Raw genomic sequence first — 72,089 nt, 5'->3', positions numbered from 1 at the left:
CGCTTTGGCCACGAGGAATCTGACGAGTGCCCCTGGTGCGAGCGAGGGCATGTGGAAGACGCCAACCACATTCTTTTCGAATGTGGACGGTTCCTGGAGGAGAGGCTTCGTCTGGAAGAGGCAGTGGGCCGCTCCATCAGAGCGGACAACTTAGTCAACGCCATGCTGGAATCGGAGGAAGCTTGGGAACTAACAAGCACCTTCGCGGCCACGGTGATGATGGAGCTCCGCAGAGTCGAGCGATCGAGAAGACGAGCTGTCCCAGGCTAAGGTAGCGCATAGTGCTTGCGAAGCAATGCTTTACGGCCGTCCCGCAAGCACCGCGCGCTATCCTAGCCACCACGCAACTTGCAATTGTTATATAAGTTTGTCAATAAATGAATATAAAAAAAAAAAAAAACACAAGCATACACACACACATATACACACACATCATACACACACACATTTACACACACATCATACACACACACACACACACAGAAATACGCACGCACGCATAAACACGCATTGGCTGCAGTGGTGGTTTACTATAGGAACCTAATTGTTCAATAACTTTTCTTCTGGATGTACTTTCTTCATATGTTAACCCAAAAACAAAACTCGATTAATCGCTGATGCTAGTCCAGTGGCTCTAGGGGCAGTACTATTACAATTTAACAAGGATGACGAGCCAAATATAATCGCATTTGCTAGTAGGAGCTTAACTGATGTAGAAAAGCGTTACTCCCAGACGGAAAAAGAGAGTTTAGCTTTGGTTGAAAAACACTATTTCTATTTGATAGGACTAGAGTTCGAATTAGTGACAGACCATAAGCCACTAGAAACCATTTTTAAGCCAACATCAAGGCCTCCAGCGCGTATCGAAAGATGGCTTCTGCGTCTTCAAGCGTATAAATTTAAAGTTTTTTACAAATCGGGAAAGGAAAGGAAAGAAACATAGCTGATAGTCTGTCCCGCTTGCGTGAGTAAACGCCATCCTGTTGCTACGACATTAAGGGTGAGCACAGCATATTGAGAATTATTGAAAACGCTACACCAATACCCATATCGATATCTGAGATTGCTGAAAACACCACACTAGATGAGGAAATCGTAGACGCAATGGCGTGCCTTCAACAGGGCTCTTGGCAATGTTGAATAAATTATACCCGTTTCGACATGAACTGTCAACAATTGGAACAATCATGCTTAGAGGAGTTCGAATCGTTATTCCATCAATATTGAGACAGAAAGTGTTGGTGCTGGTCCATGAAGGACATCCGGGTGAATCGGCCATGAAGCGAAGATTGATGTCCAAAGTCTGGTGGCCCCAAATTGACAGAGATACCGAAAAATTTGTAAAGAATTGTTTTGATTGTATTTTGGTATCCCAAGCGATAAATCCACCACCAATGAAGAGGACTGAATTTTCGAATGGACCATGGATTTCGGTCGCTACAGATCTCTTAGGACCGCTACCCAACAATGAATATATCCTAGTCTTAATAGACTATTACTCCAGATACAGATACGCACGCACGCATAAACACGCATTGGCTACAGTAGTGGTTTACTATAGGAACCTAATTGTTCAATAACTTTTCTTCTGGATGTACTGGTCTGCCACGCCTCCTTCTGCCTGTTACATACATTTAACAAAACCATTATACCCTGATTTCCCATTGAAAATGGGTTCAGGGTATAAAAAGGGAAAAGAGTAATGGACCCAAATGGCTACCCTGAGGTACACCAGACGAAACAAAGATAAGTTTAGAAATAGCTTGTCTGAGTAAGACTCCTTGGGTTCTACCCTTTGTTGGGCTCAGCAATCATCGCTTCATTGTAATTAAGAGCGGCAGTTCATAGAATATGTTATCATTTAAGAGAATTTGTAACGGAGATCACGCTCTCCCTTTTGCGTTGTCTCTTTCACCCACACACCGGCTCAGCTTAATCCGCCGGCTCGCGTACATTGTAGTTAGTATGCAATTAACTCTTGTTTAGAGCAGATGCAGTGTTAGATTGACTATTACAAACATAGTAGCGGACAGCACGACAGCCTAGTCGCTTGCTCGCGTCTATCACATAAACTCTGTAAACTCTGTAAACTCTAATAATCGCTAATAAACTAATCATTGAGTAAATTCAATCGTTTAATAATTTAAAGCTATTCGAAAAATCTCGATAGCTCAACATTTGGTGACCCCGACGTGATCTCTTTCGTTTCTTTCTACATAGTTGCATATATATATATATATATATATATATATACACTGCTTATGTTCACGGGTGTATAAGCAGTGTATATAGCGATTAGTTGCGTGCCGTTACTTTGCCAATTTGCCTGACACTCTGACACACTGACGAAAGGCTGGCTTATGTTTGAATTGTCTCAAGGGAGGTCATCAGTCGCGACAATGTGGGTCTGTGGACTCAAGCATCATACGCTTCTTCATCTCGGCCACTCCAGCACATCGCAGGCAGCAATTCCGCCCCATCAACAATCTTCAACATCAAGAGTACAGACCATCCCTCAGCCCTCAGCATCAGCCACTACTCTCTTATCCAAGGATCGGCACAGCGTTGTTGTGCTCCTGGCTACCGCAGTGGTTCTGGCAAGGAATCGGTTTGGCGAACTTGTTCCTTGTCGTGCACTTTTAGATTCAGGCTCTCAACTACATCTCATTACAGCCAGATTTGCGAATCTCCTGCAACTTAAGAGAACAAAATCGGTTGCATCTGTATGCGGCGTAGGCGACTCCAATGTTGCCATGGATGGCAGCAGCATTTGCCTCACTCTTCAAGCTCATGCATCTGAGTATACAACTAGCATAACGGCTATGGTCGCTACAAATATAACTGGCAGGCAGTCCAGTTCTAATATGAATACGAGCAATTGGAGCATACCGCAAAATATAGTGCTGGCAGATCCAGCTTTCCATAGGCCGCAACGAGTAGATCTGCTTATCGGAGCTAGTCTGTTTTATGATTTGCTCTGTGTGGGACAAATCAAGTTGATGCCTGGACTTCCATTGTTACAGAAGACTCGTCTTGGTTGGGTTGTATCAGGTGGCGAGGCTCGCAACCACAACTCCGTGCTAATAGCGTCAAAGGCGCCTTCGGATCCGATTACAGACTCCTGTGCTGATATCAAGTTGGACAGTCTCGTTCGTCGCTTTTGGGAAGTTGAGCGCTGCAGCGATTCCATTGTAAAGTTCAGCAAGGAAGACTCAGACTGCGAAGCGCATTTTGCGAGGCATTACAATCGATTGGCTAGTGGCCAATATACAGTACGCCTGCCTGTTAAGCTTAGTTACGAGCTTCTTGGAGATTCTTATGAGCAAGCGCGACATCGGTTTCTCAATTTGGAGAAGAAATTGAGTCGTTTGCCGCATATAAAGTCTCAACACTCAGCATTTCTGAAAGAGTATCTTGAACTTGGTCACATGTCACGCGTTCCTCTAAATTCATTCCATCTATGCAGATATTTTCTTCCTCATCACTGCGTTCTGAAGGATGATAGCACAACCAACAAGCTTCGCATCGTCTTTGATGGATCTGCATCTACAACAGCTGGGCATTCGTTGAATGACATTCTAATGTCAGGTCCCGTCATTCAGCCAAAATTAGTCGACATATTATTGCGCTTCCGATCTTATCCAGTTGCACTCACCGGCGATATTTGCAAAATGTATCGTTGCGTGAAGGTACCTGAGCCGGACAGCTATCTACAATGCATTTTATGGAGGAATTCGACAGATGATGAGTTGGAAGTTTTCAGGCTTGATACGGTAACATATGGAACAAAACCAGCGTCATTTTTGTCTGTGCTCGCCATGCATCAGCTTGCCGTAGATGAAAGGAACGCATTCCCAGTCGGGTCCGACGTACTGCTTCGCGATTTCTATGTTGATGATTTGATTAGTGGAGGAAATTCAGTCGAAGAAGCAAGACTTGTTATGCAAGAGACAGCTGGAATCTTGGCATGTGGGAAGTTTAAATTGAGAAAGTGGTGTTCAAGCCATCCCATGGTACTGGACGGCGTAACAGACTGCGACAAGGAATCGCTCATTAGGTTCAATGATGGCAGCGACATTACAAAGACACTTGGCCTTGCATGGGATCCGGCATCTGATCAACTTCTTTTCTCATATCTAGCCCTGAATTCAGCCTCTAAGCCCTACAAGCGCTCTGTTCTCTCGTCTATTGCTCGGTTTTATGATCCCCTCGGCCTGGTCGGCCCAGTAATAACGAAGGCTAAAATTTTCTTGCAACAACTCTGGAGGTATAAACTTGATTGGGACGAGAGTCTCCCGTCTGCATGTCACACTGCATGGCTAGACATTTGCAGCAACTTTGGCAATGGTCTTAGTAGTGCATTTCCCAGGCTATCTTTAATACCTGGATCGAAGGTTGAGGTCCATGGATTCTGCGATGCCAGCATCGAGGCATACGGAGCCTGCATTTATATTGTATCCAGAGGTCAGCATACCATCAGCAGGTTACTTTGCTCCAAGTCTCGAGTTGCGCCTCTAAAAACGCTCACGGTTCCCAAGCTGGAACTATGCGGGGCAGAGTTGCTTGCGCGTCTAATGGATGAAGTGGCTCGCTTAGGCATTTTCGCAGGCGAGTTTCATTGTTGGTCTGACTCTACTGTTGCGCTTTCTTGGATCAATGACGAACCCGGACGATTTAACGTTTTTGTTTCAAATCGCATCGCCACGATACAAGATCTCACATCAGCAATGGAATGGCACTATATACCTACAACACTGAATCCCGCGGATATATTATCTCGGGGTGCATTGCCCTCGGATTTAAATGCATCATTGCATTGGTTCAACGGTCCAGGTTTCCTCTGTAAGCCCAGATCTCAGTGGCCAGTCTCAGCACTTCCAGAAAGAACTTCAATTGAGCGTCGAAGAACTGTGCTTCTTGTAAAGGACGCAGTCCATGATGTCTCTATGGACTGCAAGTTTGTGAATTCTTTCGGCCGCTTGCAGCGTACGTTTGCATACGTATCAAAGCTTATTAAAAACAAGTAAGAAGACTCTAGTCGAGACTGCTCAACTAGGAGATACCCTGAACCCTCTAATCTGATATTCTAATCACTCTGCACTTCTTTTCGGCACACGTACGTACACATCCACGTATTATTCTTTTCGGCACACGTACGTACACATCCACGTATTAGAACGCGCTCTGCTAACTGCGCAGTAAGCAGCGACTGCGCTTGTGCTGCGCTGAAGTGTGGGCAACATTATAAGGATTTATTTGTTGAATATTTTAATTTCTAGACGTACAATCTTAATAAAACTTTCAGAACATAATCATAATATTCAAATGTATGTACATTTTAAAGCACAAATCTCTAGTACTTGAAATACGCCTTTTACAAAGGTGAGGATGAGGGGGTGGATATAGAGGTGGGGGGTAAATTACAACAAAAATCGAAATTATATAAAATGCATATAAGTCTACATATAAAATTTGGAAGCTCTAGCTCTAAAGATGTAGGAGGTATAATTAAATAACCAGCTTTCGATAAGGTTTTTGATTGATAATAAAATATCGGGAGTAGTTATCGATATAAAAAGAAAAACTTTATATGCGCGTGATATACACGGACCTAGGAAAAAAAATTTCATGTCTCTAGCTCTTATATCTTCTGAAATCGACGCGTTCATACATACGGACGGACGGACGGACAGACAGACGGACAGGGCCAAATCGACTTAGCTCGTCGCCCTGATCAAGAATATATATACTTTGTGGGGTCTGCCACGCCTCCTTCTGTCTGTTACATACTTTTAACAAAACCATTATACCCTGATTTCCCATTGTAAATGGGTTCAGGGTATAACAAGTAAGAAAGCTCTAGTCGAGACTACTCGACTACGAGATCCCCTGAACCCTTGGAGTAATAGCTATTTCAATAATTTTTCGCGTCTTTCAGCTTACACAAGAAACACGCACACACACACACACACACGCACGCACGCACACACAGGCATACATACACACACATACATACACACACATACACACACACACACATACACAAACAATTACATACATATACACACACAAGCATAAACACGCATGGGCGGCAGTGAGCGCTTACTATGAGAACTTAATTGCTTATTAACTTTTTTTGTGGACGTACGATCTTCATGAAACGTTTGGATTATGATTATAACATAGATATGCATGTAATTGCCAAAGCACAAGTCTCTAGTATTTGAAATACGCTTTTTACAAAAGTGAGGGTGAGGGGGTGAATTTAAGGATGAGGGCTAAATTTTAACAAAAACCGAAATTGTATAAATTGTATATAAGCATACATTAAAAATTTGAAGACTCTAGCAATAAAGGTGTAGAAGATATAATTTTATAACTGGTTTTCGATATGGGTTTTTATCGATAAAAAAAGATCGGGATGAGCTATCGGTTTTTAATGATAAACTTGATATGCGCGCTGTAATTACGGACATTATAAAATAAATTTGAAGTCTCTAGCTCTTATATCTTCTGAAATCGACGCGTTCATACATACGGACAGACGGACAGACGGACGGACGGACAGACGGACAGACGGACAGACAGACGGACAGGGCCAAATCAACTCAGCTCGTCGCCCTGATCAAGAATATATATACTTTGTGGGGTCTGCCAGGCCTCCTTCTGCCTGTTACATACATTTCAACAAAACCATTATACCCTGATTTCCCATTGAAAATGGGTTCAGGGTATAAAAAGTCATGGTCCAGGAGTAACCCCAGCAGACATCCGGAACGGCACGCATATACTGTTAAGAATGATTCAACGAACACATATCTCAGACGACATAAATGCTCTTCGAAATAAAGGAATGGTTCCGTCATCCAGCAGTCTAGCTTCGCTGTCACCGTTCCTTGATGAAATTGGGCTGCTACGTGTCGATAGTCGTCTCAAAAACTCAACTTTAAACTTCGATAGTCGCCATCCAATCATTTTGCCCAAAGTTCATCCAGTAACTAATGCATTTCCATCAGCGAAACTTGCACGCTGGTCCCCGAGCAGTGCTAGCGATGGTTCGTTCCCAATATTGGCCAATTGGAGGTAGAAAAACTGTATCCAGTGTAATTCAGAGATGCGTAATTTGCTTTCGTGCAAGGCCTCGACTCGTTGAGCACATAATGGCAGATCTACCCAAGGATCGAATCGACGGCTATCGGGTCTTTGGAGTGACTGGAGTCGACTTTTGCGGACCCTTCTTTTACAAGCCTGAGGCACGAAACAAGGCGCCTGTGAAATGCTACGTTTGTGTGTTTATTTGTTTTGCTACGAAGGCTATATGGTTGGAGTTAGTCAAGGATTTAACTACCGCGGCATTTTTGCATGCACTTCAACGTTTCATATGCACCAGAGGAAAGCCAAGTCAAATCTGGTCGGATAACGCCACAAACTTTCTTGGTGCCCGCAACCAGCTTCAGGAGTTGAAGCGTCTATTTCTGTCAGACAACCACCAGTAGGCTGTGAAGGATTTCTGTTTGGCAGACTCAATCGAATGGCATTTCATCCCTCCACGATCGCCTCACTTTGGTGGCTTGTGGGAGGCTGCAGTGAAGACAGCGAAGCATCATTTTTACCGATGTGTTGGGTCCTCCGTCCTAACTTACGATGAGCTTCGCACACTGGTTTCAACATCGCTGCTGTCGTTAATTCACGCCCTTTAGTTTCGATTTCAGAGCGCCCATCAGACATAGACGTGTTGACTCCAGCGCATTTCCTCAACGGTGGCCCTCCTTCGTCCTTCAGTGAGCCAAACCTGACCGGGCTCAATTTTAATCGTTTGGATGCTTGGCAGCGCATAAGCTATCTCCAGCAGGTGCTCTGGACTCGTTGGCGGGACGAATATCTCAACTTGTTACAACAGCGAGCGAAATGGAGAACCTCCAAGCCTGGCTTGGCTGTTGGCAACATAGTTCTTGTGAAGGATGAGAATCTATCTTCACTTAAGTGGCCACTAGCCAGAATAATCGAACTTATCCCTGGAAGTGACGGCGTTGCACGGGTAGCCCTACTATTTTTAGAAGCTGGCTGAAGCTGGCGAGGTGTAGAAGATATAATTTTATAACTGGTTTTCGATATGGGTTTTTATCGATAAAAAAAGATCGGGATGAGCTATCGGTTTTTAATGATAAACTTGATATGCGCGCTGTAATTACGGACATTATAAAATAAATTTGAAGTCTCTAGCTCTTATATCTTCTGAAATCGACGCGTTCATACATACGGACAGACGGACAGACGGACGGACGGACAGACGGACAGACGGACAGACGGACAGACAGACGGACAGGGCCAAATCAACTCAGCTCGTCGCCCTGATCAAGAATATATATACTTTGTGGGGTCTGCCAGGCCTCCTTCTGCCTGTTACATACATTTCAACAAAACCATTATACCCTGATTTCCCATTGAAAATGGGTTCAGGGTATAAAAAGTCATGGTCCAGGAGTAACCCCAGCAGACATCCGGAACGGCACGCATATACTGTTAAGAATGATTCAACGAACACATATCTCAGACGACATAAATGCTCTTCGAAATAAAGGAATGGTTCCGTCATCCAGCAGTCTAGCTTCGCTGTCACCGTTCCTTGATGAAATTGGGCTGCTACGTGTCGATAGTCGTCTCAAAAACTCAACTTTAAACTTCGATAGTCGCCATCCAATCATTTTGCCCAAAGTTCATCCAGTAACTAATGCATTTCCATCAGCGAAACTTGCACGCTGGTCCCCGAGCAGTGCTAGCGATGGTTCGTTCCCAATATTGGCCAATTGGAGGTAGAAAAACTGTATCCAGTGTAATTCAGAGATGCGTAATTTGCTTTCGTGCAAGGCCTCGACTCGTTGAGCACATAATGGCAGATCTACCCAAGGATCGAATCGACGGCTATCGGGTCTTTGGAGTGACTGGAGTCGACTTTTGCGGACCCTTCTTTTACAAGCCTGAGGCACGAAACAAGGCGCCTGTGAAATGCTACGTTTGTGTGTTTATTTGTTTTGCTACGAAGGCTATATGGTTGGAGTTAGTCAAGGATTTAACTACCGCGGCATTTTTGCATGCACTTCAACGTTTCATATGCACCAGAGGAAAGCCAAGTCAAATCTGGTCGGATAACGCCACAAACTTTCTTGGTGCCCGCAACCAGCTTCAGGAGTTGAAGCGTCTATTTCTGTCAGACAACCACCAGTAGGCTGTGAAGGATTTCTGTTTGGCAGACTCAATCGAATGGCATTTCATCCCTCCACGATCGCCTCACTTTGGTGGCTTGTGGGAGGCTGCAGTGAAGACAGCGAAGCATCATTTTTACCGATGTGTTGGGTCCTCCGTCCTAACTTACGATGAGCTTCGCACACTGGTTTCAACATCGCTGCTGTCGTTAATTCACGCCCTTTTAGTTTCGATTTCAGAGCGCCCATCAGACATAGACGTGTTGACTCCAGCGCATTTCCTCAACGGTGGCCCTCCTTCGTCCTTCAGTGAGCCAAACCTGACCGGGCTCAATTTTAATCGTTTGGATGCTTGGCAGCGCATAAGCTATCTCCAGCAGGTGCTCTGGACTCGTTGGCGGGACGAATATCTCAACTTGTTACAACAGCGAGCGAAATGGAGAACCTCCAAGCCTGGCTTGGCTGTTGGCAACATAGTTCTTGTGAAGGATGAGAATCTATCTTCACTTAAGTGGCCACTAGCCAGAATAATCGAACTTATCCCTGGAAGTGACGGCGTTGCACGGGTAGCCCTACTATTTTTAGAAGCTGGCTGAAGCTGGCGAGATTAGAAGAGCTACAAATAAGCTGTGCTTTTTGCCCCTTAAGGATTCTGTTGAAGACTAAGTCTTCAACGGGGGGAGGATGTTGGGCTCAGCAATCATCGCTTCATTGTAATTAAGAGCGGCAGTTCATAGAATATGTTATCATTTAAGAGAATTTGTAACGGAGATCACGCTCTCCCTTTTGCGTTGTCTCTTTCACCCACGCACCGGCTCAGCTTAATCCGCCGGCTCGCGTACATTGTAGTTAGTATGCAATTAACTCTTGTTTAGAGCAGATGCAGTGTTAGATTGACTATTACAAACATAGTAGCGGACAGCACGACAGCCTAGTCACTTGCTCGCGTCTATCACATAAACTCTGTAAATTCTAATAATCGCTAATAAACTAATCATTAAGTAAATTAAATCGTTTAATAATTTAAAGCTATTCGAAAAATCTCGATAGCTCAACACCCTTTAAATTGGATGAAATCCAGGACACAAGTCTAGCTGAAAAACCTAAACGTTCAAGCTTTAGAATAAGTATCTGATGATGTACTGAGTCAAAGACTTTACTGAAGTCAGTATAAATAACATCAGTTTGCATTTTTTTAAGAAAAACTGTCATTGACAAGAGAAGTAAATTCTAGTAAATTAGAGGACGTTGATCGATTTTAGTTTTAATGTTTCTCAAATTCGAAAGAATCTTGGTAAACCAAGGTGGCTTATTTGAAACTGGCGGAATACGGCAGAGAGGGACACAAACATCCATAATAGAGTTTAAGGTAGAATAAAAAAACGATGCTTCCAAATTAATATCAACCGACTCATATAAAATAGACCAGTCTGTTGAATTAATTAATTCGTTAAGCAAAACAAAATTGTATTTACGATAACAGCGATTAAGTTTAGAAGGCATTGGAGTATTAGTGGGAGGATTATCAACAGTTAATAAAACCTCTAAAGTGGGGTGATGTGTATCCTCTGGTAAGCAGAAAGGAGTTGATCTCGCGACATTAATGATCGAATCATGATTAACAAACACTAGATCTAGAGTGCGATTTAGATGGTTTAAAATAGAGTTCAGCTGAAACATAGGCAGGTTAAACAATTCATCAAAAAGATAGTGATCAATTGTCGGAATAAAGTAATTTGCATTACAAATTGATGACCAAGAAGTGTTCGGAATATTAAAATCAGCCCACACAAGAAGCAAGTCTCTATCATTTACATGCTGTTGAGCATAAACTTGTACATCAGAAGAGGGAGGGATATAAGAACATATGATAAACAATGAGCACGATTGGAGACTTAATTTAACCACTATAATCTCCGCATCATGAAGTTTAACAAGTAAGAAAGCTCTAGTCTACCCTTCGAGCAATTGCTATATTACACACACGCACACACACACAGACTCATACACACACCCAAACGCAATGCTGAGGCCAGAGCATGCCAAATGGTAGCCCAAATACAAAGTGCCTGCAATAGCAGCATGTTACGCCACAAGCAGTTCACGCGACAACAAGAGCCTACGTATTGGTGGAATGCACAAATAGGTGACATTCTTCGCAAATGCATCCAGGCGAGAAGAAGCTACCAACGGGCTCGCGGTAGGTCTACGTTTTTTGAGAAACAATTAGCTTACCAGGCAGCTAGAAGACAGCTGAAGAGGGACATTCGGGCAAGCAAAAGAGAATGCTTTTTAGAGTTGTGGCCCTGGATCCGAGTCTGCTGATCAGGGCTCAACGAGCACTGAAATTGTTTTAGTGACAGAGGAAGAAATCACAGTAACTCTCCGGGGTCTTAGAACCAACACTGCTCTAGGGCCGGACGGGATCCCAAATCGTGCGCTAAAGTTAGCCCTCGCCTTGCACCCTAGTACGTTCGCTGAATTATTCAACGAATGTCTAATTCAAGAGACGTTCCCGGCAAAATAGAAAGCCCAGAACCTGGTGTTGCTACCCAAGGCCGGCAAACCACCAGATGAGCCATCTTCATACAGACCGATCTGTCTCTTAGACACCATGGGAAAGTTGTTTGAGAAATTGATCTGCTCTAGACTGGAGACTGCGATTACTAGCGCCGGAGGCCTGTCACCAAATCAATTTGGATTCTGGAAGGCCCGGTCAACAACGGATGCTCTAGAAAAAGTTGTTGGTCTGGCCACTTCCGCCATCCATGGCACAAGATGGAAGCATGGGACGAAGGAATACTGCATTATTGCGTCTCTGGACGTAAAGAATGCTTTCAATACAGCTAGTTGGGATATGATACTGAATGCGCTGTCACAATATAATATCCCCAAATATCTTAAAGAAACAATAAAGAATTACTTCAGAGGAAGAACACTGGTATACAATACGAGTGAGGGTCCCCAAACTCATACAGTGTCAGCTGGAGTACCCCAAGGCTCAGTGCTGTGGCCTCTCCTATGGAATATCCTGTACGACGGCGTACTGCGCTTGGAACTACCAGCATGTGCGCACACCATTGGCTTTGCTGATGATGTAGCTGTCGTAGCCATAGGAAAGGAGCTCAAAGATACAGAGGATATGTGCAGCGAAAGTATCAATCGCATACGAAGCTAGTTGACTGGAGCTGGGCTCGAGCTAGCGGCACACAAAACTGAAGTTGTCCTAGTCAGCAGTCGCAAAAGAGTGGAGTGCCAATATAAAGATCGGCAGCGTCACCATTGCGTCAAAGAGGGCGATAAAGTATCTTGGTGTCATGATAGACACAAGATTATCTTTCCGTGAGCACTTAAAGTATGTGCATAAAAAGGCAGCTGATTCTTGTAGAGCTCTCTCGAGAATTATGCTTAACACGCGGGGACCTAAACAGCAACGACGTCTCCTTCTAATGAGCGTCATTAGGTCCGTCATCCTCTATGCTGCGCCAATATGGTCAAGAGCGATGGCAACGCCGAGCTACAGCCGGGGCATTTTCGCGATCTACAGACTGAGCGCAATCAGAGTCAGCTGCGCTTTCAGGACTATCTCCGATAACGCGGCGCTCGTCATAGCTGGTATGGTACCACTGGAGTACTTGGTCGCCGAAGCCGTGGAGCGGAATTCGCAAGCGCCTGCGCAACTCAACGCTATCAGGGCGAACAGCATTGCACGATGACAAAGAAAGTGGAATAGCTCAGCTAAAGGGCGGTGGACGCACAAGCTCATCCCGGAGCTTGAACCATGGGTCAACCGCAAACACGGCGAGGTAAACTTCTACCTTACGCAGATCCTCTCGGGACATGGATGCTTTCGGAGCTATTTGAAGCGCTTTGGCCACGAGGAATCTGACGAGTGCCCCTGGTGCGAGCAAGGGCATGTGGAAGACGCCAACCACATTCTTTTCGAATGTGGACGGTTCCTGGAGGAGAGGCGTCGTCTGGAAGAGGCAACGCCATGCTGGAATCGGAGGAAGCTTGGGAACTAACAAGCACCTTCGCGGCCACAGTGATGATGGAGCTCCGCAGAGTCGAGCGAATGAGAAGACGAGCTGTCCCAGGCTAAGGTAGCGCACAGTGCTTGCGAAGCAATGCTTTACAGCCGTCCCGCAACTTGCAACTTGTATTATAAAGATTGTCAATAAACAAATATAAAAAAAAAAAAAAAAAAAAAAAAAAACACACACATACTAACACGCACACACACACATACACACACAAGCGCCCACGCTATTGATCCAAGGGTTCAGGAGATCTCGTAGTCGAGCAGTCTTGACTATAGCTTTCTTACTTGTTAAGTTTAGAATTTAAGCCATGTACATTTTGATAAATCAGGGACAGCTGAGAAGTAGATTGTATACTCTTTATTATTTTGGTATAATGTTCGATGATAATTGCACCGAGGCTTGATTTAAGGAAACAGTAATCGATTTGTTACGATTCTTAGGTTTGAATTCATGCACAACTACATGAGATGGCCAGAATTTAGGATCACATATAGTTGTAAACGGCACATTAATGAGGGAAGCATTTTCTCGCGGAGTTGCGAAACTAAACTTCGATATAAAAACATTCGTTGAAATCTTGCTTGAAATAAAAGCAGATACTGCTTTCGAGGAGAGACGACAGATAAGGTGATACCAGGAGTGGCTGGCTTATTGTCACTCTTTGTTTGAACAACTATAAAATAACTATCCAATTTTTGACCAGGGACTTGAGTTTCAATAGCAGCATCAATAGGAGAAACAATAGATTAGTATGCATCAAATTATCGCACAACAAGAAATTTATAAATTGCGCTTGTGCAGAGTCAACTGCCTGCCTGACAGTGCAAGATTTTTTGCAGCAACTCATATTGGCAATTGAGATCAAACCGAATTACAGAATAAAACAAGTAAGAAAGCTATAGTCGAGACTGCTCGACTAGGAGATACCCTGAACCCTCTAAGCTGATATTCTACTCATTCCGCACTTCTTTTAAGCACACATGCATACACACGCGCGTATAATCACGCGATCTGCTGACTGTGCAGTAAGCAGCGACTGCGCTTGAACTGCGCTGCAGTGTGGGCTATATTATGAGAATTTAATTATTGAATAATTTCTTTTGTAGACATACAATTTTAAAGAAACTTACAGAGTGCTTTCATATGGTGAAAATGTGTGTACATTCCAAAGCACAAGTCTCTAGTACTTGGAATTCCTTTTTTTACAAAGGGGGCGTGGTATCCAAAATCTTTAAATTACAAAACGGCACTTCGGCCAATTGGAGTCTGCCACGCAATTTGGCGGGAAAGTGACGTCACTCAGATCACGCCATTTTACCGTTTCTATGGGTACGAGCGGCAGAAAGGCCCAGCTCCAGAGCCGAACAGGCCCCGTTACCACCCGAAGCAGGGCCTGTGTCTTGGCTATAAAAGGCCATCGGCAGCAGAAAAGTGAGTGGAATAGTAGGAGAGGTCTGTATAAATCCAGATCCTGGCGTTTTCCGAATCGCTCAAGTGAAACTAGCGTGTCTTAGCACAACATTCTCCCAGCCGGAGTACGCTGAACCAGCACTCATCAGGTGTACCTTGCGAAAACGAAGTATCTTATAAGTTATACTCTAAGTGAAGTGTAAAATTTATAAAACTTATTCAAGAAAATATACTTTACGTTTTTGTACCACAGAGCAGGGGCCTCATCTAATAAATTTGTTGGCACGAGCTCACAGATAGCTGAAACTAGGCCAGCTTAGACTCGGGAGAAACCGAAGGTTCGTTACAACTCGTGCCCAACGTGGAGCCCTGCAATAAGAGTTTAATTAGAAATTGTGACTATGGTGCGAGCGTGGGTATATAATTTGAAAAAGGATGATGTGCTGCGTTATGGTGACGAGTTCGGAGTGAGCTTATCATGTACACTGGACGCGATGCGGAGGCACGACCGCCATCACGGAGGACGATTTGGAGACAGAACTTGCGCATGTGGCGCGGCCCTGTGTGCCCTCCACGAGGGCAGCAGCGCGACTGCAGGACACGCGACAGGGTGAGATGGGAGGCACATCCACCCCGCAACCTGAAATAAGGCCACGAGGACTCGGCAGCACAACCCTAAATGGAGCTTCCGCTTTGATGGCACCACAAAGCCTTTGGAGTTCTTGGAGCAGGTGGAGTGGTCGGCTGATACATATGGCCTGGATCTGGATATGATCCCGAGGGCGATGCCAGCTGCTGAAAGCCATGACCTTGAAGTGGTACGTGGCCAGCAACCGACACTGGACGGCGTGGGCGACGTTTGTGCGCGGCTTCCAGGAGTTCTTCTTGCCCAGAGGCTATCTGGAGAAGCTGGAGGACGACGTCAAACGCCGGAGGCAAATGGTAGATGAGAGCCTCAAGGTCTACATGGTTGAGATACAGACTCTCATGCGGCCTTTGCGCTATGTAGCAGACCGCGAAATGAAGCTAATCTACAACAACAGCCTGCCCGATCTGCGTGCCTACGCCCGGCCGTATCAATTCCGGCGAACATGAGGCTTTCTCCTGCGCCGAGGATAGGCCTAGGACGCACATCCCACGTCCAGCCAAGGCTTGCCGGATGTGTGGCCAAGAAGGGTATCGCGCCCTTGCGTGCCGCAACAAGGCGCTGGACTTCTGCTGGCAGTGTGGGCGCAACGGAGAGCGAACTGCTAGCTGCTGCCAGTCGGGAAACGAGCAGCGGCACCCGCCATCCAGGAGCGAGCGGGAGCTGCGGCCAGGAGCCCCCAGGCGTTAGTGGGCCGTCTTCAGGACAAAGGCAACCGGCGGACGGCGATCGTGGCCATTAGAGTCTCACAGCAGAAGGCCACGATTGATACGGGAGCCTCGAGCAGCTTCATCAGCGAGAGACTCGCTGAGAGGCTCGGAGGGGTGGGCGTGGTGCGCGCCACACGGCGGCGCATACGCTTGGCGGACGGCAGTTGCAGTCAGGTGGACTCGCAGCTGGAGACGACGATCAGCCTGGGAAATCAGCAAATCCAGATACCGTTGCTGATCCTGCCAGAAGTGATCGACGATTTGGTGCTAGGCTGGGATTTCTTGGCTAGTATAGGCACCACCCTGGAGTGTGGCGGTTTGGTGCTGAAAATTGGGCCAAGAGATCCCAAGCCTAGCCGCCAACTGGAAGAGAAGTTATCGATGGTTGCTGTAAGCTTGGAAGCGGGTCCCAAGACGCCATTGGAGGTGACTACGGATAGGCAAAAACCGCTTCATGTGGATAATGAGGTGAAGGGCACCAACAGGACCAAAAAACAACGGTATCTTCGACGGAAAAATGTGGTAGCAGATGCACTCTCACTGCTGCTTCTGGAGAAAGAGGCGAGACGCTTGGTCGCTAGTAAGGAGACGCCAGCTGGGACAGGATGTCGTTGGCTCACCAAGCTGCGCCAGGATCTGCGCAAGGCACTCCAAAAGTGGCCAGACTATCGCGAAGAGTCTGGATACTTATATCGGCACGGTCCGCATCAAGCCGGCCACAAACGTGTGACGGCGTGGAAGCTGTGTGTGCCAACGGAGCGGCGCAAGCAACAGTCGCCACTGGCCACCTTGGGAGCCGAAATACAATTGCTCGGGTGTCCGCACGATACTTCTGGCCCGGTATGTATGGGGATTCGCGGTCGTATGTGCAGCGTTGCGAGCTGTATCAGAACTGCAAGACCAGCCGCATGCAGCTGGGCAGAGGCTGAATCAAGTGCGTCGAAACCTGGAGCGACAAGACAGGATCAGGCGTGGACAGGATCAGGCGTGGCATTATAACCTACGGAGGCGGCAACGGAAGCCGGCCGTAGGTGACAAGGTGTGGGCAAAGGAACGCCACTTGTCTAATGCCGCAGAGGGATTTGCAGCAAAACTGGCACCACGTTATGGAGGCCCAGTTTTGTGTCCACAGTCATCTGCCGGATCAGGTCGGAGGCCGACAAGCGGTCCAGGATGGCGCATGTGGCGGATCTCAAGCCGTGGAGAGGAGACACGGGAGCAATAGAGCGGATTTTTTTCCCCCGAAAAAAAAGGGAGTGAATACACAGTGAAGTGTATTGCTTCTCATTTAAGTGAAGAAAAAGAAGAAGAAAAAAACAGCAAAAATTTTGCTCAAAAATTCATAATTTTTTCGTCGAAACGCATCTGTGGCTGGAAAACCACCGTTGCCACCAGGAAATTAACTGTATAATTGCACAACAACAAATGTTTAAATTGCGCGCGCACGACAACTAGCAGTGTACAGTTCGGTACCTAAAACCTAGCTGCCAGTGCATGCGCAATGCAATACAATAACAAGCTGTGCATGTGCAAGCAGCACCCACCTACATTGCATGTGCACTTAACAAAAGCGAAAAGCGGAAAAACAACAGCAAACCGCATACATTCCAGGCGAAAGACTTGCTGCACACACACACACACAGCTCAGCGATCGCTAGCGCACGAAGCGGCACCAAGATGTCAAACCGAGCGACATCTAAAACAGCCTACAACAAAAGCGACAGAGACATATAAAACAGCCAACAACAGAACACACAGCGACATATAAAACAGCCAGCGACAAAGAGATAAATAAAACGGCCAACAACAATGTATAGCAGCAGAAGACATTGCATTTGAATGTTCGGGCACCGAAGGGCTGTATATGCATGCGTCGATGAGAGTGTGAAAAACGGTATCAGGGCGATACCGTAGCCTGCCTGGAATTGAGCCATAAGGCAGGGAAGGCTACAGTGGGCTGAACAGAGGACACAGGACCCGTTATATGCTGCCGCCTACGCAGCCGGCGGCACGGCAGCAGAGGGTATATGTAGGCATGTGGGCATCGGGCCGGTCTGCTTGTGGATGAGTTACCAGAGTGGACCGACGGCGCTCGAGTGCGCCGTCTACACGCCGTGAAGTGTTCCAAGTGGAGACGAGGAGCATGCAGCCATATATTTGGGTTGCTTGTCGGGAGATCGGGCCACCATCGATGCCTGCCACGCGACAAGTTCAACCGGTTGCCCGTGCTTGGGCGTAGGCACACTTTGCTGGCCGATCCTCGTGCACTGGCTAGCGGCTTAGCTGGAGCTGTGCGCGAATGAGGTGTGAACCGCCGGCGTCAAGTCCGGCACCGGTGGCCGTGTCGAACGACATCGACGTGGCCAGCTCTCAACAGCAATCCAAGAATTTGTCTGCAGTGCCGCAACGGAGATGCAGCAGCAACCAGGAGGGTAGCTGCTACCATGGAACGCCTTCATCAGCAGCGGAGAGGACGACGAGGGAGTTGGTGAAGCAGGTGGCCGCCGCACGAGTTCGATTATGTACGCGGGGCATACAGTCGGGCATGTGGCTGCTGGGAGAGTGTGGTTGCAGACGCCTGCCACGCGACTAGCTCCACCGGCTACGGATCTTTGGGGCGTCGGAACAGCTTGGCAACCGGTCCTCGCGCACTGACCAGCGACTTTGCTGGCTGTGCAGAGGGATGCTGTGCACGAAAGAGTTTCGACACCGGTGCCTACTCGCGAACGACGTGTGTGGCCCGATCTCCTAGCAGCAGTACATGAAATGACTGCAGAGCCCCACCAGAGCATCCTCGAGAGTTGAAGGAGCAAGTAAAACCAGCAGGGAGACGTCTCCAGTGGCCGAAATGGCAATTGCCGTGCGCACATGCGCCAATGCCACCGGGGGTGGCAAAAGCTCCCGGCGTGGGCATTGGCAGCGGCAGGACATCAGGTCGAGGGTCAACAAGAAGGAAGCTGCCCGGACTGGAAAAAGAAGAAATCGTTAAAAATTTATGAAAATTTAAGAATTTTACACTCCATTCACTTACCGGCAGCATACAGCATTGCCAACGGTAACTAAAAGAGCAGCTGATGTCGTTAACAGCGGCTATCAGCGCAAAATGGAGCGACGCGGGATGGAGCGACGCAAAACGGAGCAGCGGAGCTGAGGCGGGTGGTCTCGTGTTTTCCCGATATACAACGGACCTAGACAAAAAATTTGAAGTCTCCAGCTCTTATATCTTCTGAGATCGACACGTTCATACATACGGACGGACGGACAGTCAGACGGACAAGGCCAAATCGACTCAGCTCGTCGCCCTGATCAAGAATATATATACTTTATGGGGTCTGCCACGCCGTTACATACTTTTAACAAAACCATTATACCCTGATTTCCACATTTTCAATGGGTTCAGGACATAATAGAAACACAGCGAACCACGGATCGAAACCTTGCACAGGAACATCTAGATATTTGCAAATATCAACTGAAGATCGTAGTTCCACAAAAAAAGTTATTAAACATTTAAGTTCTCATAGTAAGCGCACACTGCAGCTCATATGTACTTAGGCGTGGGTGCTTGTGTGCGTATATATGTGTGTGTGTGTGTGTATGTGTGTCTGTATGCCTGTGTGTGTATGCGTGTGTGTGTGTGTGTGTCTTTGTGTGTGTGCGTGTGTCTTGTGTAAGCCGATAGACGCGAAAAATGATTGAAGTAGCTATTGCTCCAAGGGGTCAGGGGATTTCGTAGTCGAACAGTCTTGACTAGAGTTTTCTTACTTGGTTGAAATCCAATTGTGCGAAAAATTCCAAAACAACAGGGAGCGGGAATTCTGGATTTTAAAAAAAAATTGGCTTTATATTAATTTTATGTATTTATAATTTTATATATATGTATGTATAATTTTATACTTAATTCAATTGATCTTATTTTGAGCAATATTATCAAACTTTGAGATTTTTTGTAGACAAAACGTAAAAATTTACTCATAAAGCTTATAAGGTAATTAAAAAGAAGGTATGCAAATGATTTGATGTATGTAATACAGAAATTTATGTTCTAACGAAATACGAATATTGAAAGCCAATATAAAACAAGTAAGAACGTTGCAGTCGGGCGTTACCGACTGCGGAATACTCATTCACATCCCATCAACAATTTAGTAGTTCAGTTTCGCTCTAATACTGTAGAAAATTCGTTTTCTTCCGATTTGCCACGCCCCTACTGGGCGTAGACACAATTTTCATCATCATTTTGGTCAGTTTTTTGAAAGAGCTAACAATATCCTAACTGCAAAATTTGAATGCTTACGCTCCAAAAATGTCAAAGTTACAAGTAAATGTCAAAGTTTCGTTATCCCACGCCCCTAAAGAGGCGTAAAAATTATTTTAGGGCTATCGATAGAGGAGGTTACTAGTAACTTCATTATCCAAATTTCCAGCTGTTATACATTAGGAGATATAAACTTTTGCGTCCCCCTGAGGGCGGACAAATATCCGTGGAAGCTTTTTGGTCTTGGCTGGTCAGCCCGAGTATATATACAAAATTTGTCTCTACCATTAATAGTGTCCAAAATATAGAAGAATTTAAAAAAAATCACTATATCTTCAGGTCCGATTTATTAGGTCCTAATGGGCGTAGACATATACTTTTAATTAATATACTTAATTAATAATAAATGTTTATAGACATTTTTAGCGTTTTAGCTTTAAAACTCTAGGAAATACAGTTTTATCCGATTTGCCACGCCCCCAATATGCATAAATATATTAGCCATAGCCCGTAATCTTGGGTGGTCGATGCGGATCTACATTCCAAATTTCAGCTTTCTAGCTCTTCAACTAACATGATTTTTGGTATATCGGAAAATGCACTTTCCGATTTGCCACGCCCCTAGTGGGCTGATCGAAACATTTTTAACACGTTATAAATCTGAGATATACACGAGTATGTGTTCAAAATTTCAAGTCTCTAGCTTGTGAGGAGCAATATAGGTATGCACGTATTTATGTATATGAACGTACGTATTTGCTGTGCGTTTATATGCATATACGTGCATATACATGTTGCTACACACAGCGACGCGAATACTGTAGGAGCGACCCTCGCACTGGAAAGGGGGTCAAAGTCCTGTTAGAGGCGGTCGCTTTCGGTCCTACAGATTCAGCAATGGGTTCGCGTCGCACGCACGACGATCATCGGCGACCGTTAGCCGAGGTGCCGTTCGGGCCGGGTGACAGCAGTGAACATTTTCACTCGCATGGCAACAACGGTAGTTCGGCCTATGGGAGACTGCCACGCAATTTGGCGGGAAAGTGGCGTCACCCAGATCACGCCACTTTACCGTTTTTATGGGCACGAGCAACAGAAAGGCCCCGCTCCAGAGCCGAACAGGCCCCATTACCACACGAAGCAGGGCCTGTGGCTGGGGTATAAAAGGCCACCAGTAGCTCCATACGAGGCGGTCGAAACTATAGTGAAGAGAAGATATAAAGTGAAAGTCGAAGTGCGTGTAGAAAGTGCCAAAGTCAAGTGAAAGTCAACGCGAGTGGTAAATCAGGACTCCCAGGACATCGTGGGAACAGCAAAGACATCGTGGGAACAGCAAGGACATCCAGAGGGAATCCTTGCGGATCATCAGCGGCACCGATCAGGACATCGGTGCATATCAGCGGCTTAAGTGACGCCTGCACATCGGAGTAAGTTCACGTAGCCGTGCGCAAGAGAAGTGTTTGTGAGTGAAACGTAGCTAGTGTTGTGCGGTGAACGAGTGGGATAGTAGGAGAGGCCTGTATATTAGAGCTGTAAAACTATCGATGGTTGCAACATTCAATAGTCTCGATGGTTTTACAACAATTATTCAATAGCATCGATAGTACTATCGAAAATATTTTAAAGTTCAAAAACAAACTAAATAAATGCATATTTAAAAATAAAAATAAAAATTTTAATGAACAATAATGAGATCCTTCATGGACAATAACAAAAAAAAAAAGTTTAGATAAAATTAAAATTAAATGCATGGCTTTTATTCTTCTGCCAAGATCCAAGAGTTATGATTAAGAAAGACAAGCATGTCCACATGCTTAGCTTTTAAGGCAGCTCGTCGTTCCGTGATAATCTGTCCAGCCACCAACACCAACGATTTACCTACAAATATATACTTATTTTTATACTTAATTGCTTCTTATAAATGTATTTCTTACCATCTTTATTTCTTATCATCTCTATCGATAGTATAAAAAACAATCGATATGAACGCAGAAATATAAACATTCGATATATCGATGGTTCAATCGATAGTTTTACAGCACTATCTCCAACACCTTTCGAGCAGGGTGACCGAATATGGTATTTTAAATACTTTTTGGTATTTTATCAGCTCCGATTTTGCTCAAAAGTATTTTAATGGTATATAGGTATTTAGTAGCATTTTTCTTCGATTTTATGGTATTATATGGTATTTTCGGTTTGGTCACTCTTTAAGTCTTAATGAATCGAATGCTTAATGCTTAAAACTTGCTTAATTTTAAAACAAATAAATAGAAAACATGAGCAATAAGCAAAAATATAGAGCTGAGTGGGAGACTATGCCGGAAAATGAAAAATGGCTGGGAAGGAGCGCTAATAATATGGATGCGCACTGCAAAGCGTGCCAGACTAACATTTTGAGTAGGCTGGCGTCACTTAAGCAGCATGCGGCTACACAAAAACAAAGATTTAATAATTTAGCCCGTTTCTAATCCGTCGTGTGAACGCATATTCTCTCAAATTAATTTAATCAAAACGAAAAATCGAAACCGCTTTAAAAATGTAAATATATCACATATATTACATGTACAATAATCATTGCGCGAAAATGGGTGCAATAATTTTAAGCCCAGTGAACAAGTGTTATGTAAAGATAATTAAATGATCTTAAGAGAAACTAGCAAGACTGAACAAAGAAGTTCCTTTACTATTTTATTTTAAGAAAATGTTACAAAATGAATTTTAAGCATTTAATTAATTAATTAAGACTTTAAATATATATTGGAATATGGAATTGAATACGAATGCATATTGTTCTAGTTTTATGTTGGACTGAAATATTATTAATTTTTTAAAATGAAATAAACAACAAACATTTTTTGCAATGGGAAAACCCTTATTTTTTCTATATATAATAAGTCAGTTATTATTTTATTATAATTTGAATTTCAAGACGATTTATTTGTTATGGTATTTATAATGGTATTTTGTAAAATATGAAATAGTATTTTATAGTATATTTTTGAGACCAAATTGGTATTTTTCGTTTGGTCCGGCGCGGTCACCCTGCTTTCGAGCTACAGTCCAAGCTTTAAATGTAGACTTATAGGTATTTTATATAATTTCGATTTTTGTTGTAATTTAATCCCCGCCTCTATATCCACCCCCTCACCCACACCTTTGTAAAAGGCGTGTTTCAAATACTAGACACTTGTGCTTTTTCTTTTTTTTGTGCAAGCACGTCTATATTATATTCATAATCTGAAAGTTTCATGAAGATAGTCCACCCACAAGAAAAGTTATTAAACAATTAAGTCCCCATTGTAAGCCATCACCGCAGCCAATGCGTGTTTATGCGTGCATGCGTATGTGTGTGTGCATGTTCAAATAATTATTGAAATACTTGTTTTCTGTACTTTTTGTAGGCTATTTAATTATAGTTTTAGTTGACAAGTTTTTCAATATCTTTAATAAAATAAATATAAACTCATAAATTGATTGGGGCTTTTAAAATTCAGCTTTATTTCATATTTAATTATACTATTTAATACATTGTGTACATAAATAAATCTTTGAAATTTAAAAACAATTGTAGTCAGAATCATAATTTTCATCAAATGGATTTCCGATGTTTTATTATGGGAGACACAAGCTTCTTTTTCATAACACTCATTCTATGTTTATAAGCTATGAATTCCAGTTGCGAAAATACTTGAAACCCCCTTCATTATATCACAGGACTTAGTGATTAAATCAAGTTGTTCATCATCTAATTTAGGGTATTCTAAGACGGTACCACACAACCCACATCCGACATCATCGTAGATTTTTGTGTCATAATTAGTGCGTACACAATCTTTATGGAATGAATGCTGACAAAGGTAATAAATCGATGGCATATGTAAAGATTGCCGGCAGACATCGCAATACTTGTTACGAAATTCTATTGGATTCAATTTATAATGTGATTCCAATGAGTTATGGATTGCTATTTCGCAGTTAAGATCTCCAATGGAGCCAAGCTCACATTTTGCATCCATTATGTTTTTCATGAATTTTTCACTTAAAAACGGCTTACAATCTTTTATTTTTATATCGGATCCAGCACACACTTTTTGTAATATCGTGAGCAATGACCGTGGACCGATTGTCAACAATGATGCAAGATTCGGGTTCTTCTTTATGTGTTGATCTAAGCATCGAAGAAAGCTTTTATCATCTTCAGAAATATTTTCAGATTCCTCACTAGTTTTACAATTTTCAATTCCAATGGCAAATAAATAGGTCTTTGAAAGTGTTAATATCTTCTCAAATCTAATTGGCATTTTTTTTACTAAATTAGTTATATCCTCAGCTGAGATTTTATTTTCTTGCCATAAACCCAAATGTAGGCTAAATAAATAATAGAGTAATTTTTCATCGCCAGGTGAATAGTTTTCTATATAGTACGATAATAAATTTACGTTAAGTTCTGAATAATCTGGAAATATCATTAAAAAACGAAGTATGTTTTTTATTTTATGGCTTTTTACCAAAGATTTCAAAGTATTTAAAACAATAGTGGAATCAACCGATAAAACTTCACGTCCATACTCAAGGAAAAAATTAAAAATATCTTCTTCGTCAGCATTATGAAAGTCGACTCCTTGAAAATTATTCACTGTATGATTAACATCTGATAAATTGATACTTCTATTTGAAATCTGTTTAAAATCAATAATGTGGGTAGTATCATTTCTAATAATCCATAATTCTCCAATCCTTGAACGTAGCCTTTGCCGATCAGAGCAAATGTCGAGTAATTTTTGATGATCAAATGTAGTGATTTTACTTTCTAATAATTTTTTTACATACTGTATTAAGTTATCATTGTGTCTTGAACTTAATAGTTTTGAAATAATTTGGTAAGGTTTCAAAATACCGATGGTTTGAGCATACTCAGTAACTGCTCTAGCATAGAAACCTTTGAGTAATAAATTATTACCGTATTTTAAACGTAATATGGCATTATCATATTGATACTGACTTTCGTCTTTTTTCAACATCATTAGTGCGTTATTATGCATACACTTTGCAATAAGAGTTTTAACTTTAATATTTGTCGGATACTCTTTTAACTCATGGACATTAAATTTACATACATTCTTTGAATTGTCATCTTTGGTGATAAAATAGTAGAGCTTATTGGAACTTACACAGTCAATCACAGTGGATATTCGCTTGTGTAATAAAATTAACTTGTTATCAATATCAACGACTGTAATGGCTGATCCAAAATTAGTTTTAACTACAACAAGAAGATAATTGTCAATCCATGAAAGAAATTGCTTATGTCCTTCAAATGCATAACATGGTCCCCGACAATCGCGTCTAAAACAGTAGATGGCGTCATCACGACCAACAACTAGAAATGAATCTGAAACAGCTGGTTGAGATAAAGTGCAACACTGATTAGCCATATTGTGATTGCTGTCAAGAACCATTTTGGAATCGATTATATTTTTATCATTTAATTGTATACAATATATTACATCCACACTTGTAACAAACACATTGCAAGCTTTCATTTCATTTTGTTGATCACAAATTGAAAATTGAATTCCATTTATCGGGCTTGAGGCAATAGTGTGCCTGCGCATATTCAAGGACAGATCCCGATTGATACTCCCAAAATATAGCAGTATATCACCTTTTTCAAAACCGACACCTAAAGCAAATAATTTTTCGATGCCAATGAAAGATATCTCGAAAACGGTTGCAATACTTGTAGCTAACAAATTTATGGTTGATAAACATAGTGGATGTTCCTCCTTTTTCGTCTGGTTTAAATCATATATACAAATGCATATAGCGTAATTATCATTTTGCGAAAGTACAGCAAGTATATTGGTGGTTGTTATACAGCATAATTTGATCGGTTGATGGCCGTCAGGGCATTTTAAACTTATCTGCCGGGATTTAACTCCATTTTCCATAAAAACATAAACCATTCCACTTTTGGAACACAATACAAATTTGATGTTTGGTTTTCCATTTTCAGATTTAATTAGATTGCAGCATTGTGCTGTAATTTCCGTGTTTTGAACATTTAATTGTATGGATGACAATGCAACTAAATCAAAAATTTCAACATTTTTCCATTCGAGGAAACTCATCATGCCAAACTTTTATAAAACTATAATAAATAGTAAAGATGAGAGTTAAGCGATAAGCTTGTTTGAACGCGATAATTTGAATTACTGTCGATATACATATGTATCTAATCTCATAGCACCACTGACCAAAGAACAGTAGGGCTGCAAAACCATCGATAGAGGCACTTACCAGAGAACACATAGACTAGACATGTAGAACAAACTTTTTCAACACCGAAAAAATGCGCTGAGGAGACTACACAACTTCGTATTTGCTCGGCTCAGTCTCTTGAGGCTCAAGCAGTGAATATATATATCAAGCAGTGTGCTGCAATCACTCAAACGAAATGGTGCCCTTCTTATATGAAGCACAGCTATGCGCTATTTGTCCTACTCTCTATCTCTATCTCTCTCTATGGTCTCTCAAATAGCAACTTTTTTTTTTTTTTTTTTTTTTTTTTTACAGTTTAGCGCACTGCTACCTAATTGGTAACTTAATCTAAATAGATATTTACAAAAATTTATTTACTTAAAAGCATATTATTATTAATATTATATGCTATATTTTTGTCAATTCTGGAGGTGTTAGGTCAAGACCCGATCCAATAGGTCTTGAGGGTGGTCTAAGAGTCTTTGTGTGAGGGAAAATCGTGTTAGTTTTACGCGACACTCATGTGAGAGCGTCACACGAATGATTCATTGCATTGCGTCTGAGCGAAACAGATGCTAAAGAAAACAGAGACTGACGCTGAGAGCGAGACGTGTCTGCACAATTTTTTTGGTTATGATGCGAGGAAGAGAATAAACGAAAAAACGCTCAACTCTCATTTGCAAGCTCTGCTAACCAGAGAACACATAGACTAGACATGTAGAACAAACTTTTTCAACCGAAAAAATGCGCTGAGGAGACTACACAACTTCGTATTTGCTCGGCTCAGTCTCTTGAGGTTCAAGCAGTGAAATTATATATCAAGCAGTGTGCTGCAAGCGCTCAAACGAAATGGTGCCATTCTTATATGAAGCACGGCTATGCGCTATTTGTCCTACTCTCTATCTCTATCTCTCTCTATGGTCTCTCAAATAGCAGCAGCGCACAGAAATTGAAAATTGTACGCGACGATCCCAGCTCTTTCCTTTTGAGTGAAGGGTATACCGAAATCATAAAAGGGTTTGTCACGCTCATGCAAACAGAATGTAAGCGTTTCGATGCACGAATAACCATCGAAACGCTTACAGTTTGTTTACATTTGTGGAAGGGTTTGAAAGCGTTGGTGCTCATAATTAAAAGGTTTTTGCGAAGAGCGTGCACACACACACTTGCAGTCTCTGGAAACATGTGTGAGTATTAGTGGCCTGTGTGCGAAACTCTTGCTGCCTGCGCAAATTGTAAAGCTGAAAATTTGTCAGTGATAACACATAGACTAGACAAGTAGAGTCACTAACCATAGAACGCATGCACCGGACAAGTGGTGTAAAGCTCCTAACTTTTAGGTTCGGGTTACTAAAATATACGAAAGCACAATCATTTCGCTTCATGCGCTCGACCGAGATGGTCAAATGTTGAACAAAATATCCCTCTATGCTTAATGTTCCCCTTGCTCTCTTTCTCTCTCTCTCTCTCTCTCTCTCTGTTCTCTGCTCTGTCAAATATGTATATGTATGTATGGATGTGAAAACAAGCAGTAGCTCATGAAAATTGAATTTTCGTCGCGTTACCCTGAATTCATTTTCAATGGGAAATCAGGGTATAATTGTTTTGTGAAATGTATGTAACAGGCAGAAGGAGGCGTGGAAGACCCCACAAAGTATACATATTCTTGATCAGGGCGACGAGCTAAATCGATTTAGCTCTGTCTGTCCGTATGTTTGAACGCGTCGATCTCAGAAGATATAAGAGCTAGAGACTTGAAATTTTGTTCCTAGGTTCGTGCACTAACCAGAGAACACATAGACCGGACAAGTAGTGTAAAGCGTTTTGCACACTTTTTTTCGGAAGTTATCTCCCAGACACTTCGTATTTGCTCGGCTCTTCACTTTTTGGGTTCCGGCTACGAAAATATACGAAAGCACAATCATTTCGCTTCATGCGCTCGACCGAGATGGTCGACTGTTGAACAAAAGATCCCTCTGCGCTGAATGTTTCCCTTGCTCTCTCTCTCTCACGATGCTCTCTGCTCTCTCAAATATGTATATGTATGTATTGGCGTGTGCCTCCCTCAACTTAGAATGGTGTGAACGATTTTGGGTTTACCTGATTAATCCCAGTGGGCAAACATATGCAGGTCAATTTGACACCTTTTTAAAAAGATGAATACGTAAATAGGTCAAATTGATCATTTTTACAAAAATTTGGATTAATCAGGTACCACATTTTTAAAAAACATTCAGGTACCACATTTTTAAAAAACATTCAGGTACCACATTTTTAAAAAACAATCAGGTACCACATTTTTAAAAACATTCATTCTGATAGGTAACCCACGATCATTGAATCAAAACAGGTACTTCAACATAAGCGCGCCTCTTCAATCAAAGCCCAAAATCGTTCACACTATTCTAAGTTGAGGGAGGCACACGCCAATGTTCATCTCCCATGCATACATACAAACACATACACACACGCACATGTAAAGGCACACAGGCATACAAGTGCTTCTACAAGTTATATCCCAAAATTGTGAGCAGCGCCTCCCATGCGTACACACAATCAAATTTATATACATACATACATACATATGTATGTGAACACTTCACAAGATCGACAAATGCTGGGCTTCAAAATTGCTACAGGCAGAAAGAGCTTCGCACACAATCATACAAAAAAAGTGAAAAGCCGAGCAAATACGAAGTGTCTGGGAGATAACTTCCGAAAAAAAGTGTGCAAAACGCTTTACACTACTTGTCCGGTCTATGTGTTCTCTGGTTAGTGCCAGACAACTAGTGGAAAGCTTTTTGCACGCTTTTTTTGAGGCTTTAGAACCCCCGACAGCTTTGGACTCGCTCGGCTCCTTACTTTTAGGCTCGAGCTACGAAAAAATACGAACGCACAATCATTTCGCTTCATGCGCTCGACCGAGATGGTCAACTTTTGAACAAAAGATCCCTCTATGCTCAATGTTCCCTTGCTCTCTCTCTCTCTCTCGATGCTCTCTGCTCTCTCGAATGTGTATATGTATGTATGCATGTGAGCACAAGCAGCAGCTCACGAAAATTGAAATTTCGTCGCAGCAAGAACCCATACCTTCCCTTCTGTGTGAAGAGTATACCGAACTTTTCAAAGCGTTTGCCATGCGTTTTCGTTATTATTTGTGGAAAGGGTATGAAAGCGTTGGTGCGCATAATTAAATTTTTTCGCGACGAGCATGCACACACACACTGTCCCTTGCTACATGTACTATGTACTGCATGTGAGCACAAGTAGGGCTCACAAGAATTGAAATTTCTTCGCAGCAAGAACCCATGTCTTCCCTTCTGAGTGAAGTGTATTCCGAACTCTTCAAGCCGTTTGCCATGCGTTTGCGTTATTATTTGTGGGAAGAGTATGAAAGCGTTGGTGCGCATAATGAAAATGTTTTCGCGACGAGCATGCACACACACACTTACAGTATGCTACATGTACTATGAGCATTTGTATGCCTGTGTGCAAAGCCCTTGCTGGCTATAGCAATTTGAAATCCTAGCATTTGCATTTGGTCGATCTTGTGAAGTGCTCACACTTACATAAATATGTTTGATTGTGTGTACGCAGGGGCCGCGATGCTCACAAATGATGGGGTTATCATTGTAGAAGCATTTCAGTGCCTTTATATGTATGTGCGTGTGTGTATGTTTATAAGTGTATGCATGCGACATGAGCATTGACGTGTGCCTACGACAACTTAGAATTGTGAGTACATGCTACATAGTACATGCTACATTGAAATAAAATCATCTACTTAAATATAAGCGCGCCTCTTCCGGTCAAACCCAAAATCGTTCACACAATTCTAAGTTGTCGTAGGCACACGTCAATGCTCATGTCGCATGCATATACTTATAAACATACACACACGCACATACATATAAAGGCACTGAACTGCTTCTACAATGATAACCCCATCATTTGTGAGCATCGCGGCCCCTGCGTACACACAATCAAACATATTTATGTAAGTGTGAGCACTTCACAAGATCGACCAAATGCAAATGCTAGGATTTCAAATTGCTATAGCCAGCAAGGGCTTTGCACACAGTCATACAAATGCTCATAGTACATGTAGCATACTGTAAGTGTGTGTGTGCATGCTCGTCGCGAAAACATTTTCATTATGCGCACCAACGCTTTCATACTCTTCCCACAAATAATAACGCAAACGCATGGCAAACGGCTTGAAGAGTTCGGAATACATTTCACTCAGAAGGGAAGGCATGGGTTCTTGCTGCGACGAAATTTCAATTTTCGTGAGCTGCTGCTTGTGCTCACATGCATACATACATATACACATTCGAGAGAGCAGAGAGCATCGAGAGAGCAAGGGAACATTGAGCATAGAGGGATCTTTTGTTCAAAAGTTGACCATCTCGGCCGAGCGCATGAAGCGAAATGATTGTGCGTTCGTATTTTTTCGTAGCTCGAGCCTAAAAGTAAGGAGCCGAGCGAGTCCAAAGCTGTCGGGGGTTCTAAAGCCTCAAAAAAAGCGTGCAAAAAGCTTTCCACTAGTTGTCTAGTCTATGTGTTCTGTGGTTAGTGTCTCTGGTTAGTGGTTCGTGTATAGCACGCGCATATCGAGTTTTGCTTTAAATATCGATAACTTCTCCCGTTATTTTGTTATCGATTAACAACATTATCGAAAACCAGGAATTTATATCTCCTACATCTTTAAAGCTAGAGTCTCCAAATATTATAAGTGTACTTATATGCATTTTATACAATTTAGGTTTTTGTCAAAATTTACCCTCCACCTCTAATTCAGCGCCTCAGCATCACATATGTAAAAGACGTATTTCAAAAGTATTTGTAGGGACTTGTCCTTTGGCAAAAACATGCATATCTATGTTATATTCATAATCTGAAAGTTTCATGGAGATAGTCCATCCAGAAGAAAAGGTTTTAAACAATTAACTTCCTTCTTGTGTAAGCAGAAAGACGCGAGGAATTATTGAAATATCAGCTACTCGAAGGCTTCATCTCGTACTTGAGCCGTCTCGACTAGAACTTTCTAACTTGTCATGATTTTTATTTTTATTCGAAAATTGACACACGATTGTCGAGCTCAATAAAATCAATTTTCTCCTGGGCAGTGTACGAATTGTTTTTGACAATAATATTCTGGTACTTTGGAGGCACTTTAAATAATGCTAGCTGGATTTTAAAAAATGCCAAATTTCCGGCCTGCAGCTAGATTACAATTTATCCAATTGGCAGTTGAAAAATGCCAGATCTGGCCGATAAAGAGCTAAGCTGGCAGCCTTGGTGGCTAGTGATTTCATACTTCATGAATATAATTATCAAACCTGCTTCTTCCAACTGTGTATTTATCGATATTTTATATAGTTCCATATGTAGCTAGCTTTCATGTATATTGTTAGGTGTAAACCAGCATTAAAAATGTTCGGAAATTTGAAAGTCTTTAAAAGTGTATTAGCGGCAGAGAAAGCAATTACTTTTTTAAATGGTAGCATAAAAATCATTAAAAGACAAAGTCATGTGTAAGTCTAAATTGATTAATTAATAATCAATTGATTATTTTGATTTTTCGGCAACCTTATATAATTTGTGTGTACTATTGTCATTTATTATCAATTTGAATTCTCTAGCGTGTCATACCGTAGTGCCCCACCGCCTCATTCAAAGGCAACTAGAATTGGAGCAGTAGCCGTTGGGGGGGCCATGTGGTGGTGGGTTATTTGGCACCTTTGGCATGAGCCAGATCACATCACGGTTAGTATTAAGTGATGTTCATGAATCAACTATAACTGTCTGTTTATAATTATTTATTCCAGGGAGAGTTTGACTACCCCAATGCTGCGAAATGGTCTAATTTCCACTTGGGAATCCCTCGTGATGAAAAATAGTAAAATATATTCACATTAAAATGTTATGAACAATTTTTCACTTACAGAGAAAAAATTAAAAATAAAATTAAATTTTGCAAGCCCGTACAATACAATGAGAATGCAATTCTTAGAGCTGAGTAATGTTACCAAACAGTTATCTAGTAATCTAGACGCTGGTGAAGTATTAAATGAGTATAATTTTGATAATTCTCATCTTCAAACGGGGACATCTATGTTGGTATCACTTTCTGTGTTGTCGCCTAAATCACTTGCTACTCCTCATAGTTCTAACTGTATCTAGCGTTGTATTGATTTGTCTATAACACCCATTGCTACTAGTGCATTGGATAATCAAGAGTCTACTACTAATAATAAATATCTTAAAAGCATTCTGTGGTTTTTCATCAAGTTCAAGAGTCTACTACTGATTCAAGTAATATATTAAAAGCATCGCCTTTGGTTGTTCATAGAGTGAATAACAATCAGCCGGTTATTTCGGATACTATTGTATCCGGTACTATTTATCGGTCGTCTCCCCTCGAAAGCCGATGTTCTCATCCAGGCTTTCATCCGACACAACGTGTGAAGCAAAATCAGCATATATTGCTGGAAATCTCCAGCAAAAGTTTTTTTCGAAATTAAAAATAAATGTACCTTGTGAATATTATACAGTTGTAAGAACAATTTCTTATGAAATCCCTTTTCACTATTGTGTATGCTTATTTTGTATATAAGATGCAATATCTTTGTCTGTATGCTGTATGGACAATGATCCATAAATTTATTGATCAATTGGGGTTTAGTTTAGGCATAAAGATCACGCTGAGCCTTTTCCCATGCAGCAATTGGACCATGTTCAGGTCGGTATTTAACATTGCATCCGTCCTGCTCGAAGCGATTGTCATCACGGAGCTCTTCATATCGTTCCCGATCATACTTGGTGAAGCCCCATTTCTTTGATACGTAGATCTATAATAAAATACATATTAATGTCAGAAGTTAACAGGAATATTTGCTTTTTACCTTTTGGCGGCCGGGGAACTTGAACTTTGCGCGTCGCAATGCTTCTACAACTTGGGCTTTGTACCTGTCACTGGAGCGCACAGACATAATCGGTTGTCCAATTCTTACACGAGCAACAGTTCCCTGCGGCTTGCCGAATGCACCTCTCATACCAGTTTGCAGCCTAAGAAATACATAATAACATATTTTAATGCAATTTGCACTTATGAAATATCAAAACAAGTAAGAAGGCTCTAGTCGAGACTGCTCGACTAGAGACTGCGCTACATTGTCGGCAATTTATTTATTTGTTTGATAATTTTCCTTGAAGTTGGACTATGTTCATGAAACTTTCAGAACGTGATCATGTTTATTCCAAAGCACAAGTCAATACTTTTTGAAATTGGCAGCGAAGGAGCGTAGCATCCAAAGTCTGTAATTTACAAAATCTTCGTATTCATTAAATATACATATTTATATATATACACAATGAATCTGAAGTCTCCAGTTCTAATAGAATTCAAATTGGGCTGAAAAACGAGATCAATTTATCCATTATTCTCGAAAAAAAAAAAAAAAAAAATTTCTGGTGAGATACATAAGTATGCATGCAAAATTTCACTTCTCTAGCTTTTTCTTCCGAGTTCGACGTGCACATACGGACGGACAGACAGGCTATATGGACTAGCCATGATCAAGAATATATATAATTTATGGTGTCTGCGAGGATTCCTTATGTCCGTTACATACTTTTAGCAAAACCCTTATACCCATATTTCCCATTTTCAATGGGTTGAGGGTATAATAGAGACATAAAAACTAAAATATAAATAATCTTACCTATCAGCTCCAGCACATGACAACATTTTGTTGATGCGAATGACGTGGAACGGATGCAGGCGCATGCGGATATGGAATTGATCCTTTCCACAGAACTTCACCAAGTACTTGTTACAGCAAATGCGTCCAGCTTCTAAAGCCTCGCTACTCAATTGTTCATACTCATCGGACACCAAATGCACACATAAAGGAAAGTCCTCGACAGTTGCCTTTTTCCTACCTAAATCAAAAATTCGAATTTTCGGGTCGGGTACACCACGACAAAATCTTGACTTAGGATAGGGCTTGTTTTTACAGTATCGGTAACTAAAACACAAAAATTGAGTTAAGTAAAACTTAAGTTAATGGATATGATAAAAATATATGAACATACCATCTAGCTGGCCGACGACCCATATTGAATCTAAAAATATTGAAATAAATAGTTTAGAATTTCTAGACATGTTCAAACTAATTAATGGAAGGATTCGTAATGAATCTACTTTATCGATTAATAATTAAGAACATATAATAATCTGATGTTTTTAGATAACCTATTAATACGAACGTACGTACCTTTCACAGCGCAGCTCAAAACGAAAGGAGGAATTGGTAGGCAAGCGGAAGTAGGTACCAAATATGTTTTTTTAATATGTTATCGTTAATCGTTCAAACAGAGCTTGTCAAGATAGTAACTTCTTTTTAAAAGCTTGTACCACTAACCACAGAACACATAGACCGGACAAGTAGTGTAAAGCGTTTTGCACACATTTTTTCGGGAGTTATATTATGTGAGCACTTCACAAAATCGACCAAATGGAAATGCTGGGCTACAAAATTGCTACAGGCAGCCCGAGCTTCACACACAGGCATACAAATGCTCATAGTACATGAGCATGGCAATCGATTTGAAAAGTTAGGTATACTCTTCACACAGAAGGGAAGAAACGGGACTCTAACGCGACGAAATTTCAATTTTCGTGAGCTGCTGCTTGTGCTCACATGCATACATACATATACATATTTGAGAGAGCAGAGAACAGAGAGATAGAGAGAGAGCAAGAAAAATTGAGCATAGTGGCTTCTTTTGTTCAACATTTGACCATCTAGGTCGAGCGCATGAAAAGAAATAATTGTGCGTTCGTATATTTTCATAGCCCGAACCTATAAGTGAGGAGCCGAACAAAAACGAAGTTTTCTGGAGTCGTAATGCTCGAAAAAAAAGTGTGCAAATTGCTTTACACTACACTATGGGTAAAAATACCGATAGTGCGGCATAAACCTAATTTGTTTATCTCGAAATCGCAATTATTATTTTTTTTTTAAATCTCATTAAGATGATTCCAATAGACGTAAAAACAATTTTTGTTTAAGTTTTGGTAATGGTAATGTTTTCAGCTTTGTCAGCTGATTCAGGATTGCATTGTGAATTGCAAAAAGTGTGAGAAATAATTCCCATCTTTCGGCGTAAAAAAAGACCATTGCAATTAATATTTATGAAATAGTTTAATTACGGAAAGTTTGTCAAAAAGTATGCTAAATTATATGTTTAAAAAGATTTTCTGTGCTTCTTGATTTAGTGTGAAATACTCCAATGTGTTGATAATTGAATTTACAACCGTAACCTTAAAAAATATTTCTGTGTTTCGTGGAAGATAACTTATAATGTTAGAGCCCGTTGTGAAATGTTTAAGTGGCAAGGTATTCACTAAACGTTCCTTAATCAAATGTTATAAAGGGTTTTTGCTCCTTTTTGCTCCATTTGGCCAAATATCGTATGTTGCAGATACATACGTGATTTTGCTAGAAGTTTGGAACAGCAACAATAAGCAAGAAAGCGCTGTTAGAAATTTTATATTGGAAAATGTAAACAGCGAAAATATATCTTATGTGCAACTGGACATTATTATGCAAAAAGTCTAAAATTTTAGATTATTTACTAAATATAATTTGCGCAAATGTAATCGTAATCTGAATTGATTTAAGCTAAAACATACGCCTAGGCTAGCAGCTAGTGTAGCAACAATATGAATATGGGGGCTCAGAAGACCTTAAGCTATAACAAAGCAGGACCGCGATTAAAGAGGAAATTAGCTTCTGAACTTGCCTCAGAGAGCAATAATTCAAAGCTCATATTGATACATGCTGATTTGGTTTCATCAAAGAAATTAAAAGAAACCAATAAAACTTATGTAATACAAAAAACTATGAGCAGTGACAATTTATGGGATATGGAAAATAAACTATTATTGAATGGGTCAGTACCCATAACTGCTGAAGGTGGCATTAGCGTTTTTAATTGAAAACGGGGTATCTAAGCAATAATATCTCAACATAAAAGCATTAAATAAAAAGCATGGATGTGACATTTATCCTCCCTACTCAGAAATCTGCCAACTAAAATGCAAATGTAGTCTATATTAAATTTAAAACTTATAATATCTATTAAATTGTTTGCAATCGTACCGATACTCATCGGTAAATACATCACATGTATGGGGAAAAGAGTGAGGGCGTGGCACAAATAAAGAAAAAACAAGTAAGAAAGCTCTAGTCGAGACTGCTCGACTACGAGATCCCCTGAACCCTTGGAGCAATAGATATTTCAATAATTTTTTCTTTCAGCTTACACAAGATATAATTTCATAACTGGTTTTCTATAAGGTTTTTTATCGATAAAAAAGATCGGGATGAGTTGTCGATTTTTAATGATAAACTTGATATGCGCTTACTGTAATTACGGACATTTAAAAAAAAATTTGAAGTCTCTAGCTCTTATATCTTCTGAAATCGACGCGTTCATACATACGGACAGACGGACGGACGGACAGACGGACAGACGGACAGACAGACGGACAGGGCCAAATCAACTCAGCTCGTCGCCCTGATCAAGAATATATATACTTTGTGGGTCTGCCACGCCTCCTTCTACCTGTTACATACATTTCAACAAAACCATTATACTCTGATTTCCCATTGAAAATGGGTTCAGGGTATAAAAATCCGAAATTTGGTATTAATATTACTAACGTGTGCGCAAATTTTCAAGGCTCTATCTTTAAATTTACAGTTAATGCCGAACTATCGGTATTTTTACCCATAGTGCACTGCATGTCCGGTTTATGTGTTCTATGGTTAGTGCCAGAGAACACATGGACTAGACATGTAGAACAAACTTTTTCAACACCGAAAAAATGCGCTGAAGAGACCGGACAACCTCGTATTTGGTCGGCTCGGTCGTTTGAGGCTCAACCAGTGAAAATAAGGCACGACAAAATCAGTGTGCTGCGACTGCTGTCACGAAATGCACGCACTACCAAATGAAGCACGGCTATGCGCTCTATTTCCCTTACTCACCCTTACTCTATGGTCTCTCGAATAGCAGCAGCGCACAAAAAATGAATATTGTTCGCGACGGTCCCAGCTCGTTCCTTATGAGTGAAGGGTATACCGAAATTTGTAAAGCGTTCGCCACGTTCATACAAAATGTTAGCGTTTTCATGATTATTTCTAAGAAGGGTATGAAATCGTTGGTGCTCATAAAAATATGATTTTGCGACGGGCATGCGGGCATGAGTATTTGTATGCCTGTGTGCGAAGCTCTTGCTGCCTGTAGCAATTTTACAGTTCACCATTTGCATTTGGTCGATCTTGTGAAGTGCTCACATACATATGTATGTATGTATATAAATTTGATTGTGTGTACGCATGGGCGGCGCTGCTCACAATTTTGGGATATAACTTGTAGAAGCACTTGTATGCCTGTGTGCCTTTACATGTGCGTGTGTGTATGTGTTTGTATGTATGCATGGGAGATTAACATTGGCGTGTGCCTCCCTCAACTTAGAATGGTGTGAACGATTTTGGGCTTCGATTGAAGAGGCGCGCTTATGTTGAAGTACCTGTTTTGATTCAATGATCGTGGGTTACCTATCAGAATGAATGTTTTAAAAAATGTGGTACCTGATTGTTTTTTAAAAATGTGGTACCTGAATGTTTTTTAAAAATGTGGTACCTGAATGTTTTTTAAAAATGTGGTACCTGATTAATCCAAATTTTTTTAAAAATGATCAATTTGACCTATTTTCGTATTCATCTTTTTAAAAAGGTGTCAAACTGACCTGCATATGTATGCACGAGTGCAAGGGTTAAAAAAACACATCCCATTTTGCCCACTGGGATTAATCAGGTAAACCCAAAATCGTTCACACCATTCTAAGTTGAGGGAGGCACACGCCAATACATACATATACATATTTGAGAGAGCAGAGAGCATCGTGAGAGAGAGAGAGCAAGGGAAACATTCAGCGCAGAGGGATCTTTTGTTCAACAGTCGACCATCTCGGTCGAGCGCATGAAGCGAAATGATTGTGCTTTCGTATATTTTCGTAGCCGGAACCCAAAAAGTGAAGAGCCGAGCAAATACGAAGTGTCTGGGAGATAACTTCCGAAAAAAAGTGTGCAAAACGCTTTACACTACTTGTCCGGCCTATGTGTTCTCTGGTTAGTCTCTCTGGTTAGTGTTACTGATGATATACAGCACTACTGTGCAGATTAATATATCACGTTTTTGTTCCATTTCCAAAAATCCGGTTATTTTGACATCATTGATTTTTAGAAATAATGACAAGTATCTTTTAAAGGTTATTTGTGTTACTTACCTTTGAAAATATCGATATTTAAAACGCTAATATTCAGATATAGATTCGCGTGGTAAGGCACTTTACGGAAAAATAAGAATGCTAAGAAAACAGGCAAGACAGAGAAGAGAATTCCTATATTCCAAAGCACTGAATGAACGGATTCTAAAAAAAAGAAAAGATTTGGATGTTATAAGTGATCACTTAAAAAGAAACACATTCCTGAGGTCTTCCAACATTTTGGATGGAGTTTCGGTCTATAATTCTCTTAAATATAGTGGAGGTAATGTTTGAATAAAAACTATACATATGTACATACATACATACATAAATACAGTGTGAGTCACTGAAAATCGTAAACCTATTAATATGCATTCGTCAGAGTAAATGCATAAAAAAAATGTTACAAAATTTAGAAAAATATTTAAAAACTATCATGGGTTTATTGATGTTTTTCGAAATAAAATAAAATTTAAGTTGAAAACATTTAAAAAAAATCAAACTAATCAAAAATCAAAATTTCATCGTTCATCGAAAATCGAACAACTATTTTTCTTCGACAAAAAAAGTTTAACTAAAGTAATCACTTACTTTAGTACTTTGTTGGTCTCCCTTTGGCATTTTTTATCGTTTCTATACGTTTTGGCATAGAGTCCACCAGCTTTCAACAAGTTTCCACAGTTACACTGCTGGTCTTGGGTTAGACGCACTGGTACTTTCGTTAATATTTACTTTATAACTTTTATTTGGAAAGCAATTTAAAAAAAGTAAGAAAGCTTTAGTCGAGACTGTCCGACTACGAGATCCCCTGATCCCCTCGCACATGCACTGCAGTGCAGTGGTGGCTTACTATGGGAAATTAATTGTTTAAAAACTTTTCTTGTCGATGGACGAACTTCATGAAGCCTTTAGATTATGATTATAACATTCATAGATATGCAGGCATTTGCCAAAGCACAAGTCTCTAGTATTTGAAATACGCCTTTTACAAATGTGATGGTGAGGGTGTGAATTAGGGGTGGGGGTAAATTTTGACAAAAACCGAAATTGTATATAATGCGTCTAAATATATATTTTAAATTGGGAGACTCGAGCTTTAAAGATGTAGAATATATAATTTTAAAACTGATTTTCGATAAGGTTTAATGAAACGAAATAACGGGATGAGTTATTGATTTTTAGAGATAACTCGATATGCGCTCTATATATACGGACATTTGAGGTCTCTAGCTCTTATATTTTCTGAAATCGACGCGACGCGACATACGGTCAGAGTGACGGACAGGACCAAATCGACTCAGCTCGTCGCCCTGATCAAGCATACAGTATGTCCATTAATTGTTTTCAAAACAAAAAAATTCGTACAAATTCAACTAACATCATATTTTATTAGGAAAGGCAATTTTTCTCAGAATTTTTTTTTTACATTACTTTTGTTTCATATATTCTTAAAGAAAATAAATAACAAAAATAATAAGAATAGCAACAAAAAGATACAAAACAAATAAGAAGACTCTAGTCGAGACTGCTCGACTAGGAGATACCCTGAACCCTCTAATCTGATATTCTAATCACTCTGCACTTCTTTTCGGCACACATACATACAAACGAACGTATTCGAACGCGATCTGCTAACTGCGCAGTAAGCAGCGACTGCGCTTGGGCTGCGCTGCAGTGTGGGCAACATTATAAGAATTTATTTATTGAATAATTTAATTTCTAGACGTACAATCTTAATAAAACTTTTAGAACATAATCATAATGTTCAAATGTGCGTACAAGTCTCTAGTACTTGAAATACGCCTTTTACAAAGGTGAGGGTGAGGGGGTGGATATAAAGGTGGGGGGGGGGGTAAATTACAACAAAAATCGAAATTATATAAAATACATATAAGTCTACATTTAAAATTTGGAAGCTCTAGGTCTAAAGGTGTAGGAGATATAATAAAATAACTAGCGTTTGATAAGGTTTTTAATTGATAATAAATTATCGGAAGTAGTTATCGATATAAAGAGAAAGACTTGGTATGCGCGTGCTATACACGGACCTAGGAAAAAAAATTTCAAGACTCTAGCTCTTATATCTTCTGAGATCGACGCGTTCATACATACGCACGGACGGACAGAGCTAAATCGACTCAGCTCGTCACCCTGATCAAGAATATATATACTCTATGGGGTCTGCCACGCCACCTTCTGCCTGTTACATACATTTAACAAAACCATTATACTCTGATTTCCCATTGAAAATCAGGGCTGTCCATTAATTCTTTGCAAAATGCAAACATTAATATTATAAGATCTGTATCTCTTTCAGATCGGTATGGAATTGGCTAATATTTGGTATGTCCACCATTAGCTTCCACCTCTGAGGCGTCGCGACATCGACAATATTAATTCATTTATGTCGTAGTATTCCGGTATTTTGAGCCACCCCTCGTATGCAACGAATTAGCTCGTTTTTCGTCTTAGGGCTCCGTTTGGCGACTTTTTTCTTTAGTAAAGCCCACAAATTCTCAATCGGATTGATATCCGGTCTTTGGGGTGGGGTGTCAATAACTTTTCTGCAGTTATATAGAAGCCAAGTGCGACACAGCAGTGACTTGTATGTCGGATCATTATCCTGATACAGCTTATATTTTAGTTTGCTGGGGGTTTCAGGATTAATGAAGCCAAAGTTGTGCGCGCTTTTTGTCAATTCGTTCTTCAAAATATTCAAATAAAATTCCTTCGTCATGATATCGTCGAATATTCTCAGCTCTCCCACACCTTTCGAAGAAATACAACCCCACACCATCACTGATAGCTTGCCAAACTTAACAGTGGGCACAATGTTTTTGGCGTGGAGGACTGTTTTGGGTTTCCTCCAAACTTTTCCAAGGCCATCATTATAAAACAACATTATCTTTGTCTCGTCGCAAAAGATAACATTATTCCAATAGTTAGGAGGACAGTCAATATGAAGTCTTGCGAAGGTCAGACGTTTCTCAATATTTACAGCAGACAGCAACGGTTTCTTTCTTGCCACATGTGTGGAGTATTTGTGTAAATTGAGAACTTTTCTCACAGTCTCGCGACACACTGTCTTTTGAAAGTTTAACTTAATGTCCGTCATGCCCGGAGACTTGTGTGTGGTTTGTTTTCCACTGTCTTAAGAATTTGAGAACAATCTCGTCGAGAGAGCTTTGCTGGAATGCCTTTAGAGCTGTTTAGCTCCAGTCTATTTTCAATTTCTGCCCGATTAATAATATTATAAACTGTTCTTAAACATTTCAGCTAACTCCTTGATGGTTTTTGATACTAATTGTATCAAATTGTCATCGGTGCGTTTACCAGGCATTGCGAAAATTTAAATTTTATGAAAAATAGTAGTGATCCCACGACTTTATTAAAACGAATGAATTCGCGGAAGACTTGTGAAAATAGACGCCGCGAGTCGCATTTAATTTTGATGTTCCATTAGTTTTTTCCCGTCTTCTTTCAACTAATGTTTGCATTTTGCAAAGAATTAATGGACAGCCGATATTTGCTGTTTTTTATACCCTGAACCCATTGAAAATGGGAAATCAGGGTATAATGGTTTTGTGAAAAAGTATGTAACGGGCAGAAGGAGTCATCGCAGACCCCATAAAGTATATATATTCTTGATCAGCACGACGAGCTGAGTCGATATAGCCCTGTCCGTCCGTCCGTCCGTATGAGTGCGTCGGTCTCAGAACTTATAAGAGCTAGGGAGCTGAAATTTGGCATGCATACTCGTGTATACCATACGCAGTACGAGTTTTTTTTCGATAACTCGCCCGATAAATTTTTTATCGAGAATAATTGAAAAATTGATTTTGTTTTTTCAGCCTAATTTGAACACTTTTAGACCTGGATCAAATTTGCGTTGCATATAATGTTAATAGATACAAAGATTTTGTCATTTACAGATTTTGGATACCACGCCCCCTTCGCTCCCAATTTGTAAAAAAAGCATTTCAAGTACTAGAGACTTGTGCTTTGGAATGTACACACATTTTAACTATATGATTACGCTCTTAGAGCGTAATCATAATATTGCCCACACTGCAGCGCAGCCCAAGCGCAGTCGCTGCTTACTGCGCAGTTAGCAGAGCGCGTTCTAATATGTACATACGTGTGTATGTATGTGTGCCGAAAAGAAGTGCAGAGTGATTAGAATATCAGATTAGAGGGTTCAGGGTATCTCCTAATCGAGCAGTCTCGACTAGAGTCTTCTTACTTGTTTTGTTTTGCAAACAATTAATGGGCATACTGTATATGTATATACTTTGTGAGGTTTGCCACGCCTCCTTCTGCCTGTTACATACATTTCAACAAAACCAAAACAACCAAAACCAAAATCAGCAACATTTTTTTAAACTTGTTTCATATTTAAATACTTTTATTAAAATTCTAATTAATACATTTTTATATAATTCGTTTCGTTTATTGAAAACATACATATCTTTAATATATGAATAAAGTTACAGACTTTATAATGGTATATGAGCATATAAGTATTCTATTCTGCACATTGATATATCGGACAGATCACCGATAGAGAATACACAAATTATTTGTAAATGATTTTTATGGGCGGGAGTAAAATCTCTTCTATAACAATTCTTGAACATCATGTCAAAACCAAGGAAGCCCTTCAAGTACCTGGTGCGTCGCTAATTGTCTCGACGGTTGGAAATTTTACAATATGCTCAAGCTACGAAAGTCTCCGACAATGCGGTGCAATCGGGAAAGCTCATACTACAGAATACGGCCTTGTGGAAGGCAATATGGACAAGCGAAAAGTACGAGGGATTAGCTACAAAAATGATCTACTATTACTAGTATTTACTGTGAAATTTTAATGTATTGAAAATTTAAATTTAAATTTGAAATTTAAATTCAGATGGTCTATCGAGAAATAAAATTAGAGATAATGTGAAATGTAGTACCTCAGATATTGCTTTAGTTTAGATGGTGCTTGAACAAAGAATTGGCGGTGTTATTTGTGGCGAGAGTAGCTAAAATTTTCTGTGTTTCAGAGGTGATACTTGTAAGGCGGTGTCTTGGTAGCGGGTTTTACATGTTTTATTGTTTTCATTTTTTAAATAAACATATCGTCTAATTGTCGAATTTAGTGGACAACTAACCCACTATGTTGAGCATAAGTTCCCAGACCACATTTCGGTTCGGGCTACACAAATTTTGGAACTAAAAATCATTTGAATTCCTACGAGCGGCCGAGATCGGTCGACTATTAAACGAAGTCCCGCTGTGCTCAATGTTTTCCATGCTCTCTCTCTCTCTATCTATACATTAGGGCACAGCCAGCAGCTCATAAAAATAGAAATTTCTTCGCGTTAGTCTCCCGTCTCTTCCATTCTGTGTGAAGAGTATACCTAACTCTTCAAATCTTTTGTCATGTCCATACTAAATTGAAACACTATGCTCATGCAAAAATTTGCTTTTTATACCCTGAACCCATTTTCAACGGGAAATCAGGGTATAATAGTTTTGTTGAAATTTATGTATCATGCAGAAGGAGGCGTGGCAGACCCCACAAAGTATACATATTCGACGAGCTGAGTTGATTTAGCCCTGTCCGTCTGTCTGTCTGTCCGTCCGTCCGTCTGTCAGTATGTTTGAACTCGTCGATTTCCGAAGATACAAGAGCTAGAGACCTAAATTTGTATACCCTGAACCCATTTTCAATGGGAAATCAGGGTATGATGGTTTTGTTAAATGTATGTAACAGGCAGAAGGAGGCGTGGCAGACTCCATAAAGTATATATATTCTTGATCAGGCGACGAGCTGAGTCGATTTAGCCCTGTCCGTCTGTCCGTATGCTTGAACGCGTCGATCTCAGAAGATATAAGAGCTAGACACTTGAAATTTTTTTCCTAGGTCCGTGTATAGCACGCGCATATCGAGTTTTGCTTTAAATATCGATAACTTGCTCCGTTATTTTGTTATCGATTAAAACATTATCGAAAACCAGTAATAAATTTATATCTGCTGCATCTTTAAAGCTAGACTCCGAATTTTTATACCCTGAACCCATTTTCAATGGGAAATCAGGGTATAATGGTTTTGTTGAAATGTATGTAACAGGCAGAAGGAGGCGTGGCAGACCCCACAAAGTATATATATTCTTAATCAGGGCGACGAGCTGAGTTGATTTGGCCCTGTCCGTTTGTCCGTCCGTCCGTCTTTCCGTCTGTCCGTATGTATGAACGCGTCGATTTCAGAAGATATAAGAGCTAGAGACTTCAAATTTTTTTAAAAATGTCCGTAATTACAGCGTGCATATCAAGTTTATCATTAAAAATCGATAACTCATCCCGATCTTTTTATCGATAAAAACCTTATCGAAAACCAGTTATAAAATTATATCCTCTACACCTTTATTGCTAGAGTCTCCAAATTTTTAATGTATGCTTATATGCAATTTATACAATTTCGGTTTTTGTTAAAATTTACCCCCCACCCTTAAACTCACCCCCTCACACTCACTTTTGTAAAAAGCGTATTTCAAATACTGGAGACTTGTGCTTTGGCAATTACATGCATATCCATGTCATAATCATAATCTGAAAGTTTCATGAAGATCGTACGTCCACAAAAAAAAGTTATTAAGCAATTAAGTTCTCATAGTAAGCACTCACTGCCGCCCATGCGTGTTTATGCTTGTGTGTGTATGTATGCCTGTGTGTGCGTGCGTGTGTGTGTGTGTGTGTGTGCGTGTTTCTTGTGTAAGCTGAAAGACGCGAAAAATTATTGAAATAGCTATTACTTCAAGGGTTCAGGGGATCTCGTAGTCGAGTAGTCTCGACTAGAGCTTTCTTACTTGTTTATGTATACTTATATGCATTTTATACAATTTCGGTTTTTGTCAAAATTTACCCCTCCATCCCTAATTCACCCCCTCACCCTCACATATGTAAAAGGCGTATTTCAAATACTAGGGACTTGTGCTTTTTCAAATTCATGCATATCTATGTTATATTCATAATCTGAAAATTTCATGAAGATAGTCTATCCACAAGAAAAGTTAAACAATTAACTTCCCATAGTAAGCCAACACTGCAGCCGATGCGTGTTTATGCGTGCGTACGTATGTCTGTGTGTGTGCGTGTATGTGTGCGTGTATGTGTGCATATGCGAATAATTATTGAAGTATCAGTTGCTCGAAGGGTTCAGGGGATCTCGTAGTCGAGCAGTTTCGACTAGAGCTTTCTTACTGTTTTTGTAAAATGTTTGTGTATACCACGCGGATATCGAGTTTTGCTTTAAAAATCGATAACTCCTCCCGATCTTTTTTTATCGATAAAAACCGTATCGAAAATCAGTTATAAAATTATATCTCCTACATCTTTGGAGCTACAGTCTCCAAATTTTAAATGTATATTGATCTGCATTTTATACAATTTCGGTTTTTGTTAAAATTTACCCCCACCCCTATATCCACCTCTCACCCTCACCTTTGTAAAAGGCGTATTTCAAGTACTAGAGAGCTTTGCTTTGGCAAGTGCACGCATATTATTGATATAATTAAGATCTGAAAGTGCCATGAAGAAAAAAGTTATTAAACAATTAAGTTCTCATAGTAAGCGCACACTGCAGCCCATGCGTGTTTATGCGTGGTTGCTTGTGTGTGTATGGGCTGTGTATGCGTGTGTGTGTATGCGAGTGTGTGTGTGTTTTTATACTCATTCACGAAAGTGAATCAGTATATTGGTTTTGTGCAATGTCCGTCTTGCTGTCCTTCCGTCTGTCCGTCCGTCCGTCTGTCCGTCTGTCCGTATGAACGCAATCTATTTCGGCGCTATTGAAGCTAGAGACTTGAAATTTGGAACACATACTCGTGTATATCTCCGATTTATAAAGTGTTAAAATGTTCCCGATCCGCCCACTAGGGGCGTGGCAAATCGGAAAATGCATTTTCCAATATACCAGAAATCATGTTATTTAAAGAGCTAGAAAGCTGAAACTTGGTATGTAGGTCCGCGTTGACCACCCAAGATCACGAGCTATGGCGGATATATTTACGCCCATTGGGGGCGTGGCAAATCGGATAAAACTGTATCTCCTAAAGTTGTAAACCTAGAATGCTGCACGTCAGCTAATGCTAAGATTCTATAAAGTCTAAAGATAAATTATAAGTCTACGCCCATTGGGGGCGTGGAAAATCGGACCTGAATATATAGTGATTTTTTAAATTCTCCTATATTTTGGACACTATTGATGGCAGAGACCTCAAATTTTGTATATATACTCGGATTGATCACCCAAGACCAAAAAGTTTTGTCGGATATATGTCCGCCCACAGGGGGCGTGGCAAACTGCAAAAGTTTATATCTCCTAAAGTATAATAGCTAGAAGCTTCAAATTGGGATAGTTGAGTTACTGGTAGCCTCCTCTATCGATTCCCCAAAAATAATTTTTACGCCTCTTTAGGGGCGTGGCATATCGGAAAATACCCTGTAATTTTCACATTTTTCAAACTTTGCAGTTAGGGTACCGTTATCTCTTTCTAAAAACTGACCAAAAATGAGGTGTCTACGCCCAGTTGGGGCGTGGCAAATCGGAAAAACCTGTATATTCTACAGTATTAGAGCGAAACTTAACTACTAAATTGTTGATGGGATGTGAATAAGTATTCCGCAGTCGGTAACGCCCGACTGCCACGTTCTTGTTATTTTTAATATTCGTTTATTTACAATCTTATTATACTACAAGTTGCAAGTTGAGTGGTGGCTCGGATAGCGCGCGATGTTTGCGGGACGGCCGTAAAGCATTGCTTCGCAAGCACTATGCGCTACCTTAGCCTGGTACAGCTCGACTTCTCATTCGCTCGACTCTGCGCAGCTCCTTCATCAGTGTGGCCGCGAAGGTGCTTGTTAGTTCCCAAGCTTCCTCCGCTTCCAGAATGGCGTTGACTATGTTGTCCGCTCTGATGGAGCGGCCCAGTGCCTCTTCTAGACGACGCCTCTCCTCCAGAAACCGCCCACATACGAAAAGGATGTGGTTGGCGTCTTCCACATGCCCTCGCCCGCACCAGGGGCACTCGTCAGTTTCCTCGTGACCAAAGCACTTCAAATAGCTCCGAAAGCATCCATGGCCCGAGAGGATCTGCGAAAGATATAAGTTACCCTCGCCGTATTTGCGGTTAACCCATGCTTCGAGCACCGGGATGAGCTTGTGCGTCCACCGCCCTTTAGCTGAGCTATTCCACTTCCTTTGCCATCGTGCAATGCTGTTCGCCCTAATAGCGTTGTGTCGCACACGGCTTCGGCGAACAGGTACTCCAGTGGCACCATGCCGGCTATGACGAGCGCCGCATCATCGGAGATAGTCCTGAAAGCGCAGCTGACTGATTGCGCTGATTGCGCTCAGCCTGTAGATCGCGCAAATGTCCCGGCTGAAGCTCGGCATTGCCATCGCTCTTGACCATATTGGCGTAGCATAGAGGATGACAGACCTAATGATGCTCATTAGAAGAAGACGACGTTGCTGTTTAGGTCCCCGCGTGTTAAGCATAATTCTTGAGAGAGCTCTACAAAAATCAGCTGCCTTTTTATGCACATATTCTAAGTGCTCGCGGAAAGTTAATCTTGTGTATAACATGACGCCAAGATACTTAATCGCCCTCTTTGACGCGATGCTGACGCTGCCTATCCTTATATTGGCAGTCTCCATTTTCTTGCGACTTCTTACTAGGACGACTTCCGTCTTGTGCGCCGCAAGCTCGAGCCCAGCTCCTGTCAACCAGCTTCGTATGCGATTGATACTTTCGCTGCACATATCCTCTGTATCTTTAAGATCCTTGCCTATGGCGACGACAGCCACATCATCAGCAAAGCCAATTGTGTGCGCACCTGCTGGTACTTCCAAGCGCAGTACGCCGTCGTACATTATATTCCATAGGAGAGGCCCCAGCAGTAAGCCTTGGGGTACTCCAGCTGATATTGTATGAGTTTGGGGACCCTCACTCGTGTTGTATACCAGTGTTCTTCCTCTGAAGTAGTTTTTTTTTATCTCTTTTAGATATTTAGGGATATTATATTGTGACAGCGCATTCAGTATCATATCCCAACTAGCTGTGTTGAAGGCGTTCTTAACGTCCAGGGTCGCGATGATGCAGTATTGCTTCGTCCCGTGCCTCCATCTGGTGCCTTGGATGGCGGAAGTTGCCAGGCCAACAACTTGTTCTAGAGCATCCGTTGTTGACCGGGCCTTCCGGAATCCAAATTGATTTGGTGATAGGCCTCCGGCGCTAGCAATAGCAGTCTCCAGTCTAGAGCAGATAAATTTTTCAAACACCTTTCCTATGGTGTCTAAGAGGCAGATCAGTCTGTATGAAGATGGCTCGTCAGGTGGTTTGCCAGCCTTGGGTAGCAATACCAGGTTCTGGGTCTACCATTTTGTAGGGAACGTCTCTTGTAGTAAGCATTCGTTGAATAATTCGGCGAACGTACTAGGGTGCAAGGCGAGGGCTACCTTTAGCGCACGATTTGGGATCCCGTCCGGCCCTGGTGCTGTGTTGGTTCTAAGACCTTTGAGAGCTACTAAGATTTCTTCGTCTAAAACAATTTGAGTGCTCGTTGAGAATGAATGGAGCTTAATCGTTCTGGAAAGAGCGTTTCCACAATTGATTTAAGCTCCAAGCGATCCGTAGGCTGCACCTGTCTACCTGAGTATAGTCTTTTAACTACTATCTTATATGCCCTGCCCCAAGGGTCATATTCGGCTGAGTCGCACAACTCTAGAAAGCATTCTAGAATGGCCCGAATGGCCTTCTTCTCGCCTGGATGCATTTGCGTCGAATGTCACCTATTTGTGCATTCCACCAATACGTAGGCTCTTGTTGTCGCGTGAACTGCTTGCGGCGTAACATGCTCACATTGCAGGCACTCTGTATTTGGGCCAGCATTTGGCATGCTCTGGCCTCAGCATTACCAATTGTGCCCAGAGACTGAATGGCCTCTGAAAAGACCGCGGGATCAAAAGTATCCAGCCGATACGACTCCCTCCACAAGGTTGACGCCCTGGCAGGTGGCTCACCTATTGTGAACAGAAGTGCCGTATGATTGCAGCCCGTATAGCTACCGCAATGGCTCCATGTTGTTTCCCGCACGAGGGATGAAGTGACAAAAGTAATGTCAATTACAGATCCGTATCCAGCCCGACTGAAGGTGAACTCGTAACCAGTGTTGAGCAGTGCATCTCTGATATTTGTTGTGTGGCTACCCCATTCTAACGCCCATGAGTTAAAATCTCCTGCTATAATGGCCTTCCGACCCCTAGCATCCTCGACAAGCTCTTCAAGCACCGTTGTGAAATCAGTGAGTTGCATGCTGGGGGCCAGGTAGCAGCTGTAGAGCCATAGGCTACCGTGTTGGCCACGTACGAACCCATTAAATGACAACATTCGAAAGGACATTCGTTGTGTTGCCACATACCCACAAGACCGCTTTGCCATTAGCATCTCTTGCCCATGTCCAAGGGCAGCTGGTTCTACAGTGGTGAGGCTCGCTGAGAAATGCTACGTCTATACATTTTTCCCTTATGGTCTGCTCTAGAAGATCTTGGGCAGCAACACAATGATTTAAGTTAAGCTGAAGGAACCTTAACATTTCATTTTACGAGCAGGCTCGCGGTACGATGGGCACTTGAAGATGCCTGCTGAGTGGTCCGTCTGCTTTTCACCATTCCGGATGCAGAGGCTAAATTTTGGTGGCTTCGTGCATGCTTTTGCACTGTGACCCATCTCTCCACACCTGAAACAGGCGCCCTTTAGGTCACAGTCGCTGCCGCAGTTTGCTGCCATATGACCGTAATCAAGGCACTTGAAACAGCGTTTAGGCGCGGATACGGCATACAACCCATCCAATTCTGATTTTGGACAGCTCGAGCAGTGTTTTGGATTTTCCAATTGGAAGAGCAACTGTAGCTCTTTGCTGTCCACCAAAAGCCGATCGATGCGACTTGATAACCTCAATGGGGAGTGAGCTATCCTTTAACTCCGCCCTAATTGACTCCAAGATCTCCTCTTTGCTCGCTAACTCATCTAGGTCACGAATCTCAATTTGAGCCGATTCGGTAAGTGTTTTAACTACCGCTCGGTCACCCAAGGCTTCGTGAAGGGCCTCAGCACTATGCTCCGGCTTTCTGATTAGTTGCAACAAAAGGTCCCCCTTAGCTGTCTTCCTAATGCCTTGAACGTCGCCGCTCAGATGCTTTAGATTTGGGTCGGTCTTGACTACACGAAGCATGTCCGCATAGCTGCAACCACCCACGCCTGAAATCGCGATTGCGTCACTTCTGGGTCGTTTTTGCATGGGCTTGCGTCCTTTAACGACTGTCCAGCTGTTCGGGTTTGTCTGTCGACCTGCCTGATTTGAACTTTCAGCTGTAGCCCGTAGAGCCATTAGTTCTTTTGGGTTGGCTGCGTCTTTATTGGGCCTCGGCTTTTTTGAGGGTGTTTTCCTCTGATCGGTGGAAACTTCTCTCGACCGCTTGGGCGTATTGCTACCTGTGATCACACTAGTGCTCGCTTTCTCCATTACTTTCTGGAGCGGCATGGTCTGCACCTCGCAGTTTTTAACCGGTCGGTTGCAGAGCTTTTCGGCCGTCTTCTGGAGATTGACCAGCCTAGCCAGCTCCTCTCTCATTAGGGCATTAATATGCCGCTGACCCCCAAATAAGGCAGTCAAGCCCTCTAGCGTAACTCCTATTTGGGCTAACGCTTCTTTTAGAGAGTTGGGTGCCTGGCACTCAGCATACACGTTTTCTTTAGATATTTCCACTTTCGCAGGGAAAAACTCGGAACAAGCTATAGTCAACGATGGATCACAATAACATCGACCGCACGCCACGAAAACGAAACTCGAACTCGCTGTATGCGAGTGTGTGTGTGCATGTGTGTGAGTATGCAAGTGTGTGTGTGCGTGTTTCTTGTGTAAGCAGAAAGTCGCGAAAAATGATTGAAACAGCTATTATTCGAAGGGTTCAGGGGACCTCGAAGTCGAGCAGTCTCGAAAAGAGCTTTCTTACTTGTTAGGATATGAAAGCGTTGGTATGCATAAAGAAAATGATTTTTCGACATGTATGCTTCATGTATGAGCTCTTGCTGCCTGTAAGAATTTTGAATCTCGATATGTCAGAAATCATATTAGTTGAAGCTGAAATTTGGTATGTCCATATGTAGATTCGTATTGACCACCCAAGACCAACAAACTATGGTAGATATATCGACGCCCATTGGGGGCGTGGCAAAAAAGAGAAGAAACACATATGCATGCACGCTTAATCTCGCGTGGACTGCATCGTGGGAGGAATTTAATTGTTTAATAACGTTTCTTGTCGATTGACTATCTTCATGAAACTTTTAGATCGTGAATACAACAATGAAATGCGGGCATGTGCCAAAGCACAAGCTTCTAGTATTTGAATTACATGTTTTACAAATGGGTGATGGGGGTGGATATAGGGGTGGGGGGTAAATTTTAAGAAAAATCGAAATTCTATAAAATACGCACATACGTGCGAGCCTTTGTTTGGCTTTGTGCATTGGCATGTGCTGTTTCTTGTCTAAGCAGAAAAGAAGCAAATAACCACTGAAAGATCAGGCCTTCATAGGAATCAGTCGACTAGAGCCTTATTGTTTCGTTTGCTCTGGTTCATAAAATAATTATTAAGTAAGCAGCAACATTTTTTGAAACTTGTTTCATAAGTAATTACTTTTCTTAAAATCCTAATACATTTTTATATAATTCGTTTCGTTTTTTAGATGTGGAAAATCAAAACATATCTACTATTGATGAATACAAATATGCTGGCTGTCAGGATCCGAAGATTATGTTAACTACATCCCATGAGCCGTCTTCACGCCTGAAAATGTTTATGAAAGAACTTAGACTAATATTTCCTAATGCCCAACAAATGAACAGAGGAAAATATCAACTAAAAACATTAATGCATGCATGTCGAGCTAATAATGTTACAGACTTTATACTAGTGCATGAGCATCGGGGCATTCCCGATAGTCTTGTGATATGTCATTTGCCATTCGGACCAACAGCTTTCTTTAATATAACCGACGTTACAATGCGTCATGATATCCCTAACCTTGGACCTATGAGTGAACAGAAACCGCATTTAATTTTCAGTAATTTTAAAAGCAATATTGGTTTAAGAACTGTACAAATTTTAAAACATTTGTTCCCGGTACCAAAAGACAAATCTGAAAGGATTATTTCATTTATTAACAATGAAGATAAAATTTCATTTAGACACCATCAATATAAATATGTAAATAATGAAATTGAATTAACGGAAGTTGGACCCAGATTTCAATTAAAGTTGTATCAGATTAAGCTTGGAACACTAGAAAATATTAAAGCTGTTGATACTGAATGGGTTAGTCGTCCGTACTTAAATACAAGTATCAAAAATTTAGTTTTTTCGAATACAAATATATTTACTAATAAAATCAATGGTTAATATACACAAAAATTATTTCTTTTTCAACACTAGACCCGGTTTGTTTTAATATGTACCTGGCACGTGTGCATTATGGTTTTCTGTAACATTCTTCAATAATTCCCCTAATACCTACGTGCTTATTCGATAATTCATTATAGCCGTTATCTACAAGTGTTTAAATGTACTAAAATGAGTTTGGGTTACAATGATATGCCATTTGCCATTCGAGCCAATAGCATTTGAGGCAATGCTACATGTTGTTGCTAATCTAGGGATCTGCAGGAGCTGTCCCTTTCTATATGTATTGTATTTTGCGCATTAATATATCGGGCCGATCAAAATAAATACATAAATAATTTGGAAATTATTTTTATGGGCGGGAGTAACATCTGTTCTGTGACAATTCTTGAACATCTTGTCAAAACCAAGGCAGCCCTTCAAGTACCTGGAGCGTCGCCAATTGTTATACTTCAGTCCAGTGCAGAAAATAACAGCTCGACGGTTGGAAGTTTTACAATATGCGCAAACTACTAAAGTCTCCGACAATGCGGTGCAATTGGGAATGCTCATACTACAGAATACGGCCTTGTGGAAGGCAATATGGTCAAACGAAAAGTACGAGGGATTAGTTGCAAAAATGATCTAATAATACTAGAGCTTTGGCTATACGGCTCTATTTACTGTGAAATTTTAATGTATTGAAAATTTAAATTTAAATTCAGATGGTATTCAAATGAAAATATCTTTGCAGAAACTACCGGGGAAATAAAACAATTAAGAGAACTCGAGAGTGCTCGACTAGATACTACCAGCGTTTGAAAATGCTACGCTACTTCGTAGTTTTTAAACTCATTCACGAGAGTGAAATGAGTATATTGGTTTTGAGCAATATCCGTCTAGCTGTCCGACCGATATACCAGAAATCATGTTAGTTGAAGAGCTAGAAAGCTGAAATTTGGTATGTAGGTCCGCGTCACCACCCAAGATCACGAGCTATGGCGGATATATGTCCGCCCATAGGGGGCGTGGCAAACCGCAAAAGTTTATATCCTACAGTTTAAGAGCTAGAAGCTTCAAATTTAGATAGTTGAATTACTGGTAGCCTCCTCTATCGATGCCCCAAAAATGGCATATCGAAATAATTTTCACATTTTTTGAGCGTAAGAATTCAAATTTTGCATTTAGGTTACCGGTTGCTCGTTCTAAGAACTGGCTAAAAATGAGTCTACGGCCACTAGGGGCGTGGCAATAGGCATTTATAGTGCCCATATTGCGGCATTTATATGCGTCAGCCATCTATTTATGTACTTGTACACATAAATAGCCTTAATAGGCATTGATAGCACGGAAGGAAACATTTTTATAAAATTAATAAAATATAAAAAAGCTAAAATAACAGAACAGTGTTTTCCGCGGGATTTGAACTCGCACCCATGTTCATGTCAAAATAACTAAGATAAAGATCGCCGGCGCTTCAGCCTACAGCACAACCGCGTCGTTTCGAGCAACATTAATTAAAACGAATTCACATTATTATTATGACGTCATATAGCAAAGAAAAGCCAGTGTAGCGGCTGGAAATTCAAAAACATTGCAAAGACAAATCAATCGCAATTGAGAGATTCTTAGAATATGCTACAGTACGCTAGAGCTGTAAAACTATCGATGGTTGCAACATTCAATAGTTTCGATGGTTTTACAACAATTATTCAATAGCATCGATAGTACTATCGAAAATATTTTCAAGTTAAAAAACCAATAATAAATGCATATTTAAAAATAAAAATAAAAATTTTAATAAACAATAATGAGATCCTTCATGGACTATAACAAAAAAAGTTTAGATTAAATTAAAATTAAATGCATGGCTTTTATTCTTCTGCCAAGATCCAAGAGTTATGATTAAGAAAGACAAGCTCGTCGTTCCGTGATAATCTGTCCAGTCACCAACACCAACGAAAATTTACCTACAAATAAATACTTATTTTATACTTAATTGCTTCTTATAAATGTATTTCTTACCAAAAAGAGCCGCCGACTTGCGAAGTTGCACCACTAACCAGAGAACACATAGACTAGACAACTAGTGGAAAGCTTTTTGCACACTTTTTTTGAGGCTTTAACACCCCAGACAGCTTTGGACTCCCTCGGCTCCTTACTTTTAGGTTCGAGCTACGAAAAAATACGAAAGCACAATCATTTCGCTTCATGTGCTCGACCGAGATGGTCAAATTTTGAACAAAAGATCCCTCTATGCTCAATATTTCCCTTGCTCTCTCTCTCTCTCTCTCGATGCTCTCTGCTCTCTCGAATGTGTATTGTATGTATGCATGTGAGGCTCACATTGTGAGCTCAAGCAGCAGCTCACGAAAATTGAAATTTCGTCGCAGCAAGAACGCATGCCTTCCCTTCTGGGTGAAGAGTATACCGAACTTTTCAAACCGTTTGCCAAGCTCCTACAAAATATTTGCGTTTTCGTTATTATTCGTGGGAAGGGTATGAAAGCGTTGGTGCTCATAATGAAAATGCTTTCGCGACGAGCGTGCACGCACACACTCTCCCTTGTTACATGTACTATGAGCATTTGTATGCCTGTGTGCGAGCCTCTTGCTGCCTGTAGCAATTTTAAAGCCCTACATTTGCATTTGGTTGATCTTGTGAACTGCTCATACTTACATACATATGTTTGATTGTGTGTACGCAGGGGCCGCGATGCTCACAAATGATGGGGTAATCATTGTAGAAGCATTTGAGTGCCTTTATATGTATGTGCGTATGTTTGTGTATGTTTATGTGTGTATGCATGCGACATGAGCATTGACGTGTGCCTACGACAACTTAGAATTGTGTGAACGATTTTGGGTTTTAATTGAAAAGGCGCGCTTATATTTAAGTAGTGTTGGGTACGGTTCGCTCTTTGGAAATTTCTAATGATAATTATACAATTGCCATAAATTTATTGAAGCAGAGATATGATAACCGACGTTTAATCTTCCAGGCCCACATCGTAAAGATCTTAGGTCTCAAAAGAGTAGAAAATGGATCCATAACCAAGCTGCGTGAGCTATCTGACAGCTTCAATATCCATATGCGTGCGCTCAGTAGTCTGGGCACAACAGAGCAGATAGCCAGTGCCATGATTGCTCAGATACTGGTACAGAAGTTTGATGAGGCCTCACAAGCTAAATGGGAAGATAAATTGGACAACACAGAGATAGCTCTTCAGATACCCAGATATGAAGAAGTCTCCTCGTTTCTTGAGCTTCGTTGCCGTACTTTGAAATCGATGAAGTTTGCTCTTACAAACTATTCGTCAAGTAAGCCGATGAATTCTTGCAGTAAGATTGCTACCTGCAGATAAGCAGTTTTTGTAATGATCTTGAGCACACAATCTACAAATCCCCAAGATTCGCAAACTTGTCTCCTATTCTTCGCCTGAATGAGGTCCGAAAGGCTGGCTTATGTTTGGTTTGGTTTGGCGAACTTGTTCCTTGTCGTGCACTTTTAGATTCAGGCTCTCAACTACATCTCATTACAGCCAGATTGCGAATCTCCTGCAACTTAAGAGAACAAAATCGGTTGCATCTGTATGCGGCGTAGGCGACTCCAATGTTGCCATGGATGGAAGCAGCATTTGCCTCACTCTTCAAGCTCATGCATCTGACTATGGTAGCTACAAATATAACTGGCAGGCAGCCCAGTTCTAATGTGAATACGAACAATTGGAGCATACCGCAAAATATAGTGCTGGCAGATCCAGCTTTCCATAGGCCGCAACGAGTAGATCTGCTTATCGGAGCTAGCCTGTTTTATGATTTGCTCTGTGTGGGACAAATCAAGTTGATGCCTGGACTTCCATTGTTACAGAAGACTCGCCTTGGTTGGGTTGTATCAGGTGGCGAGGCTCGCAACCACAACTCCGTGCTAATAGCTTCAAAGGCGTCTTCGGATCCGATTACAGACTCCTGTGCTGATATCAAGTTGGACAGTCTCGTTCGTTGCTTTTGGGAAGTTGAGCGCTGCAGCGATTCCATTGTAAAGTTCAGCAAGGAAGACCTAGACTGCGAAGCGCATTTTGCGAGTCATTATAATCGATTGGCTAGTGGCGAATATACAGTACGCCTACCTGTTAAGCTTAGTTGCGAGCTTCTTGGAGATTCTTATGAGCAAGCGCGACATCGGTTTCTCAATTTGGAGAAGAAATTGAGTCGTTTGCCGCATATAAAGTCTCAATACTCAGCATTTCTGAAAGAGTATCTCGAACTTGGTCACATGCCACGCGTTCCTCTAAATTCATTCCATCTATGCAGATATTTTCTTCCTCATTACTGCGTTCTGAAGGATGATAGCACAACCACCAAGCTTCGCATCGTCTTTGATGGATCTGCATCTACAACAACTGGGCATTCGTTGAATGACATTCTAATGTCAGGTCCCGTCATTCAGCCAAAATTAGTCGACATATTATTGCGCTTCCGATCTTATCCAGTTGCACTCACCGGCGATATTTGCAAAATGTATCGTTGCGTGAAGGTACCTGAGCCGGACAGCTATCTACAATGCATTTTATGGAGGAATTCGACAGATGATGAGTTGGAAGTTTTCAGGCTTGATACGGTAACATATGGAACAAAACCAGCGTCATTTTTGTCTGTGCTCGCCATGCATCAGCTTGCCGTAGATGAAAGGAACGCATTCCCAGTCGGGTCCGACGTACTGCTTCCCGATTTCTATGTTGATGATTTGATTAGTGGAGGAAATTCAGTCGAAGAAGCAAGACTTGTTACGCAAGAGTCAGCTGGAGTCTTGGCATGTGGGAAGTTTAAATTGAGGAAGTGGTGTTCAAGCCATCCCATGGTACTGGACGGCGTAACAGACTGCGACAAGGAATCGCTTATTAGGTTCAATGATGGCAGCGACATTACAAAGACACTTGGCCTTGCATGGGATATGGCATCTGACCAACTTCTTTTTTCATATCTAGCCCTGAATTCAGCCTCTAAGCCCTCCAGGCGCTCTGTTCTCTCGTCTATTGCTCGATTTTATGATCCCCTCGGCCTGGTCGGCCCAGTAATAACGAAGGCTAAAATTTTCTTGCAACAACTCTGGAGGCATAAACTTGATTGGGACGAGAGTCTCCCGTTTGCATGCCACACTGCATGGCTAGACATTTGCAGCAACTTTGGCAATGGTCTTAGTAGTGCATTTCCCAGGCTATCATTAATACCAGGATCGAAGGTTGAGGTCCATGGATTCTGCGATGCCAGCATCGAGGCATACGGAGCCTGCATTTAAATTGTATCCAGAGGTCAGCACACCACCAGCAGGTTACTTTGCTCTAAGTCTCGAGTTGCGCCTCTAAAAACGCTCACGGTTCCCAAGCTGGAATTATGCGTGGCAGAGTTGCTTGCGCGTCTAATGGATGAAGTGGCTCGTTTAGGCATTTTCGCAGGCGAGTTTCATTGTTGGCCTGACTCTACTGTTGCGCTTTCTTGGATCAATGACGAACCCGGACAATTTAACGTTTTTGTTTCAAATCGCATCGCCACGATGCAAGATCTCACATCAGCAATGGAATGGCACTATATACCTACAACACTGAATCCCGCGGATATATTATCTCGGGGTGCATTGCCCTCGGATTTAAATGCATCATTACATTGGTTCATTCCTCTGTAAGCCCAGATCTCAGTCGCCAGTCTCAGCACTTCCAGAAAGAACTTCAATTGAGCGTCGAAGAACTGTGCTTCTTGTAAATGACGCAGTGCATGATGTCTCTATAAACTGCAAGTTTGTGAATTCTTTCGGACGCTTGCAGCGTACGTTTGCATACGTATCAAAGTTTATTAAAAAAAGGCATGGTCCAGGAGTAACCCCAGCAGACATCCGGAACGGCACGCATATACTGTTAAGAATGATTCAACGAACACATCTCTCAGACGACATGAATGCTCTTCGAAATAAAGGAATGGTTCCGTCATCCAGCAGTCTAGCCTCGCTGTCACTGTTCCTTGATGAAATTGGGCTGCTACGTGTCGATGGTCGTCTCAGAAACTCAACTTTAAACTTCGATAGTCGCCATCCAATTATTTTGCCCAAAGTTCATCCAGTAACTAATGCATTTCCATCAGCGAAACTTGCACGCTGGTCCCCGAGCAGTGCTAGCGTTGGTTCGTTCCCAATATTGGCCAATTGGAGGTAGAAAAACTGTATCCAGTGTAATTCAGAGATGCGTAATTTGCTTTCGTGCAAGGCCTCGACTCGTTGAGCACATAATGGCAGATCTACCCAAGGATCGAGTCGACGGCTATCGGGTCTTTGGAGTGACTCGAGTCGACTTTTGCGGACCCTTCTTTTACAAGCCTGATGCACGAAACATGGCGCCTGTGAAATGCTACGTTTGTGTGTTTATTTGTTTTGCTACGAAGGCTATTTGGTTGGAGTTAGTCAAGGATTTAACTACCGCGGCATTTTTGCATGCACTTCAACGTTTCATATGCACCAGAGGAAAGCCAAGTCAAATCTGGTCGGATAACGCCACAAACTTTCTTGGTGCCCACAATCAGCTTCAGGAGTTGAAGCGTCTATTTCTTTCAGACACACACCAGAAGGCTGTGAAGGATTTCTGTTTGGCAGACTCAATAGAATGGCATTTCATCCCTCCACGATCGCCTCACTTTGGTGGCTTGTGGGAGGGTGCAGTGAAGACAGCGAAGCATCATTTTTACCGATGTGTTGGGTCCTCCGTCCTAACTTACGATGAGCTTCGCACACTGGTTTCAACATCGCTGCTGTCGTTAATTCACGCCCTTTAGTTTCGATTTCTGAGCACCCATCAGACATAGACGTGTTGACTCCTGCGTATATCCTCAACGGTGGCCCTCCTTCGTCCTTCAGTGAGCCAAACCTGACAGGGCTCAATTTTAATCGTTTGGATGCTTGGCAGCGCATAAGCTATCTCCAGCAGGTGTTCTGGACTCGTTGGCGGGACGAATATCTCAACTTGTTACAACAGCGAGCGAAATGGAGAACCTCCAAACCTGGCTTGGCTGTTGGCAACATAGTTCTTGTGAAGAATGAGAATCTACCTTCACTTAAGTGGCCACTAGCCAGAATAATCGAACTTATCCCTGGAAGTGATGGCGTTCCACGGGTAGCCCTACTAAAAACTGAAGCTGGCGAGATTAGAAGAGCTACAAATAAGGAGGAGGATGTTGGGCTCAGCAATAATCGCTTCATTGTAACTAGAGCGGCAGTTCATAGAATATGTTATCATTTAAGAGAATTTGTAACGGAGATCACGCTCTCCCTTTTGCGTTGTCTCTTTCACCCACGCACCGGCTCAGCTTAATCCGCCGGCTCGCGTATATTGTAGTTAGTATGCAATTAACTCTTGTTTAGAGCAGATGCAGTGTTAGATTGACTATTACAAACATAGTAGCGGACAGCACGACAGCCTAGTCGCTTGCTCGCGTCTATCACATAAACTCTGTAAACTCTAATAGTCGCTAATAAACTAATCAGTAAGTAAATTCAATCGTTTAATAATTTAAAGCTATTCGAAAAATCTCGATAGCTCAACAGTAGCCTTTCTCAGTGAGCCTCATCACTGTAGGTCCTCCTGCCATAGAACATGGGCAACAGACGCAAATGGCAAAACTGTGTTGTGGGTATGTGGCAACTTAGCGAATGTACTTTCGGATGTCAAGTCATTCAATGGGTTCGTACGTGGCCGATATGGTAACTTATGGCTCTACAACTGCTACCTGGCCCCCAGCATGCAGCTCAGTGAATTCACAACGGTGCTTGACGAGCTTGCCGAGGATGCTAGGGGCCACCTTCAGTCGGGCTGGATACGGATCTGTTATTGACATTACTCTTGTCACTTCATCCCTCTTTCGGGAAACAAGATGGAGCCATTGCGATAGCTATACGGGCAGCGATCATACTGCACTTCTGTTCACAATAGGTGAGCCACCCGCCAGGGCGTCAACCTTGCGGAGAGAATCGTATCGGCTGGATACTTTTGATCCCACGGTCTTTTCAGAGGCTATTTGGTCTCTAAGCACAATTGGTAATGCTGAGGCCAGAGCATGCCAAACGCTAGCCCAAATTCAGAGTGCCTGCAATAGGAGCATGTTACGTCGCAAACAGTTCACGCGACGCAAATGCATCCAGGCGAGAAGAAGCTACCAACGGTCTGGCGGTAGGTCTATTTTTTTTTTAAAGAAACAATTAGCTTACCAGGCAGCTAGAAAAGAGTTGAAGAAGGACATTCGGACAAGTAAAAGAGAATGCTTCTTAGTGTTGTGTGACTCAGCCGAATATGACCCTTGGGGCTGGGCATATAAGATAGTAGTTAAAAGACTATACTCAGGTAGACAGGTGCAGCCTACGGATCGCGTGGAGCTTAAATCAATTGTGGAAACGCTCTTTCCAGAACGATTAATCTCCATTCATTCTCAACGAGCTTTCAAATTGTTTTAGTTACAGACGAGGAAATCTTAGTAGCTCTCAGAGGTCTTAGAACTAACACAGCTCCAGGGCCGGACGGGATCCCAAATCGTGCGTTAAAGCTAGCCCTCGCCTTGCACCCTGTTTTTGTCGCGTCTGGCTTAGCTGCTGAGTTTGTTAGTCAAAGTGTTTTTTGCTGAGAAGCTTTGTGTGAGGGAAAATCGTGTTAGTTTTACGCGACACTCATGTAAGAGCGTCACACGAATGAGTGATCGCATTGCGTCTGAGCGAAACAGATGCTAAAGAAAAAAGAGAGTGACGCTCAGAGAGAGACGTGTCTACACAATTTTTTTTTGGGTATGATGCGAGAAAGAGAATAAACGAAAAAACGCTCAACTCTCATTTGCAAGCTCTGTGTAGGAGATATAATATTATAGCTAGTTTTCGAAAAGGTTTTTTATCGATAAAAATGATCGGGATGAGTTATCGATTTTTAGTGATAAGTTCGATTTCCGCGCTGTAAATACGGACATTTAAAAAAAAATTTGAAGTCTCTAGCTCTTATATCTTCTGAAATCGACGCGTTTATACATGCGGACAGACGGACGGATAGACACACAGACAGGGCCAAATCGACTCAGCTCGTCGCCCATATCAAGAATATATATACTTTGTGGGGTCTGATTTCCCATTGAAAATGGGTTCAGGATATAAAAATAAAAGAAACCATTAAATTTTTATACCCAGAACCCATTGAAAATGGGATCTCAGGGTATAATGTTATTTTTTTTTTTAAATTATGTAACAGGCAGAAGGAGGCGTGGCAGACCCCACAAAGGGTCAAGGCGACGAGCTGAGTCCATTTGGCCCTGTCCGTCTGTCTGTCCGTCCGTCCGTATGTATGACCGCGTCGATCTCAGAAGATATAAGAAATTTTTTTCCTAGGTCCGTGTATATCACGCGCATATCGAGTTTTTCTCTATATATCGATAACTACTCCCGATATTTTATTATCGATCAAAAACCTTATCGAAAGCTAGTTATTTAATTATATCTCCTACACCTTTAGAGCTAGAGCTTCCAAATTTTAAATGTATACTTATATGTATTTTATATAATTTCGCTTTTTGTTGTAATTTACCCCCACCCCTATATCCACCCCCCTCACCGTCACCGTTGTAAATGGCGTATTTCAAGTACTAGAGATTTGTGCTTTGGAATGTACATACATTTGAACATTATGATTATGATTATGATGATTATTTTCAAGTTAAAAAACCAATAATAAATGCATATTTAAAAATAAAAATAAAAATTTTAATAAACAATAATGAGATCCTTCATGGACTATAACAAAAAAAGTTTAGATTAAATTAAAATTAAATGCATGGCTTTTATTCTTCTGCCAAGATCCAAGAGTTATGATTAAGAAAGACAAGCATGTCCACATGCTTAGCTTTTAAGGCAGCTCGTCGTTCCGTGATAATCTGTCCAGTCACCAACACCAACGAAAATTTACCTACAAATAAATACTTATTTTATACTTAATTGCTTCTTATAAATGTATTTCTTACCAAAAAGAGCCGCCGACTTGCGAAGTTGCACCACTAACCAGAGAACACATAGACTAGACAACTAGTGGAAAGCTTTTTGCACACTTTTTTTGAGGCTTTAACACCCCAGACAGCTTTGGACTCACTCGGCTCCTTACTTTTAGGTTCGAGCTACGAAAAAATACGAAAGCACAATCATTTCGCTTCATGTGCTCGACCGAGATGGTCAAATTTTGAACAAAAGATCCCTCTATGCTCAATATTTCCCTTGCTCTCTCTCTCTCTCTCTCTCGATGCTCTCTGCTCTCTCGAATGTGTATATGTATGTATGCATGTGAGGCTCACATTGTGAGCACAAGCAGCAGCTCACGAAAATTGAAATTTCGTCGCAGCAAGAACGCATGCCTTCCCTTCTGGGTGAAGAGTATACCGAACTTTTCAAACCGTTTGCCAAGCTCCTACAAAATATTTGCGTTTTCGTTATTATTCGTGGGAAGGGTATGAAAGCGTTGGTGCTCATAATGAAAATGCTTTCGCGACGAGCGTGCACGCACACACTCTCCCTTGTTACATGTACTATGAGCATTTGTATGCCTGTGTGCGAGCCTCTTGCTGCCTGTAGCAATTTTAAAGCCCAACATTTGCATTTGGTTGATCTTGTGAACTGCTCATACTTACATACATATGTTTGATTGTGTGTACGCAGGGGCCGCGATGCTCACAAATGATGGGGTAATCATTGTAGAAGCATTTGAGTGCCTTTATATGTATGTGCGTATGTTTGTGTATGTTTATGTGTGTATGCATGCGACATGAGCATTGACGTGTGCCTACGACAACTTAGAATTGTGTGAACGATTTTGGGTTTTAATTGAAAAGGCGCGCTTATATTTAAGTAGTGTTGGGTACGGTTCGCTCTTTGGAAATTTCTAATGATAATTATACAATTGCCATAAATTTATTGAAGCAGAGATATGATAACCGACGTTTAATCTTCCAGGCCCACATCGTAAAGATCTTAGGTCTCAAAAGAGTAGAAAATGGATCCATAACCAAGCTGCGTGAGCTATCTGACAGCTTCAATATCCATATGCGTGCGCTCAGTAGTCTGGACACAACAGAGCAGATAGCCAGTGCCATGATTGCTCAGATACTGGTACAGAAGTTTGATGAGGCCTCACAAGCTAAATGGGAAGATAAATTGGACAACACAGAGATAGCTCTTCAGATACCCAGATATGAAGAAGTCTCCTCGTTTCTTGAGCTTCGTTGCCGTACTTTGAAATCGATGAAGTTTGCTCTTACAAACTATTCGTCAAGTAAGCCGATGAATTCTTGCAGTAAGATTGCTACCAGCAGATAAGCAGTTTTTGTAATGATCTTGAGCACACAATCTACAAATCCCCAAGATTCGCAAACTTGTCTCCTATTCTTCGCCTGAATGAGGTCCGAAAGGCTGGCTTATGTTTGGTTTGGTTTGGCGAACTTGTTCCTTGTCGTGCACTTTTAGATTCAGGCTCTCAACTACATCTCATTACAGCCAGATTGCGAATCTCCTGCAACTTAAGAGAACAAAATCGGTTGCATCTGTATGCGGCGTAGGCGACTCCAATGTTGCCATGGATGGAAGCAGCATTTGCCTCACTCTTCAAGCTCATGCATCTGACTATGGTAGCTACAAATATAACTGGCAGGCAGCCCAGTTCTAATGTGAATACGAACAATTGGAGCATACCGCAAAATATAGTGCTGGCAGATCCAGCTTTCCATAGGCCGCAACGAGTAGATCTGCTTATCGGAGCTAGCCTGTTTTATGATTTGCTCTGTGTGGGACAAATCAAGTTGATGCCTGGACTTCCATTGTTACAGAAGACTCGCCTTGGTTGGGTTGTATCAGGTGGCGAGGCTCGCAACCACAACTCCGTGCTAATAGCTTCAAAGGCGTCTTCGGATCCGATTACAGACTCCTGTGCTGATATCAAGTTGGACAGTCTCGTTCGTTGCTTTTGGGAAGTTGAGCGCTGCAGCGATTCCATTGTAAAGTTCAGCAAGGAAGACCTAGACTGCGAAGCGCATTTTGCGAGTCATTATAATCGATTGGCTAGTGGCGAATATACAGTACGCCTACCTGTTAAGCTTAGTTGCGAGCTTCTTGGAGATTCTTATGAGCAAGCGCGACATCGGTTTCTCAATTTGGAGAAGAAATTGAGTCGTTTGCCGCATATAAAGTCTCAATACTCAGCATTTCTGAAAGAGTATCTCGAACTTGGTCACATGCCACGCGTTCCTCTAAATTCATTCCATCTATGCAGATATTTTCTTCCTCATTACTGCGTTCTGAAGGATGATAGCACAACCACCAAGCTTCGCATCGTCTTTGATGGATCTGCATCTACAACAACTGGGCATTCGTTGAATGACATTCTAATGTCAGGTCCCGTCATTCAGCCAAAATTAGTCGACATATTATTGCGCTTCCGATCTTATCCAGTTGCACTCACCGGCGATATTTGCAAAATGTATCGTTGCGTGAAGGTACCTGAGCCGGACAGCTATCTACAATGCATTTTATGGAGGAATTCGACAGATGATGAGTTGGAAGTTTTCAGGCTTGATACGGTAACATATGGAACAAAACCAGCGTCATTTTTGTCTGTGCTCGCCATGCATCAGCTTGCCGTAGATGAAAGGAACGCATTCCCAGTCGGGTCCGACGTACTGCTTCCCGATTTCTATGTTGATGATTTGATTAGTGGAGGAAATTCAGTCGAAGAAGCAAGACTTGTTACGCAAGAGTCAGCTGGAGTCTTGGCATGTGGGAAGTTTAAATTGAGGAAGTGGTGTTCAAGCCATCCCATGGTACTGGACGGCGTAACAGACTGCGACAAGGAATCGCTCATTAGGTTCAATGATGGCAGCGACATTACAAAGACACTTGGCCTTGCATGGGATACGGCATCTGACCAACTTCTTTTTTCATATCTAGCCCTGAATTCAGCCTCTAAGCCCTCCAGGCGCTCTGTTCTCTCGTCTATTGCTCGATTTTATGATCCCCTCGGCCTGGTCGGCCCAGTAATAACGAAGGCTAAAATTTTCTTGCAACAACTCTGGAGGCATAAACTTGATTGGGACGAGAGTCTCCCGTTTGCATGCCACACTGCATGGCTAGACATTTGCAGCAACTTTGGCAATGGTCTTAGTAGTGCATTTCCCAGGCTATCATTAATACCAGGATCGAAGGTTGAGGTCCATGGATTCTGCGATGCCAGCATCGAGGCATACGGAGCCTGCATTTAAATTGTATCCAGAGGTCAGCACACCACCAGCAGGTTACTTTGCTCTAAGTCTCGAGTTGCGCCTCTAAAAACGCTCACGGTTCCCAAGCTGGAACTATGCGTGGCAGAGTTGCTTGCGCGTCTAATGGATGAAGTGGCTCGTTTAGGCATTTTCGCAGGCGAGTTTCATTGTTGGCCTGACTCTACTGTTGCGCTTTCTTGGATCAATGACGAACCCGGACAATTTAACGTTTTTGTTTCAAATCGCATCGCCACGATGCAAGATCTCACATCAGCAATGGAATGGCACTATATACCTACAACACTGAATCCCGCGGATATATTATCTCGGGGTGCATTGCCCTCGGATTTAAATGCATCATTACATTGGTTCATTCCTCTGTAAGCCCAGATCTCAGTCGCCAGTCTCAGCACTTCCAGAAAGAACTTCAATTGAGCGTCGAAGAACTGTGCTTCTTGTAAATGACGCAGTGCATGATGTCTCTATAAACTGCAAGTTTGTGAATTCTTTCGGACGCTTGCAGCGTACGTTTGCATACGTATCAAAGTTTATTAAAAAAAGGCATGGTCCAGGAGTAACCCCAGCAGACATCCGGAACGGCACGCATATACTGTTAAGAATGATTCAACGAACACATCTCTCAGACGACATGAATGCTCTTCGAAATAAAGGAATGGTTCCGTCATCCAGCAGTCTAGCCTCGCTGTCACTGTTCCTTGATGAAATTGGGCTGCTACGTGTCGATGGTCGTCTCAGAAACTCAACTTTAAACTTCGATAGTCGCCATCCAATTATTTTGCCCAAAGTTCATCCAGTAACTAATGCATTTCCATCAGCGAAACTTGCACGCTGGTCCCCGAGCAGTGCTAGCGTTGGTTCGTTCCCAATATTGGCCAATTGGAGGTAGAAAAACTGTATCCAGTGTAATTCAGAGATGCGTAATTTGCTTTCGTGCAAGGCCTCGACTCGTTGAGCACATAATGGCAGATCTACCCAAGGATCGAGTCGACGGCTATCGGGTCTTTGGAGTGACTGGAGTCGACTTTTGCGGACCCTTCTTTTACAAGCCTGATGCACGAAACATGGCGCCTGTGAAATGCTACGTTTGTGTGTTTATTTGTTTTGCTACGAAGGCTATTTGGTTGGAGTTAGTCAAGGATTTAACTACCGCGGCATTTTTGCATGCACTTCAACGTTTCATATGCACCAGAGGAAAGCCAAGTCAAATCTGGTCGGATAACGCCACAAACTTTCTTGGTGCCCACAATCAGCTTCAGGAGTTGAAGCGTCTATTTCTTTCAGACACACACCAGAAGGCTGTGAAGGATTTCTGTTTGGCAGACTCAATAGAATGGCATTTCATCCCTCCACGATCGCCTCACTTTGGTGGCTTGTGGGAGGGTGCAGTGAAGACAGCGAAGCATCATTTTTACCGATGTGTTGGGTCCTCCGTCCTAACTTACGATGAGCTTCGCACACTGGTTTCAACATCGCTGCTGTCGTTAATTCACGCCCTTTAGTTTCGATTTCTGAGCACCCATCAGACATAGACGTGTTGACTCCTGCGTATATCCTCAACGGTGGCCCTCCTTCGTCCTTCAGTGAGCCAAACCTGACAGGGCTCAATTTTAATCGTTTGGATGCTTGGCAGCGCATAAGCTATCTCCAGCAGGTGTTCTGGACTCGTTGGCGGGACGAATATCTCAACTTGTTACAACAGCGAGCGAAATGGAGAACCTCCAAACCTGGCTTGGCTGTTGGCAACATAGTTCTTGTGAAGAATGAGAATCTACCTTCACTTAAGTGGCCACTAGCCAGAATAATCGAACTTATCCCTGGAAGTGATGGCGTTCCACGGGTAGCCCTACTAAAAACTGAAGCTGGCGAGATTAGAAGAGCTACAAATAAGGAGGAGGATGTTGGGCTCAGCAATAATCGCTTCATTGTAACTAGAGCGGCAGTTCATAGAATATGTTATCATTTAAGAGAATTTGTAACGGAGATCACGCTCTCCCTTTTGCGTTGTCTCTTTCACCCACGCACCGGCTCAGCTTAATCCGCCGGCTCGCGTATATTGTAGTTAGTATGCAATTAACTCTTGTTTAGAGCAGATGCAGTGTTAGATTGACTATTACAAACATAGTAGCGGACAGCACGACAGCCTAGTCGCTTGCTCGCGTCTATCACATAAACTCTGTAAACTCTAATAGTCGCTAATAAACTAATCAGTAAGTAAATTCAATCGTTTAATAATTTAAAGCTATTCGAAAAATCTCGATAGCTCAACAGTAGCCTTTCTCAGTGAGCCTCATCACTGTAGGTCCTCCTGCCATAGAACATGGGCAACAGACGCAAATGGCAAAACTGTGTTGTGGGTATGTGGCAACTTAGCGAATGTACTTTCGGATGTCAAGTCATTCAATGGGTTCGTACGTGGCCGATATGGTAACTTATGGCTCTACAACTGCTACCTGGCCCCCAGCATGCAGCTCAGTGAATTCACAACGGTGCTTGACGAGCTTGCCGAGGATGCTAGGGGCCACCTTCAGTCGGGCTGGATACGGATCTGTTATTGACATTACTCTTGTCACTTCATCCCTCTTTCGGGAAACAAGATGGAGCCATTGCGATAGCTATACGGGCAGCGATCATACTGCACTTCTGTTCACAATAGGTGAGCCACCCGCCAGGGCGTCAACCTTGCGGAGAGAATCGTATCGGCTGGATACTTTTGATCCCACGGTCTTTTCAGAGGCTATTTGGTCTCTAAGCACAATTGGTAATGCTGAGGCCAGAGCATGCCAAACGCTAGCCCAAATTCAGAGTGCCTGCAATAGGAGCATGTTACGTCGCAAACAGTTCACGCGACGCAAATGCATCCAGGCGAGAAGAAGCTACCAACGGTCTGGCGGTAGGTCTATTTTTATACCCTGAACCCATTTTCAATGGGAAATCAGGGTATAATGGTTTTGTTGAAATGTATGTAACAGGGAGAAGGAGGCGTGGCAGACCCCACAAAGTATATATATTCTTGATCAGGGTGACGAGCTGAGTTGATTTGGCCCTGTCCGTCTGTCTGTCCGTCTGTCCGTCTGTCCGTCTGTCCGTATGTATGAACGCGTCGATTTCAGAAGATATAAGAGCTAGAGACTTCAAATTTTTTTTAAATGTCCGTAATTACAGCGCGCATATCAAGTTTATCATTAAAAATCGATAACTCATCTCGATCTTTTTTATCGATAAAAAACCTTATCGAAACCCAGTTATAAAATTATATCTTCTACACCTTTATTGTTAGAGTCCCCAAATTTTTAATGTATGCTTATATGCAATTTATACAATTTCGGTTTTTGTTAAAATTTACCCCCCACCTCTAAATTCACCCCCTCACCCTCACTTTTGTAAAAAGCGTATTTCAAATACTAGAGACTTGTGCTTTGGCAATTACATGCATATTCATGTTATAATCATAATCTAAAAGTTTCATGAAGATCGTACGTCCATAAAAAAAGTTATTAAACAATTAAGTTCTCATAGTAAGCGCACACTGCAGCCCATGCGTGTTTATGCGTGGTTGCTTGTGTGTGTATGTGTTTGTGTATGTGTGTGTGTATGTGTGTGTGTGTATGCGTTTGTGTATGTATGCGTGTGTGTGTGTGTATGCCTGTGTTTGCGTACGTGCGTGTGTGTGTGTGTGTGTGCGTGTTTCTTGTGTAAGCTGAAAGTCGCGAAAAAGTATTGAAATATCTATTGTTCCAAGGGTTCAGGGGATCTCGTAGTCGAGCAGTCTCGACTAGAGCTTTCTTACTTGTTTTTTTTAGAAACAATTAGCTTACCAGGCAGCTAGAAAAGAGTTGAAGAAGGACATTCGGACAAGTAAAAGAGAATGCTTCTTAGTGTTGTGTGACTCAGCCGAATATGACCCTTGGGGCAGGGCATATAAGATAGTAGTTAAAAGACTATACTCAGGTAGACAGGTGCAGCCTACGGATCGCTTGGAGCTTAAATCAATTGTGGAAACGCTCTTTCCAGAACGATTAATCTCCATTCATTCTCAACGAGCTTTCAAATTGTTTTAGTTACAGACGAGGAAATCTTAGTAGCTCTCAGAGGTCTTAGAACTAACACAGCTCCAGGGCCGGACGGGATCCCAAATCGTGCGTTAAAGCTAGCCCTCGCCTTGCACCCTAGTACGTTTGTCGAATTATACAATGAATGTTTAATTCAGGAGACGTTCCCTGCAAAATGGAAAACTCAGAACCTGGTGTTGCTACTCAAGGCTTGCAAGCCACCGGAAGAGCCATCGTCGTATAGACCAATCTGCCTCTTAGACAACATGGGAAAGGTGTTTGAGAAACTGATTTACTCTAGACTGGAGACTTCTATTGCTAGCGCCGGAGGCCTTGGAACTTCCAGCAGGTGCGTACACCATTGGCTTTGCTGATGATGTAGCTGTCGTCTCCATAGGCATGGAGCTTAAATATACAAAGGATATGTGCACCGAAAGTATCAATCGGATACTTACTGGTTGACAGGAGCTGGGCTCGAGCTAGCGGCACACAAAACCGAAGTCGTCTTAGTCAGCAGTCGCCAAAGAGTGGAAACTGCCAATATAAAGATCGGCAGCGTCAACATTGCGTCAAAGAGTGCGATAAAGTATCTTGGCGTCATGATAGACACAAGATTAACTTTCCGCGAGTACCTAGAATAGGTGCATAAAAAGGCAGCTGATTCTTGTAGAGCTCTCTCAAGAAATATGCTTAACACGCGGGGACCTAAACAGCAACGACGTCTCCTTCTATTGAGCGTCATTAGGTCCGTCATCCTCTATGCTGCGCCAGTATGGGCAAGAGCGATGGCAACGCCGAGCTACAGCCGGGGCATTTGCGCGATCTACAGACTGAGCGCAATCAGAGTCAGCTGCGCTTTCAGGACTATCTCCGATGATGCGGCGCTCGTCATAGCTGGTATGGTACCACTGGAGTACTTGGTCGCCGAAGCCTTGAAACGGAATGCACACGAGCCAATAGTTAATTTTTATCTTTCACAGATTCTATCGGGACATGGATGCTTTCGGAGCTACTTGAAGCGCTTTGGCCACGATGCAACCGACAAATGCTCTTGGTGCGGACGAGGTCTGGTGGAGGACGTCAACCACGTCTTATTCGAATGTGGACTTCTTTCCTAGAGGAGAGGCGTTGTTATCGCTCCATTAGAGCGGACAACATGGTCAACGTGATGTGGGAACCGGAGGCAGCTTGGACACTTATAAACACCTTCGCGACCACAATCATGGTGAAGCTTCGCAGAATCGAGCGAAGACGAGCTGTCCCAAGCTACGGGAGTGTAAAGTGCTTGCGAAGCAATGCTTTACGGCCGTCCCGCAAGCATGCTGCGCTACCCTTAGCCACCTA

The 72,089-nt window shown here is 42.0% G+C and overlaps 5 protein-coding genes and 1 long non-coding RNA gene across 6 annotated transcripts; 3 read left to right on the top strand and 3 right to left on the bottom strand.

Moving 5' to 3' along the window:
* The first annotated feature begins 8,890 nt into the window (after positions 1–8,890).
* LOC122756894 lies at positions 8,891–9,226 on the top strand. Its single transcript, XM_044007714.1, has one exon. The coding sequence runs from the start codon at positions 8,891–8,893 to the stop codon at positions 9,224–9,226; it is 336 nt and encodes a 111-aa protein (XP_043863649.1).
* Positions 9,227–21,931: 12,705 nt separating this feature from the next.
* On the bottom strand, positions 21,932–22,242 carry LOC122756871. The gene is made up of 2 exons (XR_006356733.1): positions 22,205–22,242; positions 21,932–22,148 (listed from the first exon to the last, which is right to left on the bottom strand). It is a non-coding gene; the product is annotated as an uncharacterized LOC122756871 (long non-coding RNA).
* Positions 22,243–23,747: 1,505 nt separating this feature from the next.
* Positions 23,748–26,481, bottom strand: LOC6572000 (vacuolar protein sorting-associated protein 11 homolog). Its single transcript, XM_001998118.4, has one exon. The coding sequence runs from the start codon at positions 26,405–26,407 to the stop codon at positions 23,930–23,932; it is 2,478 nt and encodes an 825-aa protein (XP_001998154.1). The 5' UTR covers positions 26,408–26,481; the 3' UTR covers positions 23,748–23,929.
* Positions 26,482–31,913: 5,432 nt separating this feature from the next.
* Positions 31,914–32,524, top strand: LOC26528290 (NADH dehydrogenase [ubiquinone] 1 beta subcomplex subunit 2, mitochondrial). The gene is made up of 3 exons (XM_015166125.3): positions 31,914–32,071; positions 32,180–32,303; positions 32,366–32,524. The coding sequence occupies exons 1-3, from the start codon at positions 31,938–31,940 to the stop codon at positions 32,435–32,437; spliced, it is 330 nt and encodes a 109-aa protein (XP_015021611.1). The 5' UTR covers positions 31,914–31,937; the 3' UTR covers positions 32,438–32,524.
* A 640-nt stretch (positions 32,525–33,164) lies between these two features.
* LOC6572001 (60S ribosomal protein L10) lies at positions 33,165–34,884 on the bottom strand. The gene is made up of 5 exons (XM_001998119.4): positions 34,817–34,884; positions 34,635–34,664; positions 34,262–34,567; positions 33,443–33,605; positions 33,165–33,388 (listed from the first exon to the last, which is right to left on the bottom strand). The coding sequence occupies exons 2-5, from the start codon at positions 34,655–34,657 to the stop codon at positions 33,224–33,226; spliced, it is 657 nt and encodes a 218-aa protein (XP_001998155.1). The 5' UTR covers positions 34,658–34,664; positions 34,817–34,884; the 3' UTR covers positions 33,165–33,223.
* A 4,027-nt stretch (positions 34,885–38,911) lies between these two features.
* Positions 38,912–53,729, top strand: LOC6572002 (U3 small nucleolar ribonucleoprotein protein IMP4). Its single transcript, XM_001998120.4, has 2 exons — positions 38,912–39,163; positions 52,677–53,729. The coding sequence occupies exons 1-2, from the start codon at positions 38,980–38,982 to the stop codon at positions 53,387–53,389; spliced, it is 897 nt and encodes a 298-aa protein (XP_001998156.2). The 5' UTR covers positions 38,912–38,979; the 3' UTR covers positions 53,390–53,729.
* The last annotated feature ends 18,360 nt before the right edge of the window (positions 53,730–72,089 follow it).

Source organism: Drosophila mojavensis, unplaced genomic scaffold (genome assembly GCF_018153725.1).
Source record: "Drosophila mojavensis isolate 15081-1352.22 unplaced genomic scaffold, ASM1815372v1 contig_19, whole genome shotgun sequence".
Classification (NCBI taxonomy): Eukaryota; Metazoa; Arthropoda; class Insecta; order Diptera; family Drosophilidae; genus Drosophila; species Drosophila mojavensis.
This window is presented reverse-complemented; position numbering and strand designations above follow the sequence as displayed.

Bases quoted from the DNA above. Each gene is read 5' to 3' on its own strand.
- LOC122756894 (XM_044007714.1), top strand. From the start codon at position 8,891: ATGGCAGATCTACCCAAGGATCGAATCGACGGCTATCGGGTCTTTGGA.
- LOC6572000 (XM_001998118.4), bottom strand. From the start codon at position 26,407: ATGATGAGTTTCCTCGAATGGAAAAATGTTGAAATTTTTGATTTAGTT.
- LOC26528290 (XM_015166125.3), top strand. From the start codon at position 31,938: ATGTATATTGTTAGGTGTAAACCAGCATTAAAAATGTTCGGAAATTTG. The intron at 32,072-32,179 runs GTAAGTCTAAAT...TGAATTCTCTAG, and splicing joins ATTAAAAGACAAAGTCATGT to CGTGTCATACCGTAGTGCCC. The intron at 32,304-32,365 runs GTTAGTATTAAG...TATTTATTCCAG, and splicing joins ATGAGCCAGATCACATCACG to GGAGAGTTTGACTACCCCAA.
- LOC6572001 (XM_001998119.4), bottom strand. From the start codon at position 34,657: ATGGGTCGTCGGCCAGCTAGATG. The intron at 34,568-34,634 runs GTATGTTCATAT...TTTGTGTTTTAG, and splicing joins GGTCGTCGGCCAGCTAGATG to TTACCGATACTGTAAAAACA. The intron at 33,389-33,442 runs GTAAAAAGCAAA...ATTTTATTATAG, and splicing joins AGTTCCCCGGCCGCCAAAAG to ATCTACGTATCAAAGAAATG.
- LOC6572002 (XM_001998120.4), top strand. From the start codon at position 38,980: ATGCTAAGAAAACAGGCAAGACAGAGAAGAGAATTCCTATATTCCAAA. The intron at 39,164-52,676 runs GTAATGTTTGAA...TTCGTTTTTTAG, and splicing joins TTCTCTTAAATATAGTGGAG to ATGTGGAAAATCAAAACATA.